Genomic DNA, 69,791 nt, shown 5'->3' with positions numbered 1-69,791 from the left:
ACATTTCAGACCACCTTGCCCCCCTACCCCATAAATATCCCGGAGTCCCCATTATCAGGGAGGCGGATTTGAGACTTGTTCTCCCATTTTCCTCACTTGGCTGCCTTGTGATTAAACCCTCTCTCTGCTGCAATCTCGTCGTCTTGGTGTTTCGCTTTCTGGGCGACGGGCAAAAACGGACCTGGTTCAGTAACAAATATAACATACAACCGCTGCCCCAAGAAGTGGGGAAAGCGAGGCGGGGCAGGGAGGGGGGTGCTCCAGGCAGCTGTAAACATGAGCAAAGAAATGCTTCAAAGCAGGGAAGGATATGATGAGTTCAAGAGGCAGTGTAGGGAACCCCTGCCTGGAGCACAGCGTGGCTCCTGGTGACCAGAGCAAGATAATGTGGATAGGTAGCACGGATAAAACTTAAATAGATCTTGACTGCCAGGCTTAGGAATTTCATCTTTATTTTGAAGGCAATTTGTAGATAAGGAAGAGGGCACTGAAGATTTTTTGAACAGGGACAACAAAATAAAAGGCCTGGCCCTTTGTTTGCTTAATCATCTTTCCCACATTTTCCTTGTTACCAGATGGGACCCTTCTCATACTGCCTTGGAATACTGAAGTTTCAGTCTAAACCAGTCAGATGGCCAAGCACACAAGACATACATGGCAACATCCTTCTCTCCTGACAAGAGAGTATACAGTGTTGCACCTTAGAATGTCCGCCATGAGATGTAAAGATGCTCTGTGCAGGAAACATTGCATTGCCAATGTGAGGACAATCTATTTATATTTGTAACCATGTTGATTGTCAGCTTCATGGAACTAATCCAACTCAGTAGGAAAGTGTCTCCTTGCTCTCTCTCCTGAAGATTCATTCTATATTAAAGGATGAATCTCTTCCCACTTGGAAGATCTTTGCGTGCTATTCTCCCCTGCTTGAAATAAGTGCTTTTGAAAATTGAAGTCATGGGCCAGAATATGTTATAAACTACAGAATGGCTTTGTAAATGTTAACACTTTGATTTCCTTAAATTTCCTGTCACTTGGAATGATTCCCAATGTAGAGGAGGAAGACTATCCTCTACCCACTCTGGGTCCTTTCTTTCTTGGCTACAAATTAAATTGACATGAGATGGAATAACAGGAGAGAATCAAACAAAGCTTTATAACATGTATACATGAGAGAGACCCAGGAAAAACTAGGTAACTCGACAAATGGTGGAGGTTCTCATCTTTAAATAGCATATTCCGGTAAAGACAAAGGAGAATGTTGGGGTTGGGGGAGTCAGCTATGGGAGATTACCAGAAAAGCACAGTAAACAAGAGTAAGGTCTTTATGCATATTTAAGGCCTTGCCTTCTGCATTGACAAGTTTCTCAAAATGAGGTCATCCCCCCTCTTCCCAATACAGAGAGGGACATACCTTTACAAATGCAGATTTCCCTTACAAATGTGAATGTTTGATAAAAGAGAACTTTGATAAGAATGGGTTTAGCAAGGACCCTCCCAGTCTATCGATACCCAGAGTTATTATCTATGGTGACGACCTATCCTGGGGACAGGCCTCTTATCTTAAATTCTTTTAGGCAGTTTGGGGGAAGGTCAAATGTCCTTCATGATTATTCTGAGCATTTATCGTCTTCAGCTTTGAAATAATCCTCATACCAGAGTGGCACATCTTGGGGCTGCCTGCCCTGAACCCCATCACCAATATGAAAATGGTATTTAATTTAGATCATAAAAATAAATTCTGGCTGGATATAGAACTATATTATCTACATATTTACACACATCAAATCATCAGGGTAGCAGGAAACTTTGTCATGAATTTTGAATCACAGACACCAAGATCAGATAAAGTGCATATTACGTAAATGTACAGTTTTATGATAAACATCACCACTTGTATGTAACCACCACCCAGATCATACAACAGAACATGGAATCATAGTGCATGTACTCTTTTGCATCTGTCTTCTTAAACTCAACATTTATCTGTGACATGAATTTATATTGCTGTGTGTAGTATTTTCCCTTATTTTTCACAGCTGTATGTTATTCTCATTGTGTGACTATACCACAATTTATTGTCCTTTTTGTGGCCAATAGTTGTTTCATATAGTTACATGAACATATATATATCCTATTAATAGGATATATATATCTCTTGTTAATTCTGTTTCTATGGAGAACTCTGACTACTACAACCATTTTATTAAATTGATTCTTATGTATTTGATTTTTTTGAAGATGTTATAAATTGTATTTTTATATTTTATTATCTAACTGTTGTTAGTATATAGAAACGCAAATGAGTTCTATGCTGACCTTGTATTCAAATCTTAGTTCCCCTGCCTCCTCCACCTGACTTATTTCTAGAGGACCTTCCATCTGAGGAATTGTGTGCAGCCCTCACTGATCGTGGAGCTGGTGTTAGAGATGACGGCCCTGGAGGCTGGGTCATCAGTTCTGCTGTGGTTCCTGCAGTCTTGGGTCTCAAGTTCCACCTGCCACTGCTAGAAGGGAGAAGAGGCTAAGCAGATCCAGGTTTTCCTTGTTGCTGGCTGTGCAGCCTCTGGTCTCTAGTGCCAGCCAGTGGGTTTTTAAAACTCAGGACAAACAGCCCCACCACAGCCAGTAAAATCCAAGTTTTGTATACCGTCCCCACTGTGGGCAGGACCTGGCCACTGCCCGAGGCAGGGGGAGGGGGCGCGCATGCTGGATCTGCTGGTAGGCCCACAGGGAGCAATCCGATCTGCCCTCTCCGTCTCCACCAGGACCGCTCTTGGGCGCACAGGCTAAGTCCTATGGGAGACCTGCAGAGAGCGGTCCGATCATCACTCTGCCCCCGCCGGACTGCTGGAGCAAGCCCCGCCTGTCTTCTCGTAGACGTGCGGGCCAGTGTGGGGATCCATGCCCTGGATCGCTGCTGCCGGGGGAGGGGAAAGGACCTGTTCCCCTAGTTCCACTACCTCTCCGGGGTCCAGTCCACCCACCTTCAGCTATATAGATGCCTGGATCTCTTATGTATCCTATTGTGCTGTGTAGGGAAATCTCTGTTAGTCAATGGCACTGGTTGTATAGGTTGTACAGGTTGTACTGGTTGTACAGGGGAGAGGCAAAGGGAACAACTCACTGCACCGAGATGCTGATGTCACTCCTGTTGACCTTATATTCAAAGAACTTACTGAAATCACATATTAAGTATATCTAGATTATTTTGGATTTTCCACCTACATAATCACTTTTTTGTGAAGAATGAAATTTTTTTTCCTTCCCAATTCTTAAGGCCCTCTAATATTTTAATCCTGCCCTATTGGGCTGGCCAGGATATCCTATATGATGATGAACAACATTGGTGGTAGCAGAATTTTCTTGTATTGTTTCAGATCTCAGGGGGTATATAGTTCAATATTTTACCATTAAGTATGAAATTTGCTGTAAATTTTTTTCCCCTAAATACTCATTATCAGATAATAGTTGTTTTCTTCTCTTCCTCATTTACTAAGAAAATTTATTATGAATGGATTTTTTTCAAAGACTTTTTCTCCATCTGTTGAGAAAATTGTATGGTTGTTTTCTTTGACATAATTTGTTCCATTGATTATTTTTCATATGGTAGACCAAACTTGCATTTCTGGAATAAATCTGATTTGGATGGTGTGTATTATCCATTTCATGGGTAACTGATTTGATTTGCTAATGTCTTGCTTAAGAGTGTTTCACCTGTGTTCAGGGTTGAGGCTGGCCTATAATTTCCCTTATTTATTTATTTTTTAAATTATGTTTCCTGTGCCTTTTTCTTTTTTTTTTTTCGCAGGGAAAGATTCTCCTAGAACTAACATCTGTTGCCAATCTTCCTCTTTTTTTTCCCCCTCAAAGCCTCAATGCATGGTTGTATATCCCAGCTATAAGTCCTTCTAGTTCTTTTATGTGAGCCACGGCCACAGCATGGCAACTGACAGACAAGTGGTGTGGTTCTGGGATGGGGGAGTGAACTCTGGCGGTGGAATTGGTGAGAGGTCTCAACTTTAACCCTTAGGTCATCAGGGCTGGCTCAATAATTTCTCTTTTTTAAATAATATCCTTATCATGTTTTGTATCAAGGTTATGCTAGCCTTACAAAATGATTATTATCTTTAGAAAAATTTTTTTTATTGGTGTTATTGATGTTATTTTCTTCCTTGAATATTGGAAGGATTAACTATTGAAGTCATCAGGACTTGGAGTTCTTTTTGTGGCAAAGATTTTAATAATAGATTTAAGTCTTATAATGGATACAAATCTTTCCAGATTTTCTGTTTCTTCTTTGTCTGGTGATAAGTGATATTTTTCAAGGAGTTTAAGTATTTCATCTAAATTACCAAATCAAACTACTCATAGTATACCAATTACATTTTAACATCTGTAGGATTGGTTATGATGTGCCCATTTTCATTCCTGGTGGCATTTTTGGTCTTGTCTCCTTTTTTCTTGGTCAGTCTTGCTATCAATTTTATAAATCTTTTCAAAAAACCAACTTTCAGCTTTGTTGACTTTTTTCCCCTCTGGTACATATTTATTCCCAATTTTATTGATTTTTGTTCTTTGTAATTTCAGGTCTTCTGCTTTCTTGGAATCTATTTTGCAACTATTTGTCTCCACTCTCCTCTTCCCCTTGCAACCTCTATTCTACTTTCTGTCTCTATGAATTTGCCTATTCTAGGTACTTCATATAAGTGGAATCATAGAATATTTGTCCTTTTATGTCCAGCTTATTTCACTTTGCATAACATTTTCAAGAGTTATCTATGTTGTAGCTTGTATCAGAATTTCATTTCTTTTTAAGGCTGAATAATATTTCATCATGTGTATATACCACATTTTGTTTATCCATTCATCTGTTGATGGACATTCAGGTTGTTTTCACATTTTGGCTATTGTCAACAATGCTATTATGAATATATTTTCATTATCATTATGCTTAAATATTTTATAATTTCTATTGTGATTTCTTCTTTAGCTCATAGACCATTTAGAATTATATTGCTTAGTTTTCAACCATTTGTGCATTTTCTGTTTATCTTTGTTACTTTTTCTAGTTTAATTCCACCTAATCAGAGTACATACTGAATGATTTCAATCTTTTGATATTTGTTGAGACTTTCTTGATGTTTTAACATATCTATTTTTTCTACATGGCCTCATAATCTTTCCTGCAATATCCATTTTTTTCTCTATGCTTCCAACTGAATATTGTCTACTGACCTGCCTTCCAGTTTATTAATCCTCTTGTCAGCTATGTCTAATCTGTTGTTAAACTTGGCTTTTGATTTCTTCAATTCAGTCATTGAATTATTTAGTCCCAGAATTTCAATTTGATTATTTTCTCACAGATTCTAGTTTTCTGTTGAAGTGATCTGTCATTTAATCAATTTTCTTGAACATACTAGTCAAATTGTTTCATAGTTTGTACCTGATAATGCTAATATTTTAATCACCTATGAGTCTGTTTTCGTTTTCTGTTGGTTTTCAGTCATTTGGCCCTATTTTCTGGGCTGTTAATTTTGGGTTGAATGTTGTACATTGTATATGAAAAATGGTAGCAACTCTGAGTGATGTTATATTTCTTCAGAGAGGATTATTTTTTTATGGCAGTCAGATAAAATATAGGCTGATCACCTCAATCTAAAGAGGGGTTGCACTGATTCTAGGTTCTGCTACAAGTGTCTTGAGGACCTTTCTTTTTTTTTTTTTTTTTTTGCTGAGGAAGATTCGCCCTGAGCTAACATCCATGCTAATCTTCCTCTATTTTTTTTTCAGTATGTGGGCTGCCAGCACAGCATGGCCACTAACAGAGCAGTGTAGGTCCATGCCTGGGAACTGAACCCAGGCCGTGAAGTGGAGCATGCTGAACTTAATCACTAGGCCCCAGGGGTTAGCCCACTGAGGACCTATTTTGAGTCTGCTCTTACTCCTAGAGTGTAGTCCTTCAAAGTTGTCAATTCAAAGACTGGGCATTTCCCAAGGTCTTTCCTTTCGGCAGCCTAGTGAACTTGCCACAATCTCTAGGATGCCACTTTTTTCTTGGCCTCTATATCCCATACTATTAATCTGAAATATTCTGATGGGGGGAAAAATAGTGTCAAATATGGGGTTCACCTCAATGTACTTTTCTTGTGTCCCAATTTGCTTTCTCAAGTTTGTGGCTGCTTTTTTTTTTTTTTCTTTTCCTTCAAATAGCTATTTCTTGTCCATTTACAGCTTTTATTGTTGTTTTCAGTGGAAGGATCAGTTTGAGATGAGCTATTCTTTCATACTCAGTAGCAGAATGCCTCCAAGATTATTTTTAAAGTCATCTTGGTGGTGTATATTTTCAAAATATTTTGTCTTTGAAACTAAAACTTTCACCCCTAAACACCCCACCACATCCCCAAAATGCTCTTTTCGTGAACTCTAGAGACCTCCTTTAGAAAGTTTAGCCTCCGCTGAATGTTTCTTCCGAGTTATAATTTGGTATTTCCTCAGCTCTGCCAGCTCGTCCTTGAATTTCCAGTGGGAAGACACTCCCCGTGTCCTCCAGAGGGCACTTTAGCTAGTTTTCTCTTTTCGTTCAACATTCTTAAAGCAAATAATGAAGACATTCATCAGGATGAACATTACTAGGAAACATGCACACACCCACACGCCCCCCCATACGCAATGAAACTAATAAAAAGACGCAAGTATCAGCGGAAAATTTGTTTTCCGACCTCAGCTTACTTTGTTTATAATGACTGAAACCTAGTTACAGGTTGTCCTGAGCAGAACATAGTGTCTTACCAGGCAACCATTCCTAGTTCCCTTCTTCCTCTTCTATTTTCTCTTCTCCTCCTCTTTATTGGCACGTGCTCTCATCGATCCAGTGTGTTTGTATGTACAGAGGCCTCAGTGCCTGTGGATGCTTGACCACATTCCTCCCACTATAACCGCTCCAAAAGCTTGAAGCTTCTACATAGGAAGCTTCAGAGGAGAATCTATTAGAAAGATATATGAAGTGGGGATAAAAAGCTTTTTATTCGATTTTGTTAGAACAAGGAATTAACACATTTTTAGGTACAAGGACTGGTAAATTATCCAAGATCGGTGAAGTCTGAACTGAACATGCTCCTATCTCAAACTATCCCACCTACTTGGGCCCCTCCAAAGAACAGTGCTCGCACAGCTTTCCTCTCTCTTTGCTGGATCCTCAGTTTTGCCTCTCTATTGGATTATTCTCAACAGTGTATAACATGCAGTTTCTCTCATCTGAAATTACTCTTGAATCCACATCTCCTTTTAGATCCATTCCTCTGCTCCCTTTACAGAAGAATTCCTTAAAAGACGGTCCATGCATATTGTCTTCAGTTCCTCTCCTCTTATTCTCTCCTGAAGTTGCTTCAGTCAGGCGTTTGCCTTGTCCATTCCACCAACACAGATCTTGTCAAGATCACCAATATCTTCCATGTGGCTAAATCTTAAAGTCATTTCTCAGACTTCATCTAAATTGTCAACAGCATTCAACATATGAGTCCTTATCACTTCCTTGAAAAACTTTTTCCCCCATTTAGCTTTGAGGATTCCATGTCCTCTTGATTTTTTTCTCCTGATTTTTATTCTCCCTCATCAGTCATTCTTTTTCAGTCTGCTTTGCTAGTTTCTCTTCACATCTCATACTTCTAGATGTCAAAATGCCCAAGGCTCAGAATTCTTTTTTCCCTCACTCTCTTGGTTATCTCATCCATTTCAGTATTTCAATACCATCTATATGTTGACAATTACCAAATTTATACCTCCAGTCTATACCTCCTCTCTAAACCCCAGGTGCAAATATCCAAATACGTACCTCAGCATCTCTACTTGGGCATCTAAAAGGCATCTCAAACACAATATGTCCCAACATGCTTCCAAATATTCCAAATTTCAGTAAATGACATCATATCTTCAAGTCTTAAGCCAAAGCCTTGGAGTCGATCTTGATTCTCTTTTAGTCATACACCACGTCCAATCCAATAGCAAATCTTATTGGCTCAAATTTCAAAACATATCCAAAGTTCCTTGACTTCTCACCAGCTGCACCACAATTATTTGATCTGAACCATCATCTCGTGTCAGATTGCATCACTCTGTCCTCAAAACTCTCCAGTGGCTTCCTATTTCAGATAACTTACAATTTCCAAGCCCCAAAACGATCTTAATCCCTCAGCTCTGATTATTCAATTCCTTGCTGATTCCATGCCATGTCCCACTGGCCTTTCTGCTGTTCTTCAACACTCCAGGTATGCTCCTGTGTTAGGCCTGTGTATTTTCCCCTCTGTCTAGAATTCTTTTTTTCGTATCTACATGGCTTCTTGTCTCATCTTCTTAGAATCTTTGCTCAAATATTACCTCTGCAATAAAGCCTTCCCAACTATTCTAGCTAAAGCTGCACCTCTTCCATTCTCTGTCACCTTGGTCGTTTGCTGCTGGCTTGCTTCTTTTTTGTTTGTTTGCAGGGAAGGATTCACCCTGAACTAATATCTGTTGCCAACCTTCCTCTTTTTTTTTTTTAATCCCCAACCTCCTCCCACCCCCTGCCACTGCATGGTTGCATATCCTAGTTGTAAGTCCTTCTAGTTCTTCTGTGTGAGCCGCCAGCCGCCACAGCATGGCAACTGACAGATGGGTGGTGTGGTTCCACCACCAGGAAATGAACCCCGGGCCGCCGATGTGGTGAGAGTGCCGAACATTAACCACTAGGCCATCAGGGCTGGCCCTGGTTTACGTTTCTTCATAGCACTTATTGCTATCTGACTTTATATTATGTTTCTATTGACTTGTCTATAGTCTGTCTCCTCCACTAGAATCTAAGTTCCCTTAGGGCAAAGACTTTGTCTTGTTCAGTCCCATGCTTAGAACAGAATCTGATACAAAGAAGGTGCTTGATAAATACTTGATGAAATAATAAATCCATGATGATTCCCATAAAGGAATGTCATCTTCTGAAACAAAGATTCAAATATTCATAAATTAGATAAAACCCTCACAAACACATATGGCTATATATTTTGAATTCACTGGGAAAGGTTTGCTGTGTAGTTAGAAATAAATGAATGAATAAATCGTCTATTAGCTAGAAACTGCAGAGTAGAGAGATATTTACACAAATTATATAAAAATTGGGAATCTAAAGAAGCTTTATGAATGTAATGAATTTGTGAAAAGTCAACACTTTTATATTTTATTAAAAATTAAAGAATTAAAAATCCTGAACAATGATCTGTAGTCATAAGAAAACGATGACAATAAAAATATAATACACAAATGATTTATATTATAAAAATGTACCTCTTAATTGGTATAAACTAACAGACATTTTAATTCACGTAGCCACTAACCTTAATTTTAAAATTGATCTCTGGAGTAATTCAATTTGCCTTTTTCAATTTTTCTTTTTGCTGAGGAAGATTATCCCTGAGCTAACATCTGCTGCCAATCTTCCTCTTTTTGTATGTGAGCCACCGCCACAGCATGGCCACTGACAGATGAGTGGTGTAGGTCTGCACCTGGGAACCAAATCCTGGCTGCCAAAGTGGGATCCTGCCAAACTTAACCACCAGGCCACCAGGGCTGACTCTTCAATTTTTAACAGAGAAATTCTAAGATAAGACTCATTTATCGAAGTAGATCATTATGAAAACACTGCCCTAATTTTTACCTAATCATTTTAAAAGCACAGTCCTTGATATAAGCATAATTTATAACCTCTAACCTCTAAATCTTATTTATATCTTTAACATAGGCATAAAAATATATGCTGTGAGCAGGTCTTTTTAAAGTCAGTGGCAAAGCCAAGTCTTTATGTTATCTCTAGAATGGTACTTTATCTTCTAATGGAAAATATTTAGAAATATGAACTAATATCACTGTATTTGGGTCTATTTTTGAAAGTATTTTTATCAATATGTATAAAAAATAGATTCTTATTTGCAAAATTCTAAAACCAAATAAAGTAGAGCTACCATAAAATCTATTCAGTGGTTCTCTATGAAAAAATAATTTATCTTGGACAGTCTACCTTAATGTTAGTTTAGTATGTGTATCAGTCATTTTCCCTTCTAAGAAGTCTGGGCTGATAAGGGAAGGAGTTGATGGTTCCTGGAAATTGACATAAAAGAGCCTGAATGGTTCTGAAAGAACAGGTGGACAGAAAGGGCACATCTAGCAGTAATTATGGACCAGAGAGCACTTACCCAGAGACCCTGAGGACAGGGGCAGACTGCTCACATGTCTAGGAATTCCTCATGTTTAATAACTGCAAAATTAAAACTGATATTTTCTCTTAAAAGTTTCTATTGCTAATGTTTAGGGATAGTTTAGAAAATTCTCAAAATGCTTTGGTCTACTTTGTGTGGGTAACAAAGCATTAGGAATATTAGCTCGAGTTATGGAGCTGTGGCCATCCAAAAGAGGTGTAGATACAGTGACCGCTCTTGTGTCTACTCCCTAACATGTTCCATTACTATAGAACATGGAGTACAGAAAGCAAAGGAAAAATGATCAATTGCAGGCAAGCCTCTACGGTCATTTTTGTTTTGACCCTCTGTGACAAAGCTCAACACTAATGTCAGTCCCCACATCCTTTTTAATTGCCAGACATCTCTAAGTAGGCAACAATCCTCTCTTCTTACAACCAGAAATATGTCTGAAAATAACTTACTATACATTTATATAATTTTATATATATACATGTATATCTAAAGTTTCATTTTGGATTAACATATAAAGTTTATATACATATATAAAGTTTCATTTTGGATTAATGAAAATTAGATTGATAAAATATAATTATCCGAGAGCCAGCCCTGATGGCCTAGTGCTTAAAGTTCAGTGCTCTCACTGCTTCGGTGGCCCAGGTTGGTTTCCCAGTTGTGGAACCACACCACCCATCTGTCAGTAGCCATGCTGTGGCGGCAGCTCACATAGAAGAACTAGAAGGACTTATAACTAGAATATACAACTACGTACTGTGGCTTTGGGGAGGAAAAAAAAAAGAGGAAGATTGGCAACAGATGTTAGCTCAGGACGAATGCTTCCCAGCAAAAAAAAAACAAAACAAAAAATATATATATATATATAAAATTATCTGATAGAAAAGAAGACATTATGGTGATTTGAGATCTGAGAATATCAAAAATGAGTCTAAGGATTTAAATCACCCTAAAGGAAAACAAGTGTTGGGGGAGCAAAAGAAAAATGACCCTAGAGCCTTGCTTTCAATTGACCATTTCTCCTTTGCATGTCTGTTCCACTCTCTGTATGAATGTCAGATAGGGACACACACTCCGAAGAAAAATAAAGCAGGGCAAGAGGACCGAGAATGGAGAGCACTGCTGCTTTAGACAGACCGATCAGTGCAGAGGTGACATCTGACAAAGATCAGATTGTGATAAAATATGGAAGATGCTGCTGCAAAGCCTTCCCTCCAGTGGACGAGCACTTCAACTGTCAACAATAAAGATGGAACCATATGCAATATATTTTAATTATATGCAATATAATTTAATATATTTAATATTTTATTAAAATTACGTTTATCTTCAGCTTTAAAAGTCAATAAATTTGGGATCCTTTTAAACAGACCACCTGAATCTGAATATGAAAACTAGTAAAACAAAATTGGCTTGGGAGACTTAGCTGCTGACATTCTCAAAGAGATTCATGATGAAAATACTTTTCAGAAAAGGTGTAAGAAAGTCAGCACCATGACTACAACAATCTGAATCTTAGTCAAACTGGCGTGTTGTACCAAAAATGACTTTGCTATTTTCTAAAGAAGGGACTAATATCTATTAGTGACTAGGATTTTGATGGAATTAATAATAGAATGAGACACAAAAAATATATCAAGACACGAAGTTACAAAATTGCATATTCCTAGATTAATGTACTCTTGTATATTGAGTAGTGTGTGAATACATACACCAACTATGTGTGTGTCTGTGTATAACTGATAAAAGGATGGATTATAAACACACATCAGATTCTTCTGAGCAAAGCCTAAAAAACCTTTATTGGAATAAAGGTTCCAGTAAAGAAGAAGGTTGGTGAGTTTAACTTGTATTCTCTTTACAGTGCAGTGTGTTCAAAATTAAGTTGTTTGTTTGTTTGCGTTTCTCTCAGATTATCTAACATCTCAGACCGTCAGACAAACACACATAACATAATACTTGTTCTTCCATTTTTCAAGTGATAAATGGTGGGCTGAGGCTCTAAATGCTCCCACAGTGCTGTAGTTCTGGGGAAGTAACATCAAGATGCCAACTGGAATCTCTTTCTTGAAGTCAAAGTTGTCCTCTGAAAAGATTTAGATGGATACTGTGAACCTGAAACACCAACCAAAAAGCAATTCTTATTAAAATGTTAAAAATCCCAGCTCTCAAAGAAATTGTTTTACACATTCCATGCAGATGATATTGTTTAAAAAGAAAAAAAAGTTTTCTTTTAATTGCACTTTTACACAAACCAGGAAATAGCTGTATGCAAAAACTGCCATTGGGGTCCTGAGAAGAAGGAAGGGCGCTCCCCTCCACCAAGCCTAGGTGCTGGCCACGTGTTCCCCCAGAGCTGGTGGGTTTGCAAGAACCTTCTACCCAGAGGTGGATCCCTAAGGCCCTGGAAGTTAAGAAGGGAGCTCTGTCAGCTCTCATACTTCACAGGGGCAGAAGCAATGTCACCTGCCTTAAGATCCTTCCCACTGTTGGGACACCCCCTCAGCTTCTCCTTTCTTTTCTGCCACAGAACAAATGTTGATAAGTTAATAGCTCCTGGTGCTGTTTGACCTGGAAGCAAAAATAAGAAAGAGACCACATGCCTGCTTGTCAGAGAAAAAGAAAGAAATCCTTAGAAATACAGAAACATCTCTCTTACGTACCCTCAGTCACTTCGATAGAAGTGAAAAAGGCCTCCAACCATCAGTAATAATAGTTGTCACAATGTTCTTGATAAGAGAATACACTGACTTAGTATTTGGTGAAAAATTAAGAGTGCAGATTTCAAAACAAATTCAGAGCCCAGTTCCCTCTCCTAACCTCTACTCCTGTGTGTTCCCAACAAGCTATTAGACATGTCCCCTCAGCATGCTGCAGGTAACATCTCCAAGACTGAATTCATCACAAGGCCTCAGTTCTCTCTTTCAGCACCACTGTCTCCTGGCCATCCACAGAATATTTACCAACCGTTGCTCCTTTCTCTCTCACGTACCACGTGATGCTCATCCTGATGTGCGTGGATCACGCCTCCTCCAGAGGCCCCTTCACCCACCTGCGTATCCAGCTAGGTGGCCCTGCTGTCCACTCTCACAGCCCTTTCCATCTTCCCCACTAGACTGAATGTTCCTTGAGGCACAGACTAAAACGTTCTTGGTGTTTGAATCTCAGCCTTGAGCACAGAACTTGACACAGAGTGAACACTTGGTATGTTGTTATTTATCAATAAACAAACTCGGATGCTTACTTTCCCCCTGACCAGCTACAGTTCTGTTAAGAGCAATACCTGATAATGTAGCATAGCTGCGTTTTAGAGAAAGAGCTGTTGTCATTGACAATCACCACTAACACTGATAGGGAATGTACAAGAAAAAAAGCAACACAAAGGCACAGCAGCCTAGAGCTATTAGCATGGGAGAAAAACCTTGAAAGGCTGAAGAATCTTTGGGATCACCATGCTATACAACTATATAGAAAGGCTAATGTAAACAGTGATACATCTGTGCTATCCCAACGCTTAAATTTTACTAAATTTATTTTAAAATTATAATATAGTAAGTATTTCCCTTAAAACAGCAAATTATCCTTTAATTTCAGATTATCTATAATACAAATGGTTCATAATTTTTGAGCAACAGTGTACGCCTGGCATCTAGGTAGGTCCTCTCCATATATTTTTCCAATAGTTATTTTATCCACCCAGCCTGTTATAAAAGAAGAAACTGCCCAGAGAGGTTGAGGCACTCCTAAGATTTCTCAGCTAAAATTTACTTCTAAGAGCCAGGAGTAAACCAGGCATTGACTGAAGAGCGACACATCGAGGGACAATGCTATGTTGTCTCTCTGAACAAAAGTGTCGGTAACAATTTTGAAAATTAAGACATCATTGGCCTGAATTCAGACTAGAAACTTTATGCTTCAAATAGCACACTAGGCTGAGAGTGAGTATTTATCTGTAAATCTCTACAATATAAAATAATTAGAATATTTGGATTAATTTTATGAAGGATTTTTATAACTAGATCTTCAAAGAGAACTAAGATCAGGGTTTAATTTAGGAGAAAAGCATGAAAATTCCATAGCAGAGAGCAACATTGATTTCTCCTAGTACGCATAATACAGCATTTTCCTTTTTTATGAGAGTGAGCCCCTAAGTTAATAAAAAGCGTTTGGGCCTTTTCTCCTTTATGACCAACAGCAGGTAAGTGCTTGTCTTTGTAATTTTGCTCTTTATAGAGATTTCTGAGGTCTAGCCATAGACCACAGACACTTGGTATTTCCTCTTACATGGTCAAAACAGTCCTATCAAGTGAGGAGATAATCTACAATTTCTCTTTCCAAAATTTAAAAAGTCACATATTACAACACTTTATTTATATATGGAGAACACTGACCTGCCAAAAAACCTTGACCTGTCCATGTGTGACCAGCAAATTCCATCAGTGTCAACGAACTTTTTCGAGGCGTATCTGACTGTTAGAAGAAACATAAAACGAAGGATGACTTTTATTGTTTCAAATATTTTTAAAAATCAAAGTTATGCTTAACAGAGAACCTACCCGAAATGTATGGGTTGTGCTGGGCCTTGAAAACTGTTCCACAGTCAGAGATCTTTCTCGAAGAGGCGACCGTTCTATACTGTCCGGTATCGCACTTAACACACGGTTTTGTGGATGCCTTCCTCTGTACTAAAGGAGGGATAATAGGTTCTTGTTTAAAATAAATGCAATCCTTAAAAGGAGACAAGAAAATCTATATATGCTTCAATCATTCATTCATTTATTCATTCATTCACTTGCTTATTTGAAAACTTTTATTTAGATATTGCTAAGTATAAGGTCTACTAAGCATAAATATCAATATATATTTTAATTATGTCATTGTATTATTTAACCTGATAGAATGGGAGTGTCCTAATAGGTAAATATGAATTAAAAACCTTAACCACATAAAATTCTTAATTTAAATTACAAGAGAAATGTAATTCTGCATTTGTGAAGCATCAGACTATTTTTTACATGATATTTGCCTTCTTTTATGATTTCACTCTAAGTCACAATATTCTAAGGTTAAATATTAAAGTTCTGCAACTCATGCCTTCTGGGAATGGGTGAGCTCTTAATTTATGTCAGGCATTATTTAACACCTATAAGTTCATTTAATCCTTATAACAATTCTTTGAGGTAGGAATCACTATCGCCCTTTTGTAGAGGAGAAAATTACGGCTCAAGGAGATTAATTTCTACCAGATTGTATAGAGAGCTTGTGTGGCAGGATTCAAACACAGATCTACCCGTCTCCTGACCCAACCTTCATGCTATTTTCTTCACTACACCATCCTGACCATCAGATATTTCCCTGACACCTAGACTTTCTGATGTAGTTCAAGACATGCTTTTATTTCACAAAATAGTGAATTAACCCTCCCACCCCCTATAAATTCTCACAAGCCATTTACTTTCAGGAAGCAGATCATGGAGACATTTTATGGTACTGAGTTCATTTGGAAATGCCAAAATTATATTTTGTTTGTTTGTTTTCCAACAGACTATCTAAATGGTGCACTTAAATATAATGAAATCTGTCTTACAGAAACAGGGCGAGATACGGGAACTGCGACGTTCTGCTCACCAGCCTCTGAGCCTATTGGGGGTAACCTGCTCCGTGAGGTTTGAACTGGTGGGGAGGACAGGCGGTCTACAGCAGTTTGCCTGTAAACACAACAACATATAACTGAGTAGCCAAGTGCAAAGAGAGAGAGAGATGGACCTTACCATGAAGCTCCCAACCTGAGCCATTCATCCCAGTCTTCCTTCTAAAAATGCCAAGTAGAATGACCCGCCTTCTCCTTGTTCAGCAATGACTGTCAACCTGTATTTACTGAGTGCTCAGCTATGCTAGCCACTGTGCAGAACAGAGAAGTCATCGAAGATCTAGTTCCTCCCCTTAAGTACCTTACAAGTTATTGAAAACACATGAAGTAATTAGAGTACAATGCGATACAGTTTCTATAACTAACACATAACTAAGTGCTATGGTATATGGTTCTGAATATAAGTACTGTAGACATTTAGGGAATGGAGCAATCAATGAAGGATAACATTAATTATAAATGTGCAGGGCCTAGATGAGGAAAACCACAAAACTTTATGTAAGGTCATAAAAAAGAGACATGTCATAAAAAGGAGAGGCAAATATGTTCTTTGATGGGAAAACTAAATATTGTGAAAATGTTAGTTACTCCTACATTTTTAATACGTTTAATGCTATGAACTCCAACGTGATACTTTTTTTTTGTTTTTTTGAATTTAACAACCAGATTGTAAAGTTTATTTGTTAGGATGGGTGAGTAAATTTTAATAAAATAAGGAGTAATGATGATAGGAGAGCTTCCCTACCAGATATTAATATTGAAAAAGTAAATTGTCTGGTTCGTGCACAAGAATAGAGATGGATATTCTAGAAACAGATTCTAATTCACTTATTCATTAATAATAAAGTTATGAAAGTTAAAAGATGACAATTTTTGACCTATCAACTTTTGAAATACATACTTCAAATATACTACTCAAAGTTTAGAGGCCGCAAGGAAAGACAGAGTGTCGTGTATTGCCAGCGGGGCTATAAATTGGTAGAACTATTCTGGGAAGAACTTTGAAAAAATATTTCAAGAGCCTTAAAAATATCCATAACCCTTGACCTGGTAGCTTCACTTCTAGGACTGCACCATTAGGAAGCAATTTAAAGACATCCTTATTAAGATTTATATAAAAGGATGTTCACTGCACATTATAATAGTGAAAATACAGACGAAATGAAAAGTTTCAGAAATAGGGAAATACTTGATAAATTATCACATACTCACATGATTATTTTTTAGTCATTGAAATCACGCTTTCAAAAATATTTAATAACATGGAAAATATGAATAATGTTAAGTGTGAAAAAGTACTACCTTATACAATAGTAAGATAATGATAGTATTAGAAAAAAGATAATGGCAAGAAAGGAAAAAATATAATTACCGACAAAATTGGTAGTAAATTTACCAACAGTTGTCATTTTTATATTTCTACGTGTTGGGCATACAGGAGCTCTTCGATTTCTACTCATATTTTTGGTATTGTCCTAATGTTCCACAGTGAATCTGTAGTACTTTGATAATTAGAAAAAATACGTTATTTCAATAAAAGTGAAAGACAGAGCACGAACAAAATCATGGAAGTAAGAATATCTACAGCTGGTATGTCTGTGGGTCAAAGAGAAGATAAAACTGACCAGAATCAAGGGAGGTGATGAGAAGTTATGGGAAATAGGTTTGCATATCAAAGAGGGCGACACTGTCCCCAAGGGGCAAACACTGGTTCTCAGTGGGACAAAAATATCTTACTCTTTTTATGTATAAAACACACATAAAAAACAGGACATAAATGTACAGTATATTTGCAGTATTAAAATTCCACAGGTGGAGGAGGAATTAGAAACGATACTCTAAAAGGTCTCCTCAGCATGGAAATAATACAAAAAACGTTGGAAAAAAACAGGTCTACAGATAGGGAGGGGCCAGAAAAGGAAGCGAATATACAATTGGAGCATCTGAATTTATTTCAAAATTCATTTCAATAGGAAATAGAAAAGGTTTTTTTTGTTTTTTTGCTGAGGAAGATTAGCCCTGAGCTAACAACTGTGCCAATCTTCCTCTGTTTCATATGTGGGTCACTGCCACAGCGTGGCTGATGAGTGGTGTAGGTCTGTGCCCAGGATCCAAACCCGCGAACCTGGGCCACCAAAGCGGAATGCACTAACTTAACCACTATGCCACAGGACCAGCCCCTAGAAAATGTTTTTGATGAAAGCCTGATAGTGGAGCCCAGGTGGTCTAGGAGGCAGAGAGAGCCAGTAATGTGCTATTGACACAGGCATGGGGTGAAGAAGGGGTCCCAGGTGGCCACAGTGAGACTGCAGGGGGGACAGAGATCTTGAAAGAATTAACAGAGCAGATCCAAATAAAGCTGGAAATATCAGTTCCAAGTTGTGAAAGAAACACTGACCTATCCAAAAGCTGAAAGGGGTGCCATGTAATGCATCTTGTAGGAGTCCAGTTGTCAGTTAAGCGTTAGCAGCTGCTTGTGCCTCCTACCCCTGCAAGGGGACCCCTTTAGCACTCCCTCTCTTGCTGCAGAAAGCTCATGGCTTGGTGGTCTCTACAGCCAGACAGCACTGTGGGGGAGTCCCAGCTCTGCCTCTCCCTGATGGGATGATCTATGGCAAGTTATTCAACTTCTTTCAGCCTCTGTTTCCTCATTTTCCATTTGGGATAATATGAGTACCAATTCCAACGGTTTGTGGTAGAGAATGAATAAGATAATCAATGTGATTCATTTAGCTGGTGCTGGTAACATAGAAAGCAATCAAAACACACCAGCTGTGGGGCCAGTCCAGTGGCATAGTGGTTAAGTTCCTGTGCTCTGCCTCGGCAGGCAGGGGTTCACAGGTTCAGATCCTGGGCGCGGACCTACAAACTGCTCATCAAGCCATGCTGTGGCAGCATCCCACATACAAAATAGAGGAAGATTGGCACAGATGTTAGCTCAGCAACAGTCTTCCTTGCCAGAAAAAACCCAAAAAACACCAGCTGTTATTACCCTAAGTATGGCCTGACACTTAAATAAGTGAGAAAGCTGGAAAGCTCCTTTGTAACTCCACGATAAAGGAAGAGACAAATTCCTTTCTTTTTTTTTTTTTTAAATAATTTTTTATTTATTTATTTTTCCCCCAAAGCCCCAGTAGATAGTTGTATGTCATAGCTGCACATCCTTCTAGTTGCTGTATGTGGGACGCAGCCTCAGCATGGCCGGAGAAACGGTGCGTCGGTGCACACCCGGGATCCAAACCTGGGCCGCCAGTAGCCGAGCGCGCGCACTTAACTGGCAAGCCACGGGGCCGGCCCGACAAATTCCCTTCTAATAAGGCAATGATTTGATGCTGGTCCTTAGGGTCAAAAGCTTTTCTGAAACTCCCTATACAGAGCGAAACACATCCTTAAGAGATCAATAAAAACTAATACGTATATGCTCCTTTTACTTTAAAGCATTTTATATACATTAATGTATTTAAACCTCACAAAAGTATTAATTATGTAATTTAAAAGCATTAGTGAATTATTAGTTTTACAGACAAGTCCATTGACACCCATCCAAGATCATCTCACCATCAGTTCCATTTTGCCTCGCTGCCTGTGCTACAGGGTACACCGCCTGGCTTTATATTCTGGTATCCAGCTAAGTATGCTCCTGGAACAAATTCATGTTGAGTATTCAAATTAATGAACTATTTAGAAAAGCATCCACATAAAATGTGATAGAGGATGCTTTGTGTGCAATAAACGATAAGCCCTACTTGACAAGCGTCTCTGTCCTCTGTAGTCTTTGGTTTACCATGAAGGAAACAAGACTTACAGTTTTGTTCCCCTAAGAACTTCATCACTGTACACATTGGGGGTTTTCATTCTCTGTGAGTCTGAAGTAAGAGAAGGCAGCCTCCTGTGCACCGGTGTTTTCCTTGAGGAACTCTGTAGTCCGCGAGGATCTGAGATGCGTCCCAGACGATATCGTGATGAGGAAAGGGCGCTGGTCCCCACGCCCGATGATTTGTTCTCTTGCTCATTCCTGGGGGAGAGAAATCTCAAGTTAATTACTCAGATGTAAGCACTGTGAGAACAGGGGACGTATACATTTGCCCATTACTAGGCACACAGAAGATAGTCCTAAGTATTTGTTGAATGAATGGATAGACTATCAATTCCAATTCAATTTCAATTTCAATGAAGTATCATCCACTGGAAAAACGATCTAAGTTTCTCATTGTTTGTAACCAAACAGTATAGCCTACAAGATTAAGAATTCACAGCGACATTCCCCTTTTCTTATCTGCCCGAACCTAATAGTAATTGTTGTGTGGTTGATATTAGAATAGTGTTATTTTTTTTGTGTGTGTGAGGAAGATCAGCCCTGAGCTAACATCCATGCTAATCCTCCTCTTTTTGCTGAGGAAGACTGGCTCTGAGCTAACATCTATTGCCAATCTCCTCCTTTTTTCTCCCCAAAGCCCCAGTACATAGTTGTATGTCATAGTTGCACATCCTTCTAGTTGCTGTATGTGGAACGAGGCTTCAGCATGGCTAGAGAAGCAGTCCGTCGCTGCACGCCCGGGATCCGAACCCGGGCCGCCAGCAGCGGAGCACGCACACTTAACCACTAAGCCACGGGGCCGGCCCTAGAATAGTGTTTTGATTCTTACACAACGGCTGTATCCAGGCACACATGGATCACAGGATTAGATAGGATTCTCATTATCTCCTGTCCTCTCTAGTCTTCAGTGCCCAGCGTGTCCAGCATGGGGAAGAGGCTGGGTAGTTATTTCTTACACGTACTGTGTTCTATCTGCAAAATAGGTAGGTCTCTGCTGAAGCGGTTTTGCTTGAATTGTCATCACACCGTTCAAATCACTATAAAAGTTGCTGGAGAAGCGATGAATCTGAGAAAAGTCAAAACAATAAAAATCAAAAAGCATCCAGTGCCATTGCAATTACTGATGCCTGTGAGGAATCATCAGGAAACAAATGGCACACTCAAACTGACTAATTTCAGGAAAATTTAATAAAAGGACTACATTTTACAAAGATGTGGGAAGAGAAATTAACGAGGAATAGCTTGATTCCCCCAAGGCTTGTAACCGTGGGACACATGACCACACCTAGGCAGCGAGAAGTGAGGGTGAGGTTCCTGGAATCTGGAAAGGGTAGCTGCATGGAGAAATGCCACCAATGCACTGGGACCTGGTAGAGAGGCCAGGAGAAAACAAAGCCAGGCCCCACTCTCCTCCAGGCTCTGAGCGTCCAGAAGCTGCAGCGAGCCCTCAGCTGCAGTCAACATGTATCAGCCTCCAGGGCATACCATGGTGAAGAAGACAGACGGTGCATCTTGGAGAAGCTGAGAAAAGGTGTCCCAGCTCCTAAGTGGTCTTCTTGCCTTGGACCTCCTCTCCTACCCCTCATCCGTCTCAGCTTGCCCCAGGTAGCTTCCCAGGGGCAGCAGGAGACCCTGGGAAACACTCAAGCACGAGATCTCAAAGGCTACAATTGACTCCCAGTTCTAACTGCTTCCTGGATGGTGATCTTGGAAAGATGACATTGCTCTTAGGGTTTTAATTTCCTAATCTTTAGATTGGGGATAATGATACCTACTTTAGAGAGTTACAGTGAGAATTAAATCAGATAACATTTGTGAAAGCATGAAGCAAGGGCTAAATAATTATTAATTCCCTCTTTAGTCCCACAATAAGACCACCTAGGATTTAAAATAATATTTAGGCAACTAGACTTTTGGTGGTGAACACGATATAGTCTATACAGAGTAAAAACACAATGATGTACACCTGAAATTTATGTTATAAACCAATGTGACCTCAATAACAATAAATAAATAAAAATAAAATACATGTTATCTTTTCATATAAACAAATAAAATAATATTTAGATTCAGGCAAACAGGATATCTGACACTAGAATTCTATTCTAGTTCAAGAATAGATGTAGCAACTACAATCACATCTTCCCCATACTGAAAATATATATAAAAAGAAATGTTAGAGGAATAAATTAAGACCTATTATAATTATCACTAGAACGATCTATTTCAAACTAGGCTCTATTAGTATTCTATTTTTACTTTTAACTTTGTCATCCATTCACTTTCTTCCAACATTTATCCAAATGAAAACAACAAAACAGCTGTAAAAAACATTTAAAAAAACCATAAAAAGCTATAAAAACAACAAAATCTCTGTAGAAAATTTAGATTTTAAAATTTCCAGTTTAGGCAACAGTTGTTGTCATCAACTGTTCATGTTCATGAGATTTATACTGCATATTTTAATATGCAAAGTGGGAAATACTGTTGAACCAGTGAGAGCAGTTTAAAGAGACCAAAAAATACAATAAGCTGGTTGCAATTTCAAAAGTTTCTTTTGAACAGCAAAAGCAAAGACGACTTATATGCCCTAACACTACAGAGTAAAACAATCCTATTAGATATCTCTGATTTAAACCCCTGCTCCCTGAACTGCAGGCCCTCGTCAGGCCTGTGTCCTTTCTATCTCTCAGCGGTATTCTGTTTATTTGCTCCATGCTAGGTGCATATTTTAACTGTCTTGTACATCTCCTCTTTTTCAGCTTAACAAATCTTGCCTATTATCTTAATTCATATCTTAGTCTACTTTGTGAAGCATATGCTATTTTTCCTCTGAACCCCACAGCATTTATGAGCTAAAGGATATGTAACTATAATTATAATATAGAATAATACATAATTAGCATTTGATAAGAATAATAAAAACGAACACTAATTGAGTGCCTCCTCTATGCCACACACTGTAGTAAATGTCTTATATCTTTTACTTCTCACAGCTTCCTACCTCACAGATCCCATAGATAATGAAACTGAGGTTTTGAGAGAAATGAAGTGATTCAAGATCACAGAGCTAATAAATTGTGACGTCAGGCTCCAAACTCGTAGTCTATATGCAAGTTTAGATCACACTCTCATCCAACCTACTATCTACTAGATTGCCTTATCTTGTGTGTGTGTGTGGCGGGGGGTAGTATTGTTTATAATGGCTTGACTCCCTCCAACTAAACTGTATGTACCTCAAGACCAGGAATCCTGTCTTATCCTTTTGCTCTGCTCCCCCACACAAGGCGGGTTGTGCAAAACAGGAAGTCTAAACTCCTTAGCACTACTGAAGGCCTCCCATGAACAAGCTCGTCCTTTCCAGCCTCATTTTCCACTAGATCTTTTAATAAGGACACAGTACGAGAAAAATTTACTGAGTGCCTAGTATATGCCCAATTCTGTGTTAGGAGCTCTCATATATTTACACGATTTTATTCCCACGACAATCCCTTGGACAACATACTGTTCTCCTCATTCTCTAGATAAGGAAACTAAAGTTCAGAAAAGTTAAACAACATATCCAAAATAATTCCCCTTATAGGTCTCTTGATTCTAAATGCCCTGGTCTTGCCGCAAGGCCTCTGCTGGTCCCAGTATCCTAACCTCTGACCCTCAGCCCAATCACTCTTCCCCAGACACACCCCCTCCTTCACTCCTTCATGCATCTGCTCGGCCTGAAATGACCCACGCAGGCTTCCTATCTCTGGAAGCCCTTCTCATTTCTTCATGTTTCTGCTCAAACTTCACCTCCAACCTAAGAGATCAAGCCTCAAGCTCCAGCCAGGATAAATCAATTTTTCCTTTATTCTCCTACATCACTTTTTTTGCACAGCACTCACAGAATGTATTGCATCTAACTTGTATTATACTTCTTGTATTTCGAGATCAGGGACTAAACTCTGCTCAACTATATATCTCCTGAAAACACCTAGTAAGGTTCACTTAATACAAACAATACATGTTGAATGAACCCAACGTATACTCATTAACTGATTCTTTCGTCAGTCTGGTGGGAGCAGAGGAGAACATCTGTAACCTTCAAATTGGCTAGAAATATTGGGAGGGAGCATTTTTTCTCTTCCAAAATATGCAAACAGCTCTACAGCTCAAAGCAGAGTCTCAAATCTGAGTGCCACTGCTCGATTAAAGAATATGGTGATTCTATTAAACTCCATGAAATAATTATTGTTAAATTTTAGTCTTATTGACACACAGGCCCAGATATCTTGCTAATAGGCTGTAATAGAATGGCACTCTTGACAAACCGAGGCCAGAGATATAAAGATTGAAGGAAAGAGAGAGACTAATGGAAGAGTATCTACCTGAGGTGGATTAAGATGAGAAGCCAGGGATATGCTTCGAGTTTCAGAATTTCTGGATGGGGGAACACTTGATACATCAGTGTTAACACGGGAAACAAATACGTGTGGAGATTTATTCTCAGCTACTTTCAAGTTTTCTTTCTGTTTTTTTCCTTCTGTGTCAACAGAAAAATCAGTATTATTAAGAAACATACTATCTAATACATGTACTTAAAATTCATTATTCAAATGGAATATTTGGGGCCACCCCGGTGGCCTAGTGGTTAACTTCAGCATGCTCCGCTTCGGCAGCCCAGGTTTGGTTCCTGGATGTGGCCCTACACCACTCATCTGTTAGCGGCCATGCTGTGGTGGCGGCTCACATAAGAAAGGAACAAAAGAGGGACCGGCCCGGTGGTGTAGTGGTTAAGTTAGTGTGCTCCACTTTGGCAGCTAGGGGTACATGGGTTCAGATCCTGGGTGGGGATCTACACACAGCTCATCAAGCCATGCTGTGGCAGCATCCCACATACAAAATAGAGGAAGACTGGCACAGATCTTAGCTCAGGGACAATCTTCCTCAGGCAAAAAGAGGAAGATTGGCAATGTATATTATCTCAGGGTGAATCTTCCTCAGCAAAAAAAAAAAAACAAAATAAACAAAGAGAATATTTGTTCTTGAGTTACCATGAGTCTGCTATTGCCACTGAACCTTGCTATAGAGAGCATGGACGCCACAGAGTAACTGGCTAATGTGACACTTTTCCAAGTGCACATTATGAAATGCCTATCATTTCAGTGGTAGGTGGAAATATAGGGATTATACGCTGGGACAAGAAAGATTCTCCATAGTTTATAATATCCCAACTAATCCCTTTGGTTGGAAAAAGAATAATACTGAAATTAACATGATCATTATCCTATTGTACAAATTGATTACATAACACTAGTCATTAATGTCCACCACTGACATTTCTATGATTTGTTTCTGCTCAATTTCAAGTGGTTTAGAAAACATTTTATAAGGTTAAATGAAGTGATTATTAAATTAGCTATGTTTAAATTTTACTTTAGAAATAACATCATAAGCAATTAAAAACCAAGATCTCATTATTAGAGATTAGTTAGGTAAGTTTTTTTTTACTACACACACACACACACAAAAGTGACCTCTAGTTTCTTTCTTGTGTATTTCTGTTTTTTTTCCCCAGATTGCATATATATTATTTTTATAATTCAAAAACAATAATATCCTTTTCGAAGTGATTAAAGATGAGTTGTGAATAAATGCAGGAAACCCACTTCCCTTCTCACCCCAATCGTGACTTAGGTAAGGTCAAGCTGGGGGCGGAGGGGCGGGCCCTAAGCTGAGGAACAGGGATCATTTTTCCTTTTCATGAGGCCAAATTCTACAAATAAATACCTGTGAGTGTAATTTCCCAGTTTTTTCTAATCAGCTCTTCCAATATTTCTACCACATCTGTCCAGATGTGATCAAACACTTCTCCGGCCACCGCATCTTTGATACAGTCATGAGGGGAAACGGGAGGAAGTCCACGTTTACGCCATGTCCTACGATGGTGAGCTGATTTTGGTTCAAGGCATTCATCGTCACTAAGGATAAAACCCATTCTAATTACTACACTTGTCAATGGTTACAGTTAAAATAAAGCTATCTATCTATCTAACGTGCATGCATATATGTACATTACACGCATGTAAACATAACATTCTTGTTTAAACAGCACATTATTTTTTTCATTTTACTTTTTATTTGGACATAATGACTATAGTTCATTTTTAGTCGGATTTGTTCTTATGTTACCCCTTGTGAAAATACGATGTTAACATCTCTACTGGAGTTGTATCTAGTAGGGATAGAAAGATCACTTCAAGATTTCAGAGAAAAATTTGTCATGGAAATATGCGGGTAGGCTGAAGTATATACGAGCCTTCAAATTACTTCTCTCCAAAGACATTCAGATATTGAGCTATTATACTATTTATGAGGTCGCATGTCATTAAGTGTTAGATGAAAAAATCTGTCTACATTTGAAACAGTTATTTTCATAAAACTTATTTTTCAGGGAACGCTCATTCTTGGAGCAAGTCTCCCCTTTTCTGAGAAATACATCTAAGTTATCTGCCTCAATCCTAACTGGTCTTAATATCTACTGAGAATTTATGATGAGCTCAGTATTGCAGTCAATGACTGGCACACATTATCTCATTTAACTACTTGGCTATACTGACAGGCAGTATAATACAGTCGTTAGAGAGAAAGGCTCTGGAACCAAAGTGATTGAGTTTGAATTCCAAGTTCCCTTCTGCTGCACATTATTTTTTAATGTACCAATTTTTAATCAGGAGGCAAATTTTTATCATACAATATTTGTAGCTTTTGTTTAAGAACTAAATATGCATTTAGTGCAGAGACTGAACCTTCCCCTTTGTTCTTCCCGGCAGCCAGGTATCGGGTCCCAGAAGCCCCCAGGCACGAAGGTCACCAGTAGCCGTGTCCACTCTCACTAGCATGCTGAACACAATTCTTGTTTCCTCTCTGCACCATATTGTCAAAAAGAAACGGAGGCACCACTCTAGCACATACGCCTCCTGCTAGGAATCTAAAAACTTTTGGAAGCACATTGCTCTCAAAAGAATGGAAAATCTTTCGGATAAGTGAAAAATATACCAAACACTAATTGAGCATATAATCAAAATAAATGCCAAACAAATTAATATTATTATACTACTAGTCAACGTCAAAGAAAATTCTGTTTACTCTTCTCTTCTGTCAAAAGCGAAATACTCTTCAATCTTTCCATCCACATCAATAACCTCTTCTTCCAGGGATGAACGTGCTGGAAGGTCAGCAGCCCCTGCGCAGTCAGGGCCTGGCAGGGCAGGGGCTGAGGGTGCTGCTGGGAGTATCTGAGAGCCAGAGATGCACAGCCTATGGAGAGGAGCAGATTCTCCATGAGAGGTGGCAGAACATCAAGAATACGATGTTTGCATGATCGTGGAGGATCTTTCAATTATCCATAAAGCACAGAATCCCAAATTAAAAAATAACTAAATATTACATTTGACAAAAGTCATACCCTTAAAAGTGACATTTTTACACAGGCATCATTAAAAATTTTAAGGACTTCTTAAAAGCCTAAGTTATTCTAGGGGTTTGTATCCCCTTTGGTGTAATGAAGGGAGGTCATGGCACAGTCCCGAATGTGTGTGAATGGCATAGAGGGTTTACCAAAATCTGTTAGTGAGCAAAAGAAAACAGGAGAGAGATTTATTTCTTCTGCTACTGCCTTTGGATTTAGGATCCACCACAATGGGGCAGTTTTCGATTTGGCATCTAGCCCACCGTTCAGAGTTTTTGAAACAAAAGTTTAAAAGTTAACTCCTTTGATATTGGTATTACACACACACCCGCACACTCACTCATCATCATCAGCATCATCATCAATTTAGAATCAGAAGCATCTTGGGGAAAAAATGCTCTGTACCTGCCCTTCATTGAAATCTAAAAATTCCAAATTGGTGGAACCAAGGCTCATGGCTGAGACAGACATGTAAAAGTGTAACTAAAATGCAATTAAAAGTACTTCTGAAAGTAACGTATAGGAACATACTGTCTGACGTTGCTGTTGCATTCACAGGCATCAAAGAAGGGTTTGTGGACCACAGAACTAGGCTCGCTGCCCCGGAAATGTCGGAACCCTTCATCAGATGGCAGGATGAGCTGTCTTCCTAATACTCTGCAAGGTAAAAAAAAATTAGGAAACTGAGTATTTTATTGCAAAGGGGGAAAATGTTTTGCAGTTTTAAAAATTGGATAAAATAATATTTTGAAGGAGGCTGTATGAGGCAATAAGGTACATATTGTACACGAGAAGCATAACAGTGTCACAGAAAAGACACAGGCTTTGAGGCAGAGGACAGACGCTTCCTGCCACTGATGTAGAGACTTGAGGCAAAGTTCTCAGGCTCTCTAAGCCACTGATTCATTCGTTTGATTTTGTACGCAAGACAGAATAATAATAGTTACCTTGTCGGACTGATGAATGGCTTAGAGATAACATATATGGATTGGAACATCTAGAGTAATGCTGGGCACACAACTCTCTATAAATGTTAACTAATACGTATATATATCTATATATAATGAATAAAACTACATAAATATACATACTTGGCTTATGTTCCTTGCGATCTTTTTTTTTCTACCTTGCCCTCCTTCATTTTTATCTTAACTATGTAAGTCAACACTGGCAGGAGCAGTCTGGGGTCCTAACTTTTCAGTAAGCACATCATTTCTAGAAAAGTAAGCACCCACAATTAGTATCTAGTGGACATATTATACTCTTTAAAGCAGGAGGCTTATGAAGGTCTGAAAAGAAAAAATTAAAAACCTATTTAGTTAAGATTTTTCTTAAAAAGTTACCTGGATGAGGTAACCAGAAGATCCATTGACATCTGTATGAGTTTTCGAATTTATTCTCCCCAGATACAACATAGAGAAACTTCAGATAACTGAAAGATGGATTTTTCCCCTAAGCAGATTTGGCTGAGCAATTGAAGGAAGAAAAGTTTCCTTTTATAAGCAATTTATATTCTCCATCTTGGATATAAAATAAATGAATGATCCTTCCTACAGAAGGAATCTGGGTGAGATGATAAGATTTATCCACCCAATCATTGAGCAAATAGTTACTCTGTTCCTCCTTGCCCCACCCCCACTCCCACACTGTTCCTCCTTGCCCCACCCCCACTCCCACACTGTTCTCAGCGCTGAGGACAGATAACACATTGCTCACATACTAGTGAATGTGAAGGTCAAGGATTATTTTTAACATTCTTGCATTTGTTACATATGTAATGCCTTTCTGAGGATAAGTTAGATTTGCATCTCACAAATTAAAATGCACTTGAGTATTGGAACATCTCGATATTTTCTCAAATTCATTTCAAAGCATGTGATTTCTCCGTAAAGAATGTGTGTTCTGGATACATATTTTGACTCAGCAAGTGCTCTTAGTCAAAATGTACTAATTGTATTAAACAAGTTGGGAGTGGGCAGTTCCAAAAGCCACTCCGGAGAATTACTATGAACAACTTCCCTACCTCAGATGGAGGGATCTTCTTGCCCACTCACTGCATTCAGCCAGCAGATTCTGGGTCTGAGGGCTTACTTTCCCTTCAAATAACATTTCCTCGACCTCCCAGAATAACTGCTGTACTTTCTGTGCATTGGCTTTGTCAAACTCCTAAAACAGAAATGCACATTGAGTTATAAGACAAAAAGTTGTAAATATATGGGCTTCATAATCAATGATACTTACAAACTTAAAAGTACCCAATACATACGAGGGAGCATGACAGGCTAAAATGAATGCGGACTTTGCGGTCAGACATGTCTGTGCTCTGATTTTTCCTTTTCTCATAAATTACATCCGACTCTGAGCCTCAGTTTCTTTAACTGTTAAATAGAGATAATTTCTACCACATGAGTTATGTGACTTATTTGAGATTTTATGTAGCTACAGATACAGATATAAGTATACATATTGACACAGACATTGATATAGATACTAGAACATACACACACCTATAAATCTATGCACACACACACATGTACACAAACATATGTCCCTCATATAGTTAGGTGTGACACATCTAAGCACACTGGCAAAATAGAAGCTATTTTTTTTCCTAATGATGATACCACTGAAAAGGAAAATTACTTTTTGTGTGTGTATGTGAGGAAGAGTAGCCCTGAGCTACCATCTGTTGCCAATCTTCCTCTTTTTGCTGAGGAAGATTAGCCCTGGGCTAACATCCATGCCCATCTTCCTCCTTCATATGAGACGCCACCACAGCACGGCTTGACAAGTGGTGCACTGGTGCACGCCGGGGATCCAAACCTTCCAACCCCGGGCCACTGCAGCGGAGTGTGTGAACTTAACCACTAGGCCACCAAGCTGGCCCCAGGAAAATTACTTTTATAGAAAAGGTCATTCACCTTTTAACTAATGAAGCCAAAAACAACAACAACAACAACAAAAAACTCCTGTTATCCTAAGAGGCGTGGTTATTAGGGTGAAGCCAGAGTATTAACTTTTCCTGTCTGACCTTAAGGCGTTCCTGGACTGTGGCTGCAGTGAACTGTGGGTGAGAAAATCTTTCAGCCTCTCTGTGTGTTCTCCATGGTTGGGAAGTAACAGTCCTATAGCCCTCAGAGCCAATGAGGAGCACATAAACATTACTTTGGGAGGACCAGCACTGTACAGACAGCCTCCAAGGCCAGGGCACTGGTTATATCTTCTTCCATGAGTGTGTGAACTTGAAATCTCATTCACAACTCAGACCAACAAAGTGTATATTTGGTCTGACATAGCTGATCCAAACGGTCAATGCAGATTGATTTTCATAGACTGCTAGTCAATATTCTCCGTGTTACTTCTTCACTCACACTGATAATAAGCTGGATCCCCAGAGTGCAGGGGAGTTGAATTTTCTTTTTTAAAATGCAAATCAGGGGCCCAGCCCCGTGGCGTAGCGGTTAAGTGCGGGCGCTCCACTGGTGGCCCGGGTTCGGATCCCCGGGGCGCACCGACACAACGCTTGTCAGGCCATGCTGTGGCGGTGTCCCATATGAAGTGGAGGAAGATGGGCATGGATGCTAGCTCAGGACCAGTCTTGCTCAGCAAAAAGAGGAGGATTGGCATGGATGTTAGTTCAGAGCTGATCTTCCTCACACACAAAAAAATAAAATAAAATGCAAATCAGGAGCAAACCAATAATATTTGCCCTCCTGGGAGGGGACTGGGTGGCTGGGACGTGAAAGAGGGCTTACTTTCCATTTTCTCTCTTTTTCATTTTGTTGCTTTTGCAAATATTACCTCTCAAAAAGTAAGTAAGGGGCTGGCCCCGTGGCTTAGTGGTTAAGTGCGCGTGCTCCACTACTGGTGGCCCGGGTTCGGATCCCGGGCGCGCACCGACGCACCACTTGCCCAGCCATGCTGAGGCAGTGTTCCACATACAGCAACTAGAAGGATGTGCAACTATGACATGCAACTATCTACTAGGGCTTTGGGGGAGAAAAGGGGGAAAAAAGGAGGAAGATTGGCAATAGATGTTAGCTCAGGGCCGGTCTTTCTCAGTAAAAAGAGCAGGATTGGCATGGATGTTAGCTCAGGGCTGATCTTCCTCACAACAACAACAACAAAAAAGTAAGTATAAGTTTTTCAGTTAAAATCAATTGTAGGATCTGGAGTAATTTAAATTCTGTAAATGGAAGTCGTAAGAACCTCTCTGGATAATTACATGAGAACGTGTACCGAAAGAATTCCATAATTTGGAGGGTCCAGGCTCTCAGCCTACTTACCATCTGCCTACTTGTGAGGAGAGCTTGTGACTGGGGGTGGCAGGGAGTGGGCATGAGGGTGGGGACTGTTCATCACAAGTGAGACAGTCACGTCTTGTTTGCAAAAGTCTTGAGCATTTCAGAGCTGACTCCCTCCCACGCCCCTCTCACTCCCACTGCTTGGAGAATCACTGCTAGGAAGCCATCAGAGGAAGTGGATCCACACATGTAGCGAGGAGTGGAAATCTGTTTTTAAAGAAAACCGGAACGCACACAAGAAAAGAGCAGGAGTCAGAACCTCCAAGGTGCTAGCATGGAAGTTCTTCCTCAGCGATCTGGGCTTCACAAAAGGCTGCATCCCGGGATTCTGAGGGACACTTGAAGGATAAAGAAGCAGGAGACCCTGCAATGGACAGAGTGCCAAACAAGCCTGAGCTGTAGACTCAAAGGTCACCCCGCTACGAATCCCACTCCCAAAAAGAACAAAAATGAGGTTAAAGTTAATAGCTTCCACTAGGGTTAGAAGGTGAAAGTAAAACATCTGACTTAGAATATTGAGGGAAAATTCCCTAATCATGGTGATTTTTTATAATTTTTTTTTTTTTTTGCTGAGGAAGATTTGCCCTGAGCTAACATCTGTACCAGTCTTCCTCTATTTTGTGTGTGGGTGGCTGCCACATCATGGCCACTGATGAGTGGTGTAGGTCCACAACCAGGAACCGAACCTGGCCTGCCAAAGCAGAGAGCATCAAACTCAACCACTAGGCCTTGGGGCTGGCCCCGATTTTTTACAGTTTTTACTTTTCCCAATTTTTTCTCTTACTCGAGTTCCTAATTGTCAGAGTCTGTCTTGAATTTCCAGCCATGGATATCATGTATAACATACTGAGGGGGAGGGCTGGGAAGCGGAAAAAACAAAACTATCAACAGCTAAGACTCTAGGTTATGAGATTATGAGTGATTTTCATTTTTCCTCCTATTTTCTGTATTTTTAAGTCTTTACGTGTGCCATGTAAATGCTTTGATATGTATGTATCTGTATGTGTGTATTAGGTAACGCTTTTAAAATTGGTAAAAAAGATTCTTTTTTAAATAAGAAAGCAATTCTTCCTTATAAATTGTAATCAGGGATTATCCAAAATATTCTGAGACATACATCATCTCTCCAGGAGTAAATGGAGCTCTGCTCTGTAGATAAGCCAGTGGTAGAACTCTGCGTCCCAGACCCAGACCAAGAGTTGGGGGCTTCTGGGTGTGTAGGGCTTCCACTTGATGAAAACGATGACACGGATTCACTGCAGGAACAAATGTGAGTAACATAAATAACATTTCCCGGGAAGGGGTTATACTGGTAAGTGGCTTTACTTCTCTGAGCTGACTTCCTCTTTCTTTCTTTAAATATATTTGTTAATTTCACAGTACACTGATGTTGAAATATTTATGCAGTGTAACATTTCACTAGGCTAAAAATAAAACTGCTTTTTTTCTGTTAGAAATTCAAGGCCAATGATTGATTCTGCTTCCCATATTCGTTACAGGCATCCTTTGATTTTACAATCAGAAGCATTTAACAGGTTAATTCTTACCAGGTATATTTATCAATGGCTTTCTGCACATTTCTTGTAAAGTGTGTTGGTAAAGAATCTTTGCTTTTCACAGCAAAACTATGCTTTCCAGATCCTTCTGACAGTCCTCTCCTGAAAAATAAAATAAAATATGAAATGTATCTCTAATGTAATAATATAACTTTATTCACTAGGACTTTAAAATTTTCCTTTTGTATAGTTGCCCCTCTCCTATTGCCATGTCCCCTAAACACATACGTGTGAATGCACGCACACACACACACACAAGCACACACACTACAAATCCTCAAGAAACTGAAGCCTAGGACCTTAACATTTTTATATTCCTTAGAGTCAAGGTTGCCATTAACCTACATGCACTTTGTGTAATCTTGAAAAAACCAAACAACTTTCTGTGACTTAGCCAGATCGGTAAGAGTTGCCCAACTCTGGATAGATACAGCCTCACTCCGAGACATAAGACTTGGCAAGTCAAACATGAGCTGGATCTCAGGGCCCACTTGTCTCTTGTGCTTACAGAAGCCAACCAGTCTTCCAGGAAAAAATCGATAATTCCATATTAATTCTGAAATATATCAAATGCTTTTGAATCACTAAACACATAAATAAATAAAAGAAATGACTGAAACACATAAACGACAATTCACTTTAGTTTGGTCTTGCTGTGTGGTGCATAGCCTGATTTGTAGAGAGTTTTAAAATACTAAAATTAATGGTAAACTAAAACAGAAGAAATCTGTAAACTTTAAATAAGGTGTTAAACCTTACTGGTGTAGCATAGTTCGTGTTAATCATTAAAATGCCCTTTCAATGAGCCTCTTAAAACGTTTACTTCCCTCTAGTCAAAATATCCTCCTAATGTTTAACAGTAAACAACTTTTGCTCTTTTATAGAAATCACATTTTCCCATACAAATAACTTATACTTTATATTAACTTAAGATATGGTCGTAATTTAGAAAAAAGTTAACTTTCAATATTTCTAACAGGCACACCACTCTAACATTCATTAACAAAAAAAGTTTGCTTTTGCTTTCAATTAAAATTTTCAACATTTGTATTTCTGAATGTAGATGGAGTTTTAAAAAATATTAACATAAGAGAATAAATTCTGCCCTTAGTTATGTACCTATAGTATTCTACAACAAAGGGAGATTTAAAAACAAATTAATTACTATAAACAGAGGTTAGCAAGAACCTCTGCCTTCCACATGTGTCTTATATGAGACAATAACACAATTATATGATTTTTCCCTCTCCTACTGCCTATGTCTTAAGTACAACCAAGCAATTCTGAAGGTAAAGGTGTTCAAGAAAAGATACCAGAGAAAAGAATATAGGACAAGCTTTTACGCTAATAAACTGCTTTATCTTTAGCCCTGTGCAGATGGTTTTAAAACTATAAATTATTGGGGCCAGCCTCAGTGGCCTAGTAGTTAAGTTCAGCACACTCTGCTTTGGCAGCTGGGTTCTCCGGTTCAGATCCCGGGCGCAGCCACTCATCAGCCATGCTGAGGCAGTGACCCACATATAAAGCGGAGGAAGACTGGCACACATGTTAGCTCAGGGCTAATCTTCCTCAAGCAAAAAAAAAGAAAAGAAGAGGAAGATTGGCAACTGATGTTAGCTCAGAGTGAATCTTCCTCAGCAAAAAGAAAAAAAAAGACAACTATCAATTATTTATAATTTACATATAACTTGATAACCCTTTAGACAAACATAAAAATATGACATGAAAGAGGCAATCAACTAAAAATTACATCAAATAGATCTGCTGTGAACATTAAGAAACATATCCTGGTATATAAGTTAATTTGCTTATTATTAAGAAATCATTTTAAACTTCAGGGTGGGGAGTCAAATAAAATATTGTTCCCTCGTAATATCTATATAATAATGGTGGGCTAGAATCTTGCTATACCACTGATAGGCTGTGTGCTTTGAGCAAGTTACTTCTCCTCTGCCAGACTCAATATCTACATCTGTAAAACAGTGACGATCCTGTCAACTCTTTGTACAGTTGCTGTGAGACTTAAATTAGATCAGGTATGTAGTGTCTACATCATCAGTGGATAAACCAGGTCGATCTTGCTCACTGCCATTATTGTTACCATAGGTTACTCTGTGAAAACCCTGGGTTCTTGTTTCTTTATATCTCCCACAGCATTTTGGATTATACAGTTCTCCTTTGGTACTTTGGCTTTTTATTGTGAAGATCTTGACACTTTATTTTTTATCTGTAGCACCTAAAAAATGCCTGTCCCATAGAAATGCTGTATGTTTGCTGAAACAAACAATAGGCAAAGATAAATTTAAAGCGACTCAAACGAAGAACATGTTTTTGCTCTGTAATTACTCTGAATGTTCATGCTGAATACAAAAGATTACACTGTGACCAGACACAAAAATATTCTCCAAATCCACGATGTTTCTGGAAAATTTTTTTGTCCTTCATAAAGAAAGAAAATTCCCAGCTCTTAGGGTAGCTGACGTCTCCAGAAATGACTTTTACAACTGAATGGAGCCGCTGCGTCCCTCATTTCCACCTTTCTTGCTTCTGGCTCCTCCTCTGCCCTTTTGTGCAACTTGAAAACTAAATTCACTAATCAGATGCTTGGCAGTTTGCTTTGTTTTCAATGAACAAAAATTTCTTCCTCCAAAAAATTCACCCTTTTTCTGAGGGGGGGGGAGGACGAAGTCTTTTCAAACTAAGAAGACAATTATTTACCAAATGGAAGAACGCATTCCTCTCTCCACATTGTGTCATATCCTTGCCAAGATCAGCATTCGTACTCGCTTCAAAGTGGAGCTGAGGACAGGAGGTCTTGAAGACGCAGGGGTGGAGGTGGGGAGGAATTACTACAAAGGGCGCGCCTTGAAACACCATCTACTTCCACACCATTCCTCCAACTTTTTTCTCCTCTGCTCTTCCCCACCTTCTCTCCTTCAAGGTCTCTATATTTCTGTGGAACTTTCTGAACTTCAGAGTTCAGTGTAATAACATACATTTGACCACGGAATTCAAAAGAATTCTGAAGAGGAATTTGAGCTCATTAACTCAAAGACTGCTCAAGGTCGAGAAGAAGATAGGGATGGAGCTGGTCCCAGGACCCAGGCCACCTGACCTGCATTTCTCTCCAGAAACCTCAAGTTACCAACATTGTGAACTAAAATAGAATTTATAAAATTTGCCTTTTCTTTTTTTTTTATGTTTTGTTTTGAATCTTTGGTTTCTCTGTCCTCTAACTATGCACTGTACTATTTTATGCAAAATATTGAACATCTTTAATTCTCTGTAAACCATCAACTACTATGTAACCTCTATAGTCTAAGAAAGTATACACAACTCATAGGATGTGTCCTATAGATATTTTAAAACTTGAAAGTAGTGGAATGTCTATTAAGCTTTTATTACATAAAACATAGAATACGTGTAATATTTTTACACTAATTCCTGTCTATACTTCTTAAATTTTAGAGATGATAAAATACTGCTAGTATTTAAGGCTGTTCATTTGGGGACAGGACCTAGGTTTTAGGGCAGACTGAAGTGCAACCACTGAACTATATTGCACTAATTTGTCGGTGCATCAAAGTTAAGGCTGAGTCCCAATCTGGGTGAGTCACTCCATTCCGGCTGTCAAGGAAATGACTCGATTACCTTTTCATGCTTTAAAAGTTGCCTCTTGATAACCCATACACCTCTGCCACCTTGCCTTGTAGAAATACAGTTATTAAACAGGGATCGCAGCTTTCAAAATTTTGTATTTCTGGGGCCAGCCTGGTGGTGTAGTGGTTAAGTCTGGTGCTCTCCACCGTGGCGGCCTGAAGGTTCACGGGTTCGGATCCCAGTGCGGACCTACACCATTTGTCACCCATGCTGTGGCAGCGACCCACATACAAAATAGAAGAAGACTGGTAGAGATGTTAGCTCAGGGCTAATCTTCCTCACGAAAGGAAAAAAAAAATTTTGTATTTCTGCTTAAGAGTGTTGTCTGAAATGAGCACTGTATTCCGAATGGGCTGAAGCTCTGGATGGTTTTCTGGGTGGACTGGCTATCATGAAGCTGCTCCCCCCATGAAACACTCACACCGCCCTGACTGAATACAAGTAGATTCCAGAAGCACCCACGGCTCTCTCCTCTGTTCCCTCGCTTGGGAAGGCCTGATGATGTCAGCACAAGCGATTTCACGAATGGATGCAAGGAAACAGACCAGATGGAAACCGGCTTGGCAGGCAGGAAAAAATCACGCGCACGGCACAAAAAGCTGACACGACGGAAAGTCCAGCCCACCTCCCTTCCCCGCTCAAGACTTACCCAATCACGATCAACCGCAGGCCTGGGCTCGCGTCCCCCCGGCCGGGCCCCGCGCCCCGAGGCCCGGGCGCCGCCGGGCGCGGCCCCCCCGCGCGGGCCCTCTGCAGGCGGCGGGCGGCCAGGCGCCCCCGCGCCCCCGGGGCCGCGGCTCCGCGCCCGCCCAGCCCTGCGCCCCCGCCCGGCTAGTCCTGCACGTGCAGGCGCCGCGCGCCTGGAGCGGCGCGGCCGGGGGCGCTCCCGGCCGGGTCTGCACGGCCCATGGGCGCGGCTGCTCCCCCTCCGGATCCGTCGGGGCCAGATTCCGGCGCGGCGGGGCGACGCCTCCCGTCCCCCCGCGCACGCCCTTCCCTCCTCCTCCCCCGGCCGCCGCGCCCTCCGGGAGGTCGGGCTGGGGCCGGCGGCGGGGCCGCGGCGCCCCCTCTTCTAAAGCCCGGCCAGCGTTCCCTGCCCTCTGAGCGCGTCCCGCTTTCCCAGGAACCCGACCCCCGGAAAAGCACGCGGGCCCCCCTTCCTGCTGCCAGAGGCCAGATTTCATAATCCCGTGACCCGAGCTTTGGCCACAGGCCACTGGCCCCCTCGGCACCCGCCCCACCGCCGTCTCCGCGCCTCCAGTGCGCACGGATCTGGTCTTCCCACTCCTTCCCTGGGGTCTGTCTGTCTGGGCGGCGGGGTCTGTCCAGACAGGTGTTTGCTGCCCTTAATTCTTCCACATGGAATTTTAATTAACGCGAGAAACCTGAGAACTACAGAAAGATTGCACCTATCCACGTTCCCCCATCAAACAGGGCTGAAGGTGGGGGAGGTAGGCAGAAGGGAGATTTTAAAAAAAGATTGAAGTCTCAGACCTGGTAAATGCACGATGCTAATCTGATTAACAGGAACTCTAGGTCTGATTATGCACCAAAGGTTTATTTGCTGTCATGTCCTGGCTCTCCATCTTCAAATACATAGATGCTTTATCTCACACAGTCCAATAACTTCTCTACAAACCAGACAGCATAACTGCATTTTGGTTTATTAATATATGCTTATTTCAATCTTGGAGTCATACAGTTATACCAGGACCAGAGTCATTGGGAGACAGCAAAATTACCAAGCCACTATTTTCATAAACTAAAAGAAACAAGAGTTAGCTTAAGTAAAATACATATTCCAAACAAGGTGTCCAAGGGTAGACGCTACATATGGCATGCCTTTTCCTGCTAAAAGATTTTTAATGATTACAATTTAAAGAGTGGATGTTGGGGGTCAGCCCCTTGGGGCCATAGTGGTTAGTGCCGCGTGCTCTGCTTTGGCGGCCCAGGTTTGTGGGTTTGGACCCCGGGCAAGGACTTACACCACTTGTCAAGCCATGCTGTGGAAGTGTCCCACATACAAAATAGAGGAAGATGGGTACAGATGTTAGCTCAGGGTCACTCTTCCTCAAGCAAAAAGAGGAGGGTTGGCAACAGGTGTTAACTCAGGGTGAATCATCCTCACAAAAAAAGTAAAATAAAATAAAAGTGGATGCTGGTACACTTTCCAGCCCCGCTCTGCATATCCATTCTCCTTTGAGATCTGAGGCCATCTGTGTCTGAACTGGTACAAAGAAGTCTGCCTGTTTCTCCTGCTCAATATCCTGTATTTACAGAGGTACACCACATCTATTTGATTTATTAGTGAAAAATCTAGTTTGTTTATTTTGAATCTGACTTTTAATGGACAACCCTAAGATGATGATAAGAAACCACTACCAACAACAAAATAATAATCCATTTCTTGAACTAAGGATACTAGGAGCCTCACCACATTTACAAATAATCAGTTTTAAAGTGGTAAGTGGTTATAAATTCTAAAATGAATGAGATTTTAAATCCTGATACATACATATGTGTATATATGCAGGGCATGTGTATGTATATATATGTGTGTATGCATATGCAGGGTATGTGCATATATATGTACTAATACTATTTATATGTAAAGGGAGACATGACAGGAAAACAGAAGAACATAAAGAAGAACATTATGATCCAAACATATGCTAGTTGCTTTATATATGTTTTTTGGTTTATTTTTTAACAGCCATGCTAGATAGACACTATTATCCAATTTTACTAATGAAAATACGAAGGCAGAGACCTTAAGTAACATGTGCGAGGTCACTCATGATATGGCGTGTGTGTGTCCCAGATTTCTATTACTGCAATAACAACCACCCCAAATTTAGTGGATTGAAACAGCAGTCATTTTGGCATGTTCACAATCCACAGAATTCCGGAATTCCAGCAGGACTTGGCTGAGTGGTTCTTCTGCTCCACGTGGCATTAACTGGGGTTACTCAGGGTATTCAGTTGGCCACTGGGCTGAGCTGCAGGGCCCGAGAAGGCTTCACCAACGTATTAGCACTTTGGGGTAGAGGGATGGCTGGAAAGCTGGGCGCAGCTGGGCCCCTCTCCTATATGGTCTCAAGATCTTTCCAAGTAGTCTCTCCAGCAGGTGGTCAGAATTCCTACATGGCAGCTCAGGGCTCCAAGAAACGAACTGAGAAGCTGTCAGTTCTGTTAAAGGCTGGCCTGGAATGGCATGAATTATTATCAAAGCAGTTACAGATTGAAAGGGTTGGAATACAGAACCCACCTCTGGATGGGAAGAATGTCAAAGAACTGGCAGACATCTTTACTCTGCCATAATCCACTTTCTGGCCACACATTATTTACACTGCTCCCACATGCACGATATACTCAGGCTTCCCAAGAATCTCCTAAAATGTCATCATCTCAATCATGTTCAAGAGATAATGAGGAAACTCCTCCTTGGGGGCATTTCCTCTGGACCTGAAGATCAATGAACTAAAGAGACAAGCCAACAACCTCCCACACGCCCAACAAACAATAGTGAGGCAGAGACCGGACAACCGCAATTGACACTCAAGTTGAAAAGGAGGGCCAGTAGCAGGCACAGTAGTCACCGGTCCACGGCTATTTGAAATCCAAGAAGGCTCATGTTTCCAATTCCTTGATTAGGCCCCACTTCTGCTCCCTGGCTTCTTCCCAGCTCTTAGCTCTGCCTTCTGGGCTCTTGCTTCCACCCTCTTGAGTCATCCTCATGAGTACAAAATGGCCCAGGTTTGCAACTGAGTAGGCTCTCAGCCTGCTTCCTTCCAGAGAAGGCTGAGAGGGGAAGAACAAAAGTCTGACTCCCTTCTAGTCTAAGCTGCAAGTGCTTCCACCACTCCACCAATATAGTTCTCTCATATAAATGTTGTGTTTTTCTTTGAATTTTATTGGCGTTCACTCCATTAGCCATAAGCCACAGTGACCTTTCTTTCGAGGACAGGTCGTAGGGGCACCTTTGAGGCTGCTGTGGGACAATAGTCTTAAGCCCCTAAATCTTCCTGAGATTTTAATAAGCCAAACCTTTGGTTTCACATTTACCTCTGCCCAGGATTCAATCTTTGCATGGAAGCCATTTCTCAGTTTTACCCAGAGAGACTATGATGTTGAAACAGTTTTATTTTCAAACCCAGAAAATCCTGACTCTTTTATATTTCTCACGAATTCTGCTCAAAAACTGGACAGTTCTTTATTTTTTTTATTTATTTATATATTTTTTTATTGAGGTAACATTGGTTTATAACATAAATTTCAGGTGTACATCATTATATTTCAATTTCTGTGTAGATTACATCATGTTCACCACCCAAAGACTAATTACCAACCATCACCACACACATGTGCCCAGTCACCCCTTTTGCCCTCCTCCCTACTCCCTTCCCCTCTGGTGACCACCAATCTAATCTCCTAATCTGTGTGTGTGTTTGTTGTTGTTCTTGTTTTTATCTTCTATTTATGAGTGAGATCATACGGTATTTGACTTTCTCCCTCTAACTTATTTCGCTTAGCATAATACCCTCAAGTTTCATCCATGTTGTCACAAATGGCAAGATTTCATCTTTTTTATGGCTGAGTAGTATTCTATTGCGTATACACACCACATCTTCTTTATCCATTCATGCATAGTTCTTTCCTTAGTTCATCTCTCTCTTCTCTCAAATTTCAAAACCTAAAGCAATACTGTTTGTTTAAAGATTAAAGTTACAAAATCTTCTCATTGGATTGGTCTAGAGTAGTGCTCTCCAGTAGAAACATAATGTGAGCCACACACATAATTTTGAATTTTCCAATATCCAGATTAATAAAGTTAAAAGAAACAAGTGAAATTAATTTTAATAATATATTTTCTTTAATCTATCTAAAATATTATCATTTAAGCATGTATCAATATAAAAAATTATTAATGAGATATTTTAAATTCTTTTTTTTGTACTGTCTTTGAAATCCAGTGTGTATTTTATACTTACAGCTCATCTCAATTTGGACTAGCCACATGGCAAGTGCTCATTCACTACATGTGGCTAGTGGCTTCTGTACTGTATGGTAAGTAGCTCCAGACTATAAAATCCTTTGACTCTTATTTTTAACATAATTTAAACATTTTAAGACTCTATCCTTCTTAGCCAAGGCTGAAGTTGCATAATACATATGCAAGATATATATACATATACGTACATATATACACATATTATCTTCTCTCTCTATATATATATTCTCTTCTAAATACACATTTATTCCAAGTAGTGATCATAAACATCATTAATACACAGTTAAATGCCTAACTGAATATCAGAACCAAAGCTACTGATCTTGCCTGTTTATCCTTGAAGACACATTGAAATTTATATAGGGATACAAAAGAAATTAAAAAAAAAAAAAGAATTACAAATGTTTTAAATTTGAATATGATTTATAAAAGAAAAACATTTTTCTTAGTGTTATTTGTAAATAAAGATAATAGGATCTGCCTTAGCCTGCTTTGGAAAACTCATTAGGATGAAATGAAATTGTGCATGGGATTGCCCTCTGAAAATCTATTAGTAATATAAGAATATACCAAAAGTTATAAGCAACATCTAACTTGTCTAAAAATTGACCCGATTTCAAGTTCTGGCTCTGCCTTTCTCTAGTAATGCAGTCCTGAGCTGGTAACTTAATTCTCTGAGCATAAATTGTGGAAAACAACTCTAATATTATTATCTTCCTTGTAGAGTTGTGTGAATTAGAGATGATTTTTGGAAAGTGCCTGTAGATGCATAATAAACAGGATCTTAAATTATTCCCCCTTTCAAACATTCCCCCTTTTAAAACATTGAATTAAAGAGTTTTAAAAAAAATTGAGAGGAGAGTTCACCAGTGTTCATTTTATTACTATGCATCATAATATATAAATGTTACATAGAATCTTTTATATTAATCCAATACAGGCAGTCCTTCCTTTGCACAAGTATCATGTAAACTGAAACTGTGCATATCAAAATTGTGTCCTTGATTTACAAATATACACATATACACACTCATATATTGTCTATCTCTGCCACAGAGCTGTCCCCAGTGTCACTGTACACACCTAACACCTAGATCTTGGTTTCTAAAACCATTCTCCAATAAAAAACACTAGGGCTCCTTGGAGAAATGGATGATTCTAGGACTGGGGCAGGGAAAATATAAGATGTACCTGGAGTATCTTGTAGTGGCAGAAAATAAGAAAGTGCTCAAAAAGCCACAAAAGAATGGAGCATGTCAAAGGGACACAGCAGCCAACCTGAAAGAGCCTTGAATCGCCAAAGCTGGAACAATTTGAGTAACAAAATAAGGTGGTATTGAATTATAATTGAAAGAACAAAATAAACATCTATGAGTCCATACTGATATAAATAAATGAATGAACAAATAAATAAACAGGGGAAAAGAGGTGAATCTCCTACAGAAAAATTCTAAATGAATTATGTAAATGCTCCTCCTTCCCCCAAGCTTCGGTGTAGGCTTGATTCCAAAGAGTAGAGTATGGAAAGGGGAGAAAAGTAACTTCACGGGAGAAAAACCTGACAGACACTCCCTCAGCCAGGTGACCAAGGTGAGCATCATCGGTGATGAATTGTGATGATCACATGTCCCCTTGAGAAGATACGGTGAGAATGCCACTTCACCTCTGTGGTCTTCCTCCCCCAAACACCTAACCCCAGTCTAATCGTGATAAAAACAAGACAAATCCCAATCGAGAGACATTCTACAAAATACATGACCAGTACTCTTCAAAACAATCAAGGTCATCAAAACAAAGAAAGCCTGTGAAATTGTCTCAAACCAGAGGATACCTGGGAGACAGGATGATTAAATGTAATATGGTATGTTGGATAGGATCTTAGAACAGAAGGACATTGGGGAAAAACTGGTTGTAATGGCTATTTTTAAATCAGTTGATTTTGAGTAAAGCAGATTACCCTCCATAGTGTGGGTGGGCCTCATCCAATCAGTTGAAGGCCTTAATAGAACAAAGATTGACTTCCCTTAAGCAAGAAGGAATTCTGTCATCAGACTGCCTTTGGAGCTGAACTGCAACCCTTCCCTTGGTCTCCAGCCTGCCAGCCCACCATGTGGATTTTAGACTTACCAAGCCTCCACAATCATATGAACCAATTCCTTAAAATAAACCTATCTCTATCTCTGTTTCTCTACCTGTCTATAAATGTATATCTGTCTATATACATCTATGAATATAGATATACATGTAGATGCATCCTATTGGTTCTATTTCTCTGGAGAACCCTGACTAATACACTTGTGAAACTGGAATGAAACGTGGAGTTTAGTTAATACTAACACATCAGTGTTGGTTCATTAGTTGTGACAAATGTACCGTCAAAATATAAGATGTTAATAATAGGGAGTAACTTTTCTGTAGATTTAAAACTGCTCTAAAATAAAAAGTCTATTTAAAACATGCTTGCATTAAACTCCTCTACATATTTAAATATATTTTATAAGGTAGTAACTACTTTCCAAGAAAAACAATAAAACAATATAATATTTTATTATTTTAACGTGAAGAGTATAATAATCTTAGAAAGTGCTAGGTAAACTATGAACTCCACAGCTTATATAAAATTATAGAATTAATACATTTTTAACAAAAATGAAAAAAGTTTTTACCTAGGTGCTGAAACTCATAAGGAAATTATTTTTAAATAATTTCAGGAAATTGCAATGTTATATCAGATATAAAATAATAATATAAATTTTCTTTATATAAAATTTTTCTATTACAGCCTACGTAAAGACTCACTTAAGGATTGAAATGTTTGCATGCAATACTGCCAGAAAGCCCCTAGATGTCACTCTTTCCCTTCTCTTATCACTTTGAAAACCATGCCCAGGTGGATTTTAAGATCATGTATGTTTTTTGCAAGACTTAGGATTTAGTGAATTTTCATTCCAGTACAGATGTAGAATCCTGTTTAGATCAGAAATCACCATTGCAGCAAACAATATCTAGTATGCACAGCCAACAGAAAGTGTCAAGATCCTAGCATCCTCCGTGGATGGAGATCTTTCAGCTTGGGAGGCAAATAAGGTCAGAGGCCTACATATCTTACTTCTAAATCTCAACACGACCCTGAGAGGTAACTACTTTTTTGTACAAAGAAAGAAAACCAAGGGTCAGCAACATGAGGTAAATTACCAAGGGTAAACAGTTTTATCCAGATCTGTCCAGTCTGGCTTCTAAAGTTTACTCTTTCTAAGATTCATCTCAGATCTAATTATTTCTGTTGAAGTTCTTTTTACCATAAAGATGTTCTATGGACTTCTTTTATAAATATACCAAATTCTGTAACAATATTCACTAACATTTCTTGAATACGTACCACAACCTGGTCCCTGTTTTAAGCACCTGATACGTGTTAGTGCATTTAAACTTCGCAACAATTCTTTGAAGGGAGGAATACTGTTGGTACCATTCTGCAGATTAGTAAACTGAGGCACAAAGAAGCTGATGGCGTGGCAGAGCCAACATTCAAACTTAAGCTGCTGGCGACAAAGCTTATTCAACCCCATACTTCAACCTTTTATGCAAAACATACCCCTCGACAGCCCTCTACAAAGGATATGGAGAAGGTAAAGCTTACTATTTTTAGCAAAGAATATTAAAAAGTTTTAAAATTTAGAGGAATGCTGTATCTGAAAAGAGATAGCAGAAGGAAAAACTATTAGACTTTTAATATGAAGAATATAAAAAACTCAGAAAGTCCTAAGGAACCTATGAGGTCTACAGTTTATTATGAAATTATGGAAAGAAATAGAATTAGCATATAATTCAAAATTTAAAAAACACCTAAATTGCTTATTTAGAAACCCAAAAACTTCTAAATAAGTGCTGAAATCTGTCATGGACAATAAATATTGGGTAAGATTGTGAAGAACTGCCAACTTTATACTGTTTTGACCCAGAAAAACAGAAATTTTATGTTTCGACTTAATACAATGGATAAATGGGTTCAATAACATTCTTTAATATTCAATTTTTTTTCTAATTTTTAAGCATTGATTTTATGATACTTTTATCAGTAGAAAGTGAAAGAAAGAACACAGTCCAAAAACTGTTTTATAATTATTTTTTAAAAGAATTCATCAGACTTTCAAAGTGAAAACAACTACCTAAATATATTCTATGAAGAGTTTCATCTCCCAAACTGCAACATCAATATAGTCAAATTTTCCAAAAAAGTGTTCTTGAATGTTTGATTTCACTTATTCTTTTAATCAGTAGAGCAGAAAATGAAGGCTTTGTAATAATTGCTAGATCAGTATTTAAGTTTCATTTTCATTTCATGTAATTGAAATATTAAAATATAGTTGATCCTCATTATCCGTGGATTCCATATTTGTGAATTCACCCACTCGCTAAAATTTCTTTGCAACTTCAAAATCAATACTCGGGGTGATTTCAGGCTTATTCATGGACATGTGTAGAGCAGCAAAAATTTGGTCGTGGGAAGCACACGCTCTAAGCTGAGGTGGAACAAAGCTCTCATACTATAAACACGTGTCCTTTTTGTGGTCTATTTCGTGCCACATTTATTCACTTTTGTGCTTCTAGTTGGTGATTTCGCTGTCTAAAACGGCCTCCACGCATAGCGCTGAAGTGCTGTCTCAAGTTCCTCAGCGCAAGAAGGCCGCCAAGTGCCTCCTGGAGGAAATGCATTGTTAGAGAAGCCTCCTTAAGGCATCGGTCACAGCGCTGTTGGCCATGGGTTCAAGTTAATGAATAAACAATTGTGTTAAATAATTGTCTTTAAATAGAAACACTCATAAAACAAGACTATGTATTGATCGGTTGATGAAAATGTTGAGACGAGAGGCTCACAGGAACCTACCCCCGCATTTCCCCTAGAAGCGGTGGTTCAGGATTCGCTATTTCAGTGTTTGCAGAGACTTGACAGAATGCAACTACCGCGAATAATGAGAATCAACTGTATCACCTTTACCATTGCTCGTATCTGTATATATAACATTTCTATAAAATATCTCCATAAATCTATTATTTAACTTCAAAACTTTATTAGACTACCACAAACATATAAACAGAATTTCAGAATACTAGAATTGGGAGATAGGATCCGTTTTATATTTACCACGAAGTCTAAAGTATAAAATCTGGCACAGAGGCAATGGCGCAGTGCCCGTGTCTTCTGCTGCATTTTGCTTCTCAGATTATAATCTAATTCAGTGTTCTCAAATTTTAACACGCACCAGAATCACCTGAGAGCTTCTTAAAGCACAGGTTGCTGGGCCCCACCCCAGAGTCTCTGATTCGGTAGGTCTTGGGTGAGAATTTGGATTTGTCACAATTTCCAGGTGCTACTGGTGCTACTGGCTCAGGATGGCACCTTGAGAACCACAGCTCTAATTCATCAGTTTTACAATTCCATCCCAGTCCGATTCATACCCCACCTCCCCCAAACTACCTGAGCCCAGGAATTGTGTCGTACTTAGCCTCATACCCAGCCCCAGTGCAGAATAGACCTTTAGTCAATGTCTGAAGGAGTAGAGGAATTACTCAAAGCCTTCACATTACAGAGGAGAAAAGTGAGGTCCCTGAGGGGCTGGCCCATGACTACTCGGTGCAGACCAGACACCAGAACCCCAGATTCCCACAAACCTCAGCACATGAAGCAGTCAGTCAGGCTTTCTCTCAGTGTTTGTCTCATGAGTTAAAATCCACTCTACCTTTGGGTGGGGAGGCTTGCAAAAGAACACCTTTTCCAAACGCAAATGACAACAACAAAACAAACAATACAAATGTCAACGAAACAAAACAATCTGATTCTGTGGCAATGCAGGATACCCAGGGAAAACCTAAATCTGATTAAAGGAGAGACTTGGGAGAATACAAAGAAGTTTCCTTTTTCCTTTGTGCTCCAAGGCTCGCAGTTGACCAAAGCAGAAAGAAGATCTAAGACTTTCAGACACTCTCAAGATGCCTGTGTTCTTGCTGGTTGCCTCATACACCCATAGAAAGCAAGAGCCTGATCTTCCTCTAATTACTGCAGCATGGAGCACAGAGTCAGGCATGAAAATGCTTCACAGACAACTTTGTTCCTAGTTTAGACCAAGACAAACACCAGCCTAGACTTCCAGTTTCCAGTTCCTCATGTGAGGAGCTTTGAGGTTGCCACTGCATCCTGACAAGAAGTAAAAGGCTGAACAAACTGAAAAATCAACAACTCTTAGATCTTTCAGAGAAGTGAGGTCACAGAGCAGCCCCCAAAACTGGAGAGACAGACAAGCAGATACACACAACCTGGGAACAGAAACTCACGAACAGAAACCTCCACGGAAACCAGTGCCAGGGGAGAAAACCTGAGCTGTAGCTGACAAATTACTAAAGGCTCAGTGTGGACAAGTCTGAGAGTTAAAAACTCCAGGGATACCCAGTCATAGTGGGGCCTCCATGCTTTTATGAGTTTTATCTCCAGGAGCTCAACCAAGTTCTCACAATAAATGTCAGAGAAAAATCCCCTCATGCTTCCAGCAGGCAGAGGAGAAAAGGAACCATTTTGAAATATGCCAGAGGGCTCTATTCTTCTTAACAAGGTCCATCCTAAGGAGAAACTATTTAACCACAGCCTAACCTACTGCAGTTTTATCAGAGCATAACTGACCTGGAGGAAGAGAAATACCCAACTCCAGCCCCTTGTAAGCATCCTGTCCCACCTAAGGGGTGTGTAGGGGGCAGGGTCAGGGGGAAGGAAACTGAGAATTCATAATCCAGAAGCCTAGGCTCACTAAAAGACTGAGACTTAATCATAGAACTATAGGATGCTTCCCCTCCCCTCACACCTTACCACCACATTAGTAAGGGACTATTTACAATAGTTCTTTTTACCAAGTACATCATGTCTATCAAGAAAAAGTTATAAGGCACACTAAAAGGTAAAAAACAGCTTGAAGACACAGAGCAAGCCTCAGAACCAGACATGGTAGGGAAGTTGGAATTATAGGACAGAGAATTTAAAACAGCCATGATTAATATGCTAAGGGCTCTAATGGATAAAGTACACAGTACGCAACAACAGCTGGGCAATGTAGGCAGAGGGATCAAAATTCTAAGAAGAACCAGAAAGAAATGCAAGAGATCAAAAACACTGTAAGAGAAATGAAGAATGTCTTTGATGGGCTTATTAGTAGGCTGGAGACCACTGATGAAAGAATCTCTGAGCTTGAGGCTATGTCAACAGAAACCTCCAAAACAAAAGCAAAGAGAAAAGAGATGGACAAAATCAGAACAGAATATCCAAGACGTGTGGGACAACTACAAAAGGTGTAACATACACGTAATGGGAATACCAGAAAGAGAAGAAAGAAAGAAAGGAATAGAAGAAATATTTAAAACAATAATGACTGAGAATTTCCCCAAAGTAATGTCAGACATCAAACCACAGATCCAGGAAGCTCAGAGAACACCAAGCAGGATAAATGCAAAAAACAAAACAAAACAAAACAAAAAAAACTACACCCAGGTATATCATATTCAAAGTTCAGAAAAATAAAAGATTAAAAAAAATTCCTGAAAGAAGCCAGAAGGAAAAAAACCTTACCTATACAGGAACAAAGATAAGAATTACAACCAACTTCTCTTCAGAAACCATGCAAGCAAGGAGAGAGTAGAGTAAAATATTTAAAGTGATGAGAGAAAAACTCACCAATCTAGAATTCTATACTCTGAAAAATTATCCTTCAAAAGTGAAGGAGAAATACTTTCTCAGGCAAACAAAAATTGAGAAAAATTGTTGCCAGTAGACTTGCCTTGAAGAAATGTTAAAGGAATTTCTTAAGAGAGAAAGAAAATAATATAGGTCAGAAGTTTGGATCTACCTAAAGAAAAGAAGAACATCGAAGAAGGAATGAATGAAGTTAGTATAAAAACTTATATTTTTCTTATTCTTTTTTTGTTTGTTTGTTTTGTGAGGAAGATCAGCCCTGAGCTAACATCCATGCCAATCCTCCTCTTTTTGCTGAGGAAGACTGGCCCTGGGCTAACATCCATGCCCATCTTCCTCTACTTTATATGGGACACCACTACAGCATGGCCTGACAAGCGGTGCGTCGGTGCGCGCCCAGGATCCAAACCCGGGCCGCCAGTAGCGGAGTGCGTGCACTTAACCACTACACCACGGGGCCAGTCCTATGTTTCTTATTCTTAATTGGCCTAACAAATAGCAATTTGTTCCAAATAATAATATCAACAATGTATTTGATTATGTATGCTTATATATACATCTTAAGTATATGTGCATATATATAATATACATATCTTATATATGCTTATATATAAGTGAAATGAATGACATCAATGACACAAGGGACAGGAAGGAGTTATTATGACTATTTTGTTATTATAATGTACTCACACTACTCATGAAACGGTATAATGAACTTGAAAGTGGATCTGGATTAGTTGTAAATGTATATTATAACTTTAGGACAACCACTAAAAAAAGTTAAAAAAAAAAGCATAATTGATATGCTAAGAAAGGAGAGAAAATGGAATCATATAAAATATTCAATTAAAACCACAAAAGGCAAAAAAATAGTGGAAGACAAAATAGTATTAAAGAGCAGGGGCAACAAAGAGAAAATAGTAACAAACATGGTAGCGATTAATCCTACTATATCAATAATCACTTTGAATGTCAGTGGTCTAAATGCACCAATTAAAAGGCAGAGATAGTCAAAGTGCATCAAAAAACAAGACCCAACTATATATTGTCTACAAGCAAACCTCTTTAAATATAAAGACACATAGATTTAAAGTATATGGATGGAGAAAGATATACCATGCTAACACTAATCAAAAGAAAGCATGAGTAGCTCCGTTAATTTTAGACTGGGCAGACTTCAAAGCAAGGAAACTCACCAGGGATAAAAAGAAGCATTACATAATGATAAAGGGATCAATTCTCCAAGAAGACATAACAATCTTTAACTTGCATGCACCTAACAACAGAGCATCAAAACACGTAAGGCAAAAACTGATAGAACTAGGGACCGGCCCAGCGTGGTAGTGGTTAAGTCCGCATGCCCCGCTTTGGCAGCCTGGGGTGGGGTTCATGGGTTCAGACCTCGGGCGCGCACCAACGCACTGCTTGTCAAGCCATGCTGTGGTGACATCCCATATAAAGTAGAGGAAGATGGGCATGGATGTCAGCCCAGGGCCAATCTTCCTCAGCAAAAAAGAGGAGGATTGGCATCGGATGTTAGCTCAGGGCTGATCTTCCGCACACACACACACAAAAAAAACTGACAGAACTGCAAGGAGTGATGGATGCATCCACTGTTTTAGTTGGAGACTTCAACACCCTTCTATCAAAAATGAACAGTTCTGGCAAATAGAAAATCAATAAGGACATAGCTAAACTCAACACCACCACCAATCAACTGGATATAATTGACATATATAGACTAAAGAATAAAATAGAATTCTAATTAATGAGAAAGCATTGTATCATAGTTTAATTGGGAACATTTTTCTTTTTAGTAGAATGTAAAATAATAGTGTGGCTTTAATCAATAGCATCTTAGATTCAATGAAATTCAGTAACTCCTGATTTTGAAATAAAATTTTTTCAACATTGATGGCTCAATCTGCTGAAATGGATAACAGATCTGCAAGGATTTGCCCTTTATTAAAAAGCAGGATAAATGGAAAATGATACTGCACCAGGGTAATTTGTCAAATTATTAATATTACTAGTTCTTTCCTGTGGAAATACTACATTTATCTGTGTTTCTAAGCCTTAATCTGTAACTAGGTTTTTGTCTTCCAACCTTTTACATATAATAACGTAAGAACAGAAGCTAAACTCAACTCAAAAACAAATTCCCAAAGACCTCCTATCCAACAATTAATTACAGTTACAGGACCAGCTGGCCTTACAAAGCTGTCTTGGGGTATTAAAAACCCTCCAGTAAATGGTCTCTGGATTAACTGAAGTTCTTACTTTTAACATAGTGTAATTTACCAATCTTTTCTTTCTGCTTAGTGTTTTTTTGTCCTATTTAAGAGATTTTTGCCTACCCCCAAGACATGAAGGTTGTCTCCTACATTTTCTTCTAGAAGCTTCATTGGTTTTCTTTTCATATTTAGATCCACAATTCATTTGAAATTTTTCTGCATGAAATGTGACATACGTAATTAAGTTTCTTTTATTTCCTTAAGGATATACAATTGATTCTCCACCGTTTATTGAAAAGACCATCTTTTCATCAATATGTGTAATGCCAACTTTGCAACAATCAAACGTCCATATACTTATAGGTCTGTTTCTGGCTTCTCTATTATGTTCCACTGGCCTACTTGTCTATCTTTGCATCAGTAACATGCTGTCTTATTTACTGTAATTTTATAATAAATTTGATATCCTTTAGAGTAATTATTGTGTTGTTCAATTTTTCTGCATATCTTCTATTAACTGTTGTGAAAGGTATGTTAAAATCTTCTCCTATGATTTTGGATTTGCTTATTTCTTCTTTTAGTTCTGTCAGTTGTTGCTATAGATATAGACAGATAATTTTTTTGTAAACTCAAATTTTAGACTCTTTTTCTGAACTAAAATAGGCTCTTCACTGTTTAAGAGGTTATTTCTGAGTTGTAACTTATCTCCTCCCCACGTCTGGTAATTCCTGTATCCCCCCATTCCGTCTTAGCTGCCACAATCAAACAGACAGAAAGCATAAGAACACTTTTTTCTTGCATCTGTGGTGGAAATCTTAACAGCAGATATTAACTGTTCTAGGTCTGTCAAAAATAGATGCATCTTTATATATTTTTGAAACTATGTCATTGATGCTTCTACATTTAAATTTTTCATATCTTCTAATTAATTGGCCCTTTTACTTTTATAAAATGGTCCCTGTTACCTCCACTAATGTTTCTTATTTTAAAGTCTACTTGATTTGATATTATTAAAGCTACATCAGCTTTCCTTTCACTTGAATCTGCATGTACAAACACTTCATCCATACATTTATATTCAACATTTCTGTATTCTTATATTTAAACTGTGTCTTTGATAAACAATATGTAGTTGTTGCTTACAGCTTAAATTCAGAAGGGATTAAATTTGCCTCTTGTAGCAGACTGGGTTGAGGGCTCTGGCAATCCCAAATCACCTTAATCCAATCAGGAAGTAAGAAGATTTAAATCTGGGTTTCAGTCTCCGTTTACTCTAACTCCTGAGTGGCTTTGTATTTATCGCCCACCTTTTCTAGTTGCACTCAGGTGGTGTTTGTCTGAGACAATCTAGTTTGCCACTGCAGGAAGTAGAGCTAAGGGAATTTTTGTAGCAAAATATTGTGCAATGTGTCATAAAAATTACCATTCATCTACCAAGAGAATCTTCAGTAAAATATACATTTTCCCCCTAATGTGTTAATAATTCTCTAATGCTTTATGGTGAAAACAGGGTTGCATCCTGCTTCATGGTCAGCGTGAGGTAAAAACAGAGGTTTCCCATGGGAACAAGTATACAGATTACAAGTGTATTTGGAGTACACACACACAGAAGATGCTAAACTCAAAGTGTCAATATTAAGCAAATGAACTCCTCAGTGAAAAGCCATTAGGGCCTCGCATTTTCGGCATACCCAGCAAGAATGCAGGAACACAAAAGACCCATGGAGGATGGTCTCCCAACATTAGCACCTGGCCCTCCTCATTAACCCCACTCTCCTAAAGGTGTAGACAAGAAAACTTGCCAATTACTCAAGTAATCTTTTAGGTTACATTAACTAACAACACATTTGGCCAAAAATAAGCCTTGAGTATCTTTTGAAAAATCAGGTAATAGCAATTCACAGGGTTTTCATGGCCTGTTTTTTTGGAAGTGAGTGGCCAGGTCCTTCTTCCTAGTCTGTCTTATTCTGGAAGCTCTGCTGAAACCTGTCCACCATGAGTGACCCTGCTGATATTTGAAATACCGGTGGCAGAGCTTGCCGCATCACAGCAACACACAGCCACCAGAGTGTGACAACTGACAGATGGATGGGGTGGTTCCCCAATCAAGAAACGAACCTGGGCCACAGCAGTAAGAGCATCGAATCTTAGCCACTAGACCACCAGGGCTGACTGAGGTAACATATATCCGCAGAGAAATAGTATAACATCAACTCCAACTCCATTTCACTCCTGGGAACACAAGATTGTGACGTGGCCAAACAGGTGATCTTTGAAGTATTGGAGAAGGGGCTGAAACCGCTCCCACTAGATGCCTAGGGCTGGCTACCTGTGTTGATACTAAACTATATCAGAATGAGCTAGCTTTGAACTCGGAGGCATGGCCTATGAACACAAATATCTTTTACTTTCTAAAAGAACATTGTCCTACATAACTCTAATATCATAATATTAATTTCCTAAAATTATCTAATACTCATTCCAGTATTCCCTCCAATTGTCCCAAATGCCTTTTACAGCTATATTTTCATTATTTTATTTTATTTTATTTTATTGTGAGGAAGATTGGCCCTGACGTAACAACTGTTACCAATCTTCCTCTTTTTGCTTGAGGAAGATTGTCCCTGAGCTAACATCTGTGCCAATCTTCCTCTATTTTGTATATGGGACGCTGCCACAGCATGGCTTGATGAGTAGTGTGTAGGTCTGCACCCGGGATCTGAACCTGAGAACACTAGGCCACCAAAGCGGAGCGCACAAACTCAACCACTACATCACCGGGCCGGCCCTACAGCTATATTTTCAAATTAGCATCCGATCAAGGTTCCACATTGCAAATTGTTCTCACATCTCTTTAGTCTATTTTAACCCAGGAAGAAAAGGATTCTTCCACCTTCTCTGACCCCCCAGTGACCCTGACTGTTTAAAAGAGAGCAAACCATTTATCTTGTAGAACATACTATGTTTTGAATTTGTCTTATTGTTTTCTTACCAACAGTTTTTTTAAACTCCTTTATGACATCTTTTTATAATGTATAAATATTTTATCAGAAATTTTCTCACTTAATATGAAGATATAATAGGGATGAGTGAGCATTTAATAAAAGAAAAAGGCAAACAAGTATTGGCTATTCAGTTCCCCCTGGGAGGCAGGACAGGCCTAGGCATGGTGCTAGCCAAGAGGTCAATGTCTTGGTAAGGTCATGGGGGCTGGTCTAAGTTGGCCAGCACAGTGAACAGAATCCAGGGAGAGAAATTGTAAGGGCACTTAAGTCAGGTTCTCAAGAGCTTTGAGGGTTAAATCAAGAGCCACATTTACTCAGGTCCAATGTTAAACTCTATCACAACATTAAGACAAAGACAAAAGGATTAGAAGCAGAACTTCAATGAAGTCAGAAGAGAGAACAGGATAGAAAGACAACCGTTGGATACAGGATGACAGCACAAGGTTCATTTTTTCAGCTCAAAACTAGGTGGCATGAATGTGTGAGGCAGCCTGTTAGAATAGGCACAATGTATGTTTGCATATATTGGAATTTAGCAATTGTCATCAATATTTCTTTTACATCTTGAATAGAGTCTCATGATTTCTTTCAATGTAATTTTGACATGCTCCATTAAAAGAAATTTCAATGTAAGGAGCTGAAGTTAATGATTAATTTAAACATTGCCACTATAATGAATCTTTAAAATAACAAATATCTCATTATCAGATTTTTTTAGATCACCAAAATTATATCACTTACATTAGAAATTAATAAGCAAGAAGGATCTAAAATGTTAAATGTTATGTGAAAACTATATACTCATCAGATAAACATGAAAATATAAATTCTTGGCAAGGATCATAGTTGTCAATATTTAATTATAAGGCTTCTTGTAAACCCTTAAGTGAAACAACTAATTAAGAAAATGCTCTTATGCAGGTATATCCTTTCCCTTAGCAAGGGCCATATCTAATTGCTTCTCCGTTTTTTTCTAGTAAGACAAAGCTTGCTAATTATCTGCCTTACTAGTATGAATAAAATATTCAATTAGCTTTAAATATATACAAAATAACTTATAATAAACATATCTATAATAAACTAGAAGAGAATTGACAAAAGTAATGCTTTATTTTAAAGAAGTCATGGTTTTATGATAAAGTCATCTGTTCTCTGTACTTCAAAATGGATAAAAGTAAGCTTTAAATTTGGTCTCCTCATCAGTATTAATAGGGATATTATTCTCAGAAAGATAGTTTTAGATTACTTATTAACATTTTTATTTTTCAAATTTATTTTTATTGGAAAGACTATAATTTCTTAGAGTCAATTTGTTCCATGAAAAATACCACCAATTGGCCTTGAAGTCAATTTTAATCCTTATTATCATTTTAAACAATTAGTTACAAATACTTGGTTACACATGTGTGGATGATATGCATTGACTGCCTGGATTTGAATCTTGCACTTTCCACATATTACCGTGTGGAATCAGACAATTTTATTCTCCTTTCTGAGCCTCAAACTCTTTATCTGTAAAATGGAAATAAAATTCCTACCTTGAGTGTTTGTTTCGGAAATTCATGATAATGTCTATAGAACATGCATGTAGCATTTGGTACCTCGTAGACATGGAAATACCACCTGTTATTTCAAATGCTAAGAACCTTGGCTTTGTAGAATAATACATATTTGAGCAACGCTCACATCAATCAGTGAAACACGCTTACAAAAAGTGTTAAAACTACTAAGTAAAACCAAGGTCTGACAGATATAGACCTTTTCTTTAGAGTATAACACCTGCTTCTGTAAAATATACTTCACATACTAAAATTAAATCTCTCTAGGATTTATTCTTTTATCCATTAATTTAGTAATGAAATTACTGTTTTTTAGGAGGAGGTGTTCATTTTATTCAATGTAGACTCAATTCAACTGGATTATGAAAAGTCTTGCATACATATGAGTGGTTTCTAAGACTTCACTGATTGATGCTATGAATTTGAATGAAATGTTGCATTTTAAAATAAATCCCCATTTTAACCTTCTACGCATCTAGTGACATCCTCTGAAATTTAATTATTAGCATTAAAAGCCTGATGTAAATCGTGAGTTTCCAAGGTGGGGTTTGCCCTCGTCCTCGTTACTGACATCATAATCACATTAAGATGATAATGCCCTAAGAAGATTGTGTACGTATATATGCATAGGACAAGAACATTGTATTTAGTTCAACTTAACTTTAACAATCTGTTTATTAAACAACAGTAGGCAAAGTCTTAGCTTGACTGTTTTTCTTGTCATTGCCAAAGACTATCAGCTTCTTTTTTAAGTTCACAACTGGATATTTAATCATTTCAAAGGCTTGATTTAGTTTCTGTGCTTTCTTAAATATGGTGTCTTCATTGACTATTTCTATCTCTCAAGAATAAAGGGGCAACTTTTGAATGTTTTCAATACGTATTTAGTAAATAGTATTTATTCACTTATACATAATACCAGTATTCCTAGGACCAAAAACATGTTCAGATAATTTTTTGCTACACAGCAAAATTGTGGCCTATAGATTGTAAAATTATTCAATCCGAAGAGATACATGATTTGGCTGCTGATGAGTGAAACAAATATCTGCACTGCATTGGTGAGGGAAAAAAAAAAAAAGAGTATTCTCTGTATATGAAGCATATGTGGTAGAGTATTTTTAAGTGTTAACTGGTATTTTTCCCTAGTGTTTTCATTTTCCTTTGTCCCTTCCCTGTTGAGTAACCCAAAGCTGGTTTGCTTATTGCTTCAAAAAACAGAGAATGCAGTAGGTTTTTTTCTTCCTTGCTTTTTACGTTTTTTAAGCCTAAACCTACAAGATTGGATTTTTAGCACAGAAAAAGATTTAGGAGGAAACAGATATATCAGGAAGGTTCTTCCCAACCCTCAGAAGGGAAATGGATTCCCAGGAATAGTGAGGTTCTGTGGGCTCAGATTTCCTATGCCTCTGAAAAAAGGAATTTTAGGGAGGAGAGGTGAGGGAATAGAAACTTGGGACTTGAGAGGAGGCTACAAACCAAAACAGCCCATTAGGGACACTGTACCCTCCAGAAGGCACCCAGCCGGAAGTTGATTGGGGGCTCTTCATATAATTTGCATCGTGGTGCAGTAATGGGTCCCCTGCAGCAGGAGCGTTTTTTTCTCATTCCCAAGGGTTGCTAAGACCTTGAATCAGACGTTTGGCACCAGAGAGTTTCTAGAGGATGTTTTCTGGGAAACTGATTCAGAGGCACAAAATTCAGACCTCTAGTGAGCTAGATGAGGTGGAGGCTGACCTAAGATAGGTTTGTGGGGGAAGGGATCAGAGGAGACCTGTGCCCTGATACTTGAGTAGAGCTTGGGTAAGGTGGCAGGATCCTAGAGAAAAGAAAGACTGTGTGGTGTAGATTGGCATCCTCCTAGAAGTCCTGTGACCGAGAATGTTGGTATGAGAGCAGCAGGCTGACCCCAGGGGCTCTCCTGAGTACCACAGAAGTAAGAGAGAAAGACCACTAACTTGAAGGGCCTCTGTGGACATGTGCATGAGACTGGGTTATAAAGAAGGAAAGAGGAGGTTATGAATATTTCAGTGGATCCAGCAAGGAGAGAAGGTATCAAAGAACAAGTGGGTTCCTTCCTCGCCACCAAATGTCCTGGTCCCAAGTAAACCCCCAGAATGAAGCTCCAGCCTAAGACAAAGACGGGAAAAATCTCAGATAATTGAGTTTTAGTTTTTACCACTTTGGTAGAATGTGAACTTCAAATGGAAATTAAAATATGGAAAATTTCCTCATAGGGCATAAGATCACTGCCCTTATTATGACATGAATCCTCCCTATGCAATTCAGAAGGAATTAATACATTATGATCATCTGTTACTCTTAGGGAAGGGACTCTTCCCAAAGATAGACTATAGACTGGCAACAAGGGAAGACAGCATGTCAATTTCCTGTGTGTAATTTTCCTGTGTAAATTTCCTGTCCAAAGTTCCTTTTTGTTGGAAATTATCTGTATTCACAAGTTATGCTTTATGAGGAAATTACCATTAAGGGTTGTGAAGGAATTAAGAGGGTTGTGAATGAATTAAGAGAGTTGTGATGGGACATAGCCATTGGCTTTGTTGTTGGTGCCATCAAGTTGATTCTGTAGGGCATGAAGAGAATTCGTCTACCCATTCTAAGTCCTTTTGGCTGATCTAAGAATTAAATTGACTTGAGACAGAATAACAGGAGAAAATCAAACAGAGCTTTATAACATGTATACATGGGAGAAACCCAGGAAAGCTGAGCAATTCCCCAAAATGGCTGAGCTGCCAGCTTAAATATGGTCTTCAGCTAAACACAAAGGAGGATGTTGGGGGTAGTGGTTTGGGACTTCAACGGGGAGAAAGGCAATTCACCTGGAAATGGAAAAGCAAATGTTTGGTAGATAAGAATGGGCTTAGCAAGGACCCTCACAGTCTATGGATACCCAGAGTTATCTATGGTGATGGCCTGTCCTGAGGACAGGCCTTTCACCTTAAATTTTTTTAGGCAGTTTCTTTCAGAGTCTTTTGTTCTTAAAAATAATCAAAACAAGGCAAAGAGACATATTTTGGGGTGGCCAATTCTGATCCCCCACAATTCCGACTCCTAGCGACCCTGTGTACAGCAGAGTGGAACCCTGCCCAGGCATTTTTGCGCCATCCTCTCCCCTTCCAGCACTCTATCAGACAATGCTCTGCTGCTATTCACAGGGTTTCCATGGCCATTTTTTTTGAAAGTGGGTGGCCAGGTCCTTCCTCCTAGTCTGTCTTAGTCTGGAAGTTCTGCTGAAACCTGTCCACCATGGGTAACCCTGCTGGTATTTGAAATACCGGTGGCATAGCCTTCAGCATCACAGCAACAATGAGCCACCACAGTGTGACAACCGACAGACAGGTGGGGTGGTTCCCTGCCTGGGAAACGAACCCCAAGCCAAAGTGTGAGAGCACCGAATCAACCACCAGGGATGGTTGCCATTAGCTTACCAAAAAAACAAGCAATAATAAGTAAGAGAAATCCCCTCCTTTGAGCAGTGGATTCTTGGCCACAGTTGTATCCCTACAGCCATAGCTCCCAAAGACATTGTGAATACAGCATATTCTCAAGTCTAGAACAATGTCAACTCATTTGAACAATTTAAAGAATCTCATCTTTAATCAGAGGATACTATTTGAATATTGCTTAGTCCTGTATTTTAAGGAGTAAAAAGGTAGTGTAATCATTTGGTCGGTTTTTTCTCTCTTGGCGTCCTGAGATTTCTTCCCCACTGTGGTCTAAAGGTACCTAAGTAGAGTCCAGCTCAGTGTTTCTCAAACTATTGTGTAGCGTCAGACTATTCAAATTGTTTTCCAATTCACCGTGGATAAATAATTTTTTAAAGTATAATAAAAATAAATTACTAGAAAATAAAATGGAAAAAAAAGATGCACAAAATACAAATCACGATGTTTTATTATCAGTCAATAGACATAAAGTTACTCTGTCGATTGCTATAAAATTTTCTAAATGCTTATTCTCACCTTCTGTACTTATCTTGTCATGGACTGGTAACAGGTAACTAGTAACTGCTAAACACAGTTGAGAAGCACTGATCTAGCACAGAGAGGAGATACCTCTAATTTCAGAAGATCTTAAAACACCCAGAAACAAAAATAAAGAACACTATGTATCTTGCACAGTATGTAATGTAATGTGTTATATAATTTGTAATAGCTGTGTATGGTCACCATTAACTGTACATGGAAAGCTGACACATTTATATTTCCAGTTCTTTTTTTTCTCCCAAACTCCACTCATGAATGTCCAGCTCTCTGCCTAACACCTTCTCAGATGTTTTCCTAAGACTTCAACTTAATATGTATCCCAAAGTGAATTCCTCCTCTACCTGGCAAACCCACTTCTTCTATGTTCCCCACTTTATTAATGACATTCTCCTCGCAGCCTCATAAAATCATCTTCAGCTCTCTCTCTTGCCTCCTCCAACCTCACCAATGTGTTGCCAAATCTTGTGATATTTATCATCCCAATATCTTTATTTTTATCAGCTTCATTCCTAGGCCCCCATACCTCTCACGTGGTTTATTCCTAGAGCCTCCCTACTATTTCTCTGCATTTACTCTCTCCTATGCATTTACTCTCTCCTATGCATTAGTTTAATCCTCTAAAGCTCAACCCTGTTCATGCCACTTCTCGGCCTAAAAACATTTAGTGTTTACTAAACAGTCTGGTATCCAAGGCTCTCTCCAGTTTTCTTTTAATGTCTTTTCACAAACACTATGCTTTTAACAAACTGAACTCCTCATATGACATACGGTTTTGTACCTCCAGGCTTTTGCTCACACAGTTCTAGTCTCCTGAAATGTCCTCCCAATCCAAGTCTCTATGTGCCCCAATTTGACACATTCTTTAGGACCCAAATCCCTAACTGCCCTCTCTTTCCATAGTCTATGGACATCTTCTTCTCTCTTAACTATGTGCTCATGGTAATTTGTCTGAAACCTCTCCTGGATGGTTCATCTTATTTTCCCTACTCTCTGATGATAAGATCCATTTCCAATTCTTGCTCTGATTATTCAAAAAGTCTAGCTCCATCTGGGTTTTAGATGGAATAGACATTTTATAAATACAGGTTGACAATTAATGTTTGGAAAATAATATATTAACCTTTCCTGCAGATCATAGCAATAAACTGTACTTTGTACAAAGGATGCTGATTGTGGGTGATAAATAAAAATATATTTAGAATAATGAGAATTATAAACTAATAGTAATAGCTATTTATTGAAGGGCTTATGTACTAGCCACCATAGAGAGAAGTTTTTATATATTATCTCTTTTAATGTTTATAATATCTCTTTATTACTATTAATTCTCATTTTATGGATGAGAAAATGAGACAAAGAGATTAAGGTACTGAAGGTGAATACTTAATTGGTATTCTATTCTTAGTATTCTCAGAAAAATTATAAAGTAGGATTTGAATCATAGTCTATCTGACTTCAAACCTATGCTCTTAAAACTGTACTAATAAGCTATTACAATTTTAGAACCAGGATTCAAACCCTATATCGTAGGATTGTTTTTATGAACTGGGTACATATCAAGTGTTATACATGTTAGCTATTACATTAAAAAAATTCAAAATCTGTTCTTTAAATACACAGCAGAACATATAACTATTACATCAAATATAATTTTTGAGATTTTAAAAGTAAGAACAAAGTAAAGAAGATAATTTAAAGTTTAAAAAACTATTGTGCAAGACAGTAAGAACAAAATTGTTTTCTTGGGTTTGGGCAAATGCTACGCATGGACAACCAAGTCAAGTTTATTACTATTTCTCATGAAAGTAATGTTCATATGACTGTAAGAGAAAGTACAGTCATTAGCCACATAACAACCTTTTGGTCAATGACAGACCAGATATATGATGGTGGTCTCATAAGATGAGCACCATATAGCGTAGGTGTGCAGGAGGCTATACCATCTAGGTTTGTGCAAGTACACTCTGTGATGTTTGCACAATGGCGAAATCACCTAACAACACATTTCTCAGAAGGTATCCCCATTGTTAAGCGACGCACGACTGTAACAGTCATATGACAATTGTCTACTGAGCTCACCATTCATCCCAGTGGAAATGCCAAGTCCCAGCGGAAAGCATTACTAACTTTGGGAAAACTCCAAGACAACGAAACCAAAAGGCCCAAGACAACAATTATTCTTAAAGAAGGCATTTAAATTGCCTCTAGACTTTTATGAGATTAAAATCCATGAAAATGGATTATATGAGGAAGAAAATATTTTCATTCATTCACCTAATAAATTTTATTAAATGACTTTTGTGGACATGTGTTGTCTTACGTGTCACAAGACAAAGGGTTTATAGTCTAAAACGGATGTAAGATGTGAATGTAAATCACAGGATTACTGGGTGGGAATGGGCAAGGCTCTACAAAGGGGAGGCCACGTACAATGTGTGATGCTACTGATTATTCTGCATTGTCTCTAAAAATTAAAAGTCCAATCTCAGGGTGTCAAACACACCTTTTCTAGTATTATACAGCAATCAGTGGTATTACTAATTCAGGCAACATTTAACTTTTGTCTTAAGTTGTGCAGGAAAATGATGAAAGATTAGAGTGTACTAGAATTTGTTCTCTCAAATAATTGAACTAAAAGATGCCATTTACTATAGTCTTATGAGAAATATAAGTGGATTATTTTTTTCTGTCACTCTTTTCTTCACCTGGAATGTATGCTTTAGTGAAACACGCTCTCAAATTTCATTTCTGTGCCAAGAAGCAGATAGTAATCATAGGTAATATTTTTAAAGCATTTCTCCATGTGTTAGGCACTTAAAATATTATTTCAATCAATTTTTGTAACATCCTTATGAGGACAATATTATTATCATCTGCATTTTATCAAGGAGGAAAACTTCCAGTTTGGGAGACTGAATAACTTGCCCAGAATTACACAGCTAGCAAATGATCTGAGATTGAAATGCAACTCATCTGATTCCTGGGTCCATAGGTGTCACGCCAGCTCTAGGCTGCCTCAGTAATGGATGAATTGAGAGATAAGTCCCTGCATTCATTGTATTGCCAGTCAAGTTAACAAGCCCTTCAGGCAGTGACTGCAATATTTCCACACGAACAAGGCTTTAACAATGGAACCCATGCTAACAGCTATAACTCACAAAAGATACAAATACTTCCTGACCACATGAAGTTTACAATCTACCAACATTCATATTCAGCAATTATCTATCTACTTACCTGCCTTATTTACTGTTAGAAAAGCTTATAGTTCCAGAACAAACAGCATAAGGCCTTTTACAAGGTGATAATTGTGTTGTTCAAACCAGAAGTGCTCAAGGGAGGTAGTGAAGAGGAATGGGTGAGATATTGAAAAACAGTGTAAACGAGGTACAGAGTATAAATGAAATGAACCCACTTCTGGTTCGGATGTGACAGCCAGTATACATTGTGGAATGAACAAGGCAAACCCGTTTTCCATGGGCCATTCATTTATCTAATCCATGGGTCACACACCATAACTCATGCTGCTGTATAGCATCGTAGTGAAAAAAGAAAAGGCTCTGAATTGAAAGAAAGTTTGCATATTTCCCCACTCAAATTAATTTCACTATTTTTAGTTTTAACAAAGGCTGAGTACAGAGTCAGGTCAAATGTAAAATGCATGGGTTTTCTTCACAAAAGCATAAACTGTGAATTAGGATTTTCCTTTACAACTGAGTGTGATGGTTTTCAAACGAGATTAACGTTTCTCAAGGATTTGTTTCCTTTTGTCTTACATGTATCCACATTCTCTCTGCCTACTCTTTTTTCCTCTTATTCCTGCTTTAACTATCTCCCCCTTTCCTTGTCCTTGGGCTTTAGAAAACAAAATACACTATTTTAATATTAATCAAGCAGGCAAATAATTAGTCGCAGCTGTCTTCAAACTGGCGGGTGAGGTGGTCATTGTATAATTTAAATCCATTGTTGAATGATGTTTGTTTATTCAACGTTTTAAATAGCCACCCCAGAAATCCAGGAGGCAAAAAATATACTTGAAGGTGCAACAGGTCTGTAGTATCGAAGGAAAAATCACCTTAATACTTTCTTCCTTTGCCCTTGTCCCTTTGTAAACTTTATGATTAACAAAGGAATGAAGGGGGCCGGCCCAGTGGCATAGTGGTTAAGTTCCTGTGCTCCACTTCTGGGGGGCGCAAGTTGCAACGTTTCCCATCCCTGGCTCGGACCTACACACTGCTCATCAAGTCATGCTGTGGAAGCATCCCATATACAAAGTAGAGGAAGACTGGCACGGATGTTAGCTCAGGGCCAATCTCCCTCACTAAAAAATAAAAAATTTTTTTTAAAAAAGGAATGAGGCATGAAAGGAAGAGAATATGACTATTACTGTATCTAGAAAAAAAGTAGTGTACTTGAAGGGCTGTCTGATGTCCTAGAGAGAGTACAAACACACAAAATGAGAAAGATCCTTGAACGCACATATTTGTGCCTATTATTTCTCACGGCAATTATCTAAAATTCAATGTCCGCACTTTCAGTAAAATCGTATACATTTGCTAATGCAGAATAGTCACTTCTGTAAATAATGCCAAATGCGGTGTTATTCAAAAAGTATCTATCAAAAATTCTTGGACAATACAAACATGGACTCAGATGCTCAAGAATGGAAACCAACACCAGTTCTTTCACTGATCATGCTGAACGTTTCAGTGACTGTAAAAAGCACTAAGACTAGAGTTTAAGGTCAATGTGTAGATCTGTTGCTCGTAAAACATTAATTGCATAAATAAATGTTAAGGACCAGCAGCCAATAACAAAGGTCTAATTCCTTAGGCGTACATATTCTAGCCACTTATCCAAATTGCAATTGATTTTCCTTAGGAAAGAAAAAAATCTGTTGATTAATGTATTTCATAATACTATGTTTTAAATGAAAAGAAATACTGAGATGAATGTCACACAGTTTTGTGAAAATGTAGTTAAATTATGAATGGGTTAGAATCGGTCTTAACGTCAAAGTTCTCCAGTTTCGTTTTGCTTTTTTTTTTGAGGGGAGGAGCTTCTGTGCCAGCAGGCCTGACTACTCTTCCTTCACTAGATCACAATGCAGAAATCTCCATCCCCGAATGGGCCCTTCTGGTCTGCCCTGGACCATTCACTATTCATTTGTAGGATTCAGAAGGGTGAACATTTTTGTACCCACTTAAGAATAGCCGTATCTTTTGCTCACTGAAAAATAAAATTCACCTTAATTCTAAAATACACATTTTACAAGAGGAATGTTTTCATCATTGCTCTTGGTGGTGAAAGGATAGGGTGTGTGCGTATGTGTGTGTGTGCGTATGTGTGTGCGTGCGTGTGTGTGTGTGTGTGTGTGTGTGTGTGTTGGGGGAAGTGTCCTCCAGTTCTCAGTGAAATGGTTCCCATGAAGTCAGTCAACATTTCTGGAGTACCTCAGGGCACTATGGCAAGATCTCAGGAGCTCTAGGGTATAGGATCAGATGTGTCCCGAGTATTACAAATTCTATTTGTTTCAGATGATGTTACACATGGGTAAACTAACTAGATGTCGCACAAAGAAAACCCATCTCACTTGGGAAAAGAATTGGGGCTGATCCTGGAAAAGTAGGGAGGCACAGTGTCTCACTATTTCTTAAAATCCTAGCTGCCAACGTTATGTAGAGGGTTACCCTGCACACCTGCCATATTCTGCGTCAGAGAGAGGGACTTGAAGCCTCCGTCAAAGTCCCTGTGAAAACCAGACTATCAAACGACCTAAGTGTCAACGCTTCAGCTAGAAGAGAAACAAAATTCTGTGCTTTCCTTCCTAATTCAGGGCCTGCTTCCTCTCCCCTCCCTCCCCGCTGGGAAACAGCAGAGGATTATCTCCGAGGAAGTAGAGCAAAAGCACGTCACAGCGTCTGTTTGAAAAGAACAGAAAGCCAAGGAATAAGGAGGACCCTGGGAAAGTGCACGGAGGGTGCTCGAGGGAGTCAGGGGAAGTTACTGCAAAGAGCGCAATTTTCCAAAGGCGAAGGGGTGGGGGTCCCAACGGCAGACGGACACGCCTGGACGCGGCGGCTACTCACGCCTCTCCGCCGGCCTCCGCGTCGCTGTCCACGGCCCGCTCCTCGCCGATGTCGGGCAGGGGGAAGAACGGGGTCTTGGGGCCGGGCCCGGGGGGTATCCAAGCGCTGGGCTCTCGCTCTCCGGGCCCGGGCGCGCGGGCGCTCCGTGGACTCGAGGCGAGACTGCTGCTGCCCGGGGCGCCCCCGATGGACGGCAGCGCGGCCCAGACCCCGCCGGGGGCCACCGGGTGGGCGGGGGAGCCCGCGGCGCTGCAGCCACCGCTGGAGGGGGCAGGGGCCAGGGGCAGGGGCTGGACCCTGGCTACTCTCGGGCTACTGGGCAGCGAGAGGGGGGTCCCTACCGCGTCTGCCGCGCGGCTGGCCCCCGAGACCCTGGGGTAGGAGGCGGTGAGCAGAGGATGGAGCGGGGCGGGCGCCCCCCGCGAGGCGGAGGGGGAGTGGGGCGCCAGGGCTGGGAAGAGGGTCACGGTCGGGGCCGTGCCAAGCGAGGCGCCCGCGCCGGAGCCCGCCGGCCCTGCGGTGGCAGCGCCTCCCGAGTGGCTGGAGGAGGCGACCGGCGAGGGGGCCGCCGGGGGCGCCGTCGAGGTCTTGAAGATTTTGGCAAAGAGAGACCCAAGGTCCAACACAGCGACCTTCATGTCCCAGCCTTGGAAGTCCCGCTGCTGCGTGCACCTCAAGAGCACGGGGAGTCAGGCTGCGGGGCTCCATCCACCGCCGCGCGCAGGGATCGGGCGGGCCCGGGGGGCCTGGGGTCCCCGCACGCCGCGGAGCCCGGGGCCTCTGGTGCGCTCTGCGCACGGAGGACCCTCTCGCGCGCCGAGCCGCGCACCACTTCAGACAAACCTTCCCCGACGCCCAGGCCGCCGCCGCGGCCACCCTCTGCGGGGAGCAGTCCCTGCCCCGCCCCAGTGCTGCCAGGCCCCCGAGGCCCGAGGGTCCCGCAGCCCACGGAGGCGACGTGCTGCAGCTGCCAGCGCCCCCGCGCGCCGAGCCTGGCGAGCCGGGCCTCCGCCCGCGGAGACACCCCGACGGCCCCGGGACGGCGCAGGCGGTTGCTACGCTAAACAAACCCCTGCTTAGCTCACCGCTAATTGGGCCCCAGACCGCAGCCTGGGGCTGTGTCCACAACAGTCACCCTGGCTCCTCTCCTCCACTCTGCCTTAAAGGAGCACTCTCCAATTTCTCCATCGCCCTTAGAGCTTCGCCAGATTAGCCTCCTGGGCTGGGCGAGGAATTTGAACACAGCCCTGAGAAAGATAACCCTGGGTCCAAAAGATCTAGAACCTATCTAGTCTGACAGGACCAAATGTGGCAGGTCAGGGAGAGGGCCAGCTCTCTGATATGAGGGAAGCTTAATAAAAACGTGTATTCAGGTGAGGAGACCGAGGTGTGTCGCTAAAGATGACATAGGGGAACAGTAGCGAGTGCCTCACCCAAGAACTTGGAAATAAGATTGGACTCTAATAGCTAAACTAGTAAGATCCATGTACAATGTATGTGTTTAAACACCCACTGGAGTGAATCAAGAGATTTAATCACCAGAATGTTTGAGAACTCAGACTGGATTTAGACTGGTTTGGATACAAACTCAAAGGCAGATATGAAAGGTAAGAGTTTTTTATTAAACAGAATAAACTGCATTTTGCTAAATCTGAAGAAATACATGTGAAAGAGAGAGTGTTGGAGAGTGAATATCTGTAGTAGTGGGGGGTCAGTTTGGGGCAAGATTAAAAAATAAGATATTGACAGGGTTTATCCACTTATGTTCAGCAGAGAGTTTCTGTTCTGATCTCAGGAGAGAGAGAGGCAGGGAAAGGAGATGAGTAAGTCTGGTAGTGAATAAATTAACTGGCATTCATGATTATATAGCTTAGTCTTTTGCAAGTTATCCAGCTATATTCTGAGCCGCAGTCAGTTTTCGTGGTAATGCCAAGCTTTGCATCTTTTTGTAGACAGCTACTATGATAGCCATGTCCTGTCACGATCCCTTTTCTGCATCTGACTACCACAAACAAACGGGTGCTGGGCACTTTTCTACTTCAAGATTGTGTGAAGCACTGAGATGTAAAAAAGAAGGTCTTCTCCTCCCACGGGGTGGAGCGATCAGCTTCACATCATACGCTAAGTGTCAGGTGAGAGGCCCAGAAAACAAGTACAGATGGGGGCAGCCGTCACAGTCAGCATTAGCTTGAGGAAAGAACATTTATGTGCTTAAGAGAAATAAGACACAAGGCTGATAAGGGTCGGATTATCAATGCCCTGGGATGTTGGGAGTGGGAAGAGCATGTAGTTGTCAGCATGTAAAGCACCAGGACACAGTGAAGAATCAAAATGAGGGGAAGAGGGAATGAGTAACTGACATATCCGACAGCAGCAACGGAAACTACAGGCAGACTCTCAGGGTCAGATCAGGGAACCCGTGCCAATTCCATCATCATGTGAGGACGCCAGAAGCAGGCTGGGGATGGACCGTCAACATTGCTCATATTCTCATTGTCCCTCTTTCATAGCAACTCATCAGGTGGCCTCAGAGGTGTGTGAGGTCCCACAGAACATCGGACAATTGTCATACAGCATCATTCAGGATTGCAAAGCTCTTTCCTAAAGATTTTTTGTTTGCTTATTTCATAAGGATCTTGATTCTGATTCATAGAACAATTAAATCTTCAATATATTAGATCACTCTCAGTGCAAGCAGAGGTCATTTCTAGAGTATGCACTTTCAGTGTAAGATGCTAATCATTTAATTGATTCTCAACATATATAATATAACTTGCAGGTACAGGCAGCAAAGAACCATTGCCGAGTGAAGCCTGATTCAACTCACCCACTTCCTTGGAAGCAGCATTTGCTCACTGCCACATCTCAGGGTTCCTGATTTTTCAGGCTTGGAAATCTGATAGGCCCAGGACGGAGCCCCACTAATCTGACTCATAAAATACTGATGCATAAACCTCAACTCAAATGTGTTAACTAATAATTACACAAATGTAGAGTTGTCCTCTACTCTTTCCCTAGACAGGTATTCCTGTTAAGACCAAATTAAGTTGAAAGATTGGTAGATGAGCATAGAATCAAAGCAAGGGGCGTGAGTCACATAGTTCCTATCTAGAGGACATTAACCACAACAACCAATCACCCTCCTCCTTCTTGGGAGAGCAACCCTACATAAACAGTGGGGCGTTCACCCAAAGACAGAGTCTGTCTTTGGCTCTCTAACTTTAGATGGGTCTGTGCTTCCATTACTAACCACTTCCCTTTTGTGCACATGATTTTCTTTAAGGATACAGATACTGTGAATAAGGCTACAGAAAATCTGCATACTCTTCCAGATCCCAGCCTTGAAAGTATTCTATCTCTGAGGTGTGTTTGCAGTATCCTATCTGTTATGGGTTGACTTGTGTCCCTCAGAAAGATATATTGAAGTCCTAACCCCGAGTTCTTGGGCATGTGAACTTATCTGGAAATAGGGTCTTCAT

At 39.7% G+C, this 69,791-nt stretch overlaps 1 protein-coding gene and 1 non-coding gene across 3 annotated transcripts; both read right to left on the bottom strand.

The window, feature by feature from the left end:
- Nucleotides 1–11,076: 11,076 nt before the first annotated feature.
- On the bottom strand, nucleotides 11,077–67,107 carry FAM149A (family with sequence similarity 149 member A). Of its 2 annotated transcripts, none has more exons than XM_058525013.1 (14): nucleotides 66,313–67,107; nucleotides 33,004–33,114; nucleotides 32,574–32,712; nucleotides 29,176–29,318; nucleotides 27,684–27,809; nucleotides 26,831–27,001; nucleotides 25,472–25,662; nucleotides 24,070–24,224; nucleotides 20,662–20,771; nucleotides 19,694–19,903; nucleotides 15,826–15,946; nucleotides 14,795–14,923; nucleotides 14,630–14,708; nucleotides 11,077–12,353 (listed from the first exon to the last, which is right to left on the bottom strand). In XM_058525013.1, exons 1-14 carry the CDS (start codon nucleotides 66,948–66,950, stop codon nucleotides 12,280–12,282), a joined length of 2,397 nt encoding a protein of 798 aa, XP_058380996.1. In that variant the 5' UTR covers nucleotides 66,951–67,107; the 3' UTR covers nucleotides 11,077–12,279. The 2 variants fall into 2 exon arrangements, with proteins under 2 accessions (XP_058380996.1, XP_058380998.1); XM_058525015.1 differs by having other exon boundaries at nucleotides 20,668–20,771; nucleotides 66,313–67,106.
- Nucleotides 52,379–52,514, bottom strand: LOC131394147 (small nucleolar RNA SNORA31). Its single transcript, XR_009216080.1, has one exon. It is a non-coding gene; the product is annotated as a small nucleolar RNA SNORA31 (small nucleolar RNA).
- Nucleotides 67,108–69,791: the final 2,684 nt, after the last annotated feature.

Source organism: Diceros bicornis, chromosome 29 (assembly GCF_020826845.1).
Source record: "Diceros bicornis minor isolate mBicDic1 chromosome 29, mDicBic1.mat.cur, whole genome shotgun sequence".
Taxonomy (NCBI): domain Eukaryota; kingdom Metazoa; phylum Chordata; class Mammalia; order Perissodactyla; family Rhinocerotidae; genus Diceros; species Diceros bicornis.
This window is presented reverse-complemented; position numbering and strand designations above follow the sequence as displayed.

Coding starts and splice junctions, on each gene's coding strand:
- FAM149A (XM_058525013.1), bottom strand. CDS start 66,950: ATGAAGGTCGCTGTGTTGGACCTTGGGTCTCTCTTTGCCAAAATCTTC. Junction 25,663..26,830: donor GCTTTTGACAGAAGAGAAGA/GTAAACAGAATT, acceptor TTTTATCCTTAG/TGACGATGAATGCCTTGAAC. Junction 19,904..20,661: donor GCAGATAGAACACAGTACGT/GTAAGAAATAAC, acceptor TCTCTCCCCCAG/GAATGAGCAAGAGAACAAAT.